The 72,089-nt window shown below is 34.7% G+C and overlaps 2 protein-coding genes across 3 annotated transcripts in view; one reads left to right on the top strand and one right to left on the bottom strand.

Moving 5' to 3' along the window:
* Positions 1–15,094: 15,094 nt before the first annotated feature.
* Positions 15,095–61,090, top strand: LOC131148793 (histidine-containing phosphotransfer protein 1-like). Of its 2 annotated transcripts, none has more exons than XM_058098717.1 (7): positions 15,095–15,207; positions 16,901–17,136; positions 17,533–17,663; positions 17,760–17,828; positions 19,895–19,966; positions 60,018–60,090; positions 60,651–61,090. In XM_058098717.1, exons 2-7 carry the CDS (start codon positions 17,077–17,079, stop codon positions 60,735–60,737), a joined length of 492 nt encoding a protein of 163 aa, XP_057954700.1. In that variant the 5' UTR covers positions 15,095–15,207; positions 16,901–17,076; the 3' UTR covers positions 60,738–61,090. The 2 variants fall into 2 exon arrangements, with proteins under 2 accessions (XP_057954700.1, XP_057954701.1); XM_058098718.1 differs by having other exon boundaries at positions 15,117–15,207; positions 16,999–17,136.
* A 9,707-nt stretch (positions 61,091–70,797) lies between these two features.
* Positions 70,798–72,089, bottom strand: part of LOC131149185 (uncharacterized) — a 1,341-nt gene continuing 49 nt past the window's right edge. The window contains exons 1-2 of the mRNA XM_058099372.1: positions 71,740–72,089; positions 70,798–70,832 (exon numbers count right to left, since the gene is read on the bottom strand). The exon at positions 71,740–72,089 is cut by the window's right edge and continues 49 nt beyond it. Of these exons, the coding sequence (XP_057955355.1) occupies positions 70,811–70,832; positions 71,740–72,053 (336 nt within the window). The 5' untranslated portion in view covers positions 72,054–72,089 and the 3' untranslated portion in view covers positions 70,798–70,810. The remainder of the gene's footprint in view (positions 70,833–71,739) is intronic.

The raw sequence follows: 72,089 nt of genomic DNA, 5'->3' as shown, positions 1-72,089 counted from the left end.
ATCATAATATAATAAACTACCCGAGGAAAATATATTTTTCTGAAACTAAGGGTATAATCATCTCCAGGGTTTACTTTAACTCAAAATATATGTTTTACATGAAAAGGAGATGATTACATTACTCACTTTAGTTTTCCCCAAATAAATATATAATAAACTAAAATCCTCATTTTCATATGCTTGATTCATTCAAAAAATCATACATAGTATTCTTTTATCCATAAATTTCAATTTAATCGGTTCACATTTCAAAAATAACTGACATAATCTAATCCCCTTACATGTTCTTGAAATCTGCCTACAATGTTCGAAGGAAAACCCTAGCTTCTTAACCTAGCTGAGGAGCGAGGACCGACAAGCCAAGAGGAGGGAGAGAGGACCGGAGAGCACGTGCGGAGAAATTCTGGGCTAGAGAGAGAGTGAGAGGCTCGGTTTAGGGAAAGGGTGAGAGAGAGAGAGTGAAAACCATAGGAGAGAGAGAGAGTTAAAATGAAAATTAAATTATAAGATTCTAACTTATAGGCCTTTGGCCTGCAGGAAACCGTGGATGGTTTTCCTGAGATTGTCAAAACCGTCGACGGTTTGGTCTCATACCAAACCATGCCCACCCAAAATCGTCGACGATTTTTTTTCCCAAAGATTCCTCAAACTGTCAACAGTTTGGTCTTTGTACCAAATCGTTTCTTTTTTTTTTCTTTTTCTTGGTTCGGGTTCCTACAAGTATACCTACTACATACACCTTTTTTTTTTTTTTTTTTTTTCTAAAACCCACCATAGATTTTCCCTAGTTATCCTATCATATGCTTTCTCTAGGTTAATAAATATCATATGCAAGTCCCTCTTATTTTTCCTAAACTTTTCCATTAATCTTCTTAAAAGATATATAACTTTTGTTGTAGATCTCCCAGGTATAAAACCAAATTGATTTTATGAGACCTTCGTTTCTAACCTTAATCTTTGTTTAACTACCTTTTCCCATAGTTTCATCGTATGACTCATAAGTTTAATTCCACAATATTTATTACAATATCGAATATCTCCTTTATTTTAGTATATAGGCATTAAAGTGTTTGTCTTACATTCATCTATCATTTTCTTAGTCTTTATAATTGTATTAAATAAATTAGTTAACCATATAATTCCGTTATCACCTAAGCATTTCCAAACTTGAATTGGGATGTTATATGGTCCCATAACTTTCTCATTTTTTTTTCAAATCTTTTTTGGTGCAAACTTAGCTTTATTAACTCTAATTTTATGAATAAATCTTTGTTGGCCTAATTAGGCTTTTCAATCTTGTTTTAATGATAACAAATGAAGGATATTTTAACATGTGTTGTTGAGTGACTTTATTTCAGAATTAAATAAAACTACACTCATGTTTGTCATGCAAGCTGAAAATCAAAGTCAATCAAGTGAAAGCTTCTCAGAGTATTGAAGTAATAAAAGACAAATGAAAAGCTTAAAGGCTAAATGGGACTTGAAGTCAAGCTGAATCTCAAGAGACTTAGTGCTCAATGAGTTCATGTTTAGAAAGACATTTGTAAATACTTCAATTCAATACTATTTAGAAATATGAAGCTCTTTAGGATACAAAGACTTAGAGACCAATTCTTAAAAAAAATATCCTTGAAAATGACTTTGAAAAGTTATAATAGAGTCTTTCAAATAAACAAGAGTTTAAAAATAAAAAATGAAAATATTTTGAAAAAGAATGGATTGGTCAGCCAACTGACTAGAACACACTAAGATTGACCAGCCAACTAACAAATATAAAGACTGAATAAATCTGTCCAGCCGATTGACCATTTTGAACATGGTTGAGTTAGCTGACTGACTATTTATTGAAATAAATTTTTTGACAGACAAAATGATGTTAGCCGCCTGTCCAGTCGACTGACCTGCACAAAAATGACCCAGTTGAGTGAGTCAACCGACTGAGTCCATGAAGATTTTGAAATTCGAACTTAACGAGAAGATTTTCAAAATTAATTCTAGGATTTCAAATCTTTTGCAAAGTTGACCAAACACTCCAAGTCAACTTGGTAAATAAGGAAACTCTTTCACAAAAAAACTCTATAAATACCTTTTTAGACTCATGAATCAAATTGCTCAAGCAAGACAAGCATCCTACATTCATACTCTCCAAAAACCATACTTGCTCATATCCTTGCTGGGAGAACTCTACGAAATTGCTGATTGATCAAAAGCCTTGATTCTGATTTTCAACTAAGTTTTCTCTATCTATATAGAAAGAACCTTTGGTGATATCTAAATCTTGAGTTTCGTATTTTCTATTTAGTATTTGTTTTGAAATATATTAAGTGCTCTAACTTGTACAAATTTTCTCTGTTTTCCTAGTGTTCTTATATGTATATTCTTATTTCCATTTAGTAGTTCTTTGACGATTCAAGATTAATTTGAATCGTTGGACCAAACATGGGTTGTCGCTTGGAGAGGTTTCTCTTCCTAAAAAACAAGTTATTTGTAATGGTCTTGTTCCACCCAGAAAGGAATAGGTATAGTGGAATCCTTAGGTGGTTAGCCTAAGGCAGGGACGTAGGCTGGGGATAAGCCAAACCTCAGAAAAGCACCGGTGTCACTCTCTTTCCCTTATTCTCTTTAAATTCTAGCAAAAATATAAACTGTGTGGATGTTGTAATTCTCTCAATCATAAAAACAACGTGTATTGGAAATTAAATAAACCAAAGTTTAATTTGTTCTTGGGCTTGTGGAAACCGAAAGAAAGTACGTTGGTTAATCAATACTTTGCGAAAACAGTAATGGAGTACGTTGATTGGTTAACAACCCAAAACCTATTAACTAAAGGTTTATTTGAATTCTGATTTTGGAAAGAGTGATTAGATGTTACTTTGATTATCAATTGAAAGGCCAACTACATTCTCTACAGGACTTACAAATTCATATACACGGGGCTGCAAACAATCAAGCTAAATAGTGCCAAAAGAATCGCAAAGCATATATTGATTGGTTACTTATATTATGGTTGATTGGTTTGAGTAGTTGATTGATTTTTTATTTGTGTTGTGGTTGTGGATTGAATAAAATACTTAAGTGCCTTAGGAAAAACATATTCCACCTATGAGATGATTCACAAAATTCTAAGAGCACTTCCACCTATTTGGGAACCGAAAGCCACAGTCATAACAGAAGGTAGAAACCTCAAAACAACCTCATTAGATCAACTCATAGGATCACTTCTAACCTATGAGATGACTATAAAAGAAAGAAATAGTGAAAATAAAAATAAGGAGTCTATAGCTGTAAAAGCCTCGAAAGAACGTTCAAGTGAAGAAGATAATGACTCTAGTGAATTAGACAATGAAGAATTAGCTTTCATAACTAGAATACTTGGAAAATTCTTCAAAAGAAATAAGAAATACACTAGAAAATTCAAAGGGTCAAAAATTGAAAAAGGTGAAAATAGTAAAAAGGAATATAAGAGCAAAAATGAACTTCCCACTTGTTATCACTTTAAAAAGGCCAGACACATCAAGCCAGACTACCCCCAGCTCAAGAAGGAAAAGAAGAAAAAAGAAGCCTGCAATGAAGGCAACATGGGACGACACAAGTTCAAGTGAATCGGAGAGCGAATCCAGCGAACAAGAAGTGGCAAACATGTGCTTCATGGCACACAACGAAGAGGTAAACTCTTATTACTCCTTCTCGGAAGATTCATGTGATGAATCATGTAATGATTCATGTGAAAGTATGCCCTTTTATAAAGAACTTCAAGCTAAATTATTCTATTTTCATAATAAGTTTATCAAGGTCTCAAAAAGGAACATAATCTTGAAACAACAAAATGAATCACTTAGAAATCAGGTTGAATCTTCAAAAATTGTTGAAAAAAAAAAAGACTTAAAAATTGATGAGCTTGAGAAGAAAGTAAATGACATGCTTCAAAAATTAGCAAAGTCTCAAGTGAATGAAGATGATAAGAAAGAACTAGAAATAATTGATCTTAAAAACTCAATTCAAGATAAGGAAAAGATTATTTACAACTTTAGCAAAGGTAAAGAAAACTTTGAAAAAATAGTAGGACAACAAAGGATGGCTAACAATAGAGAAGGAATTGGTTACAATGGAACACCAAACAAAAGAAAGAAAAACTTGATTATGGGATATTTTATAAATCAATCTAAACACTATGCAAGTACTTCATCGAGAAACATTTATGAGCATACTACTAGCTACATGTGTAAAAATAAAGGACATATAATGTTTAATTGTCCACTCAAGAAAAAATACATCAAAGTAAAAAATAAATGGAAGATAAACACTAAAACTAGACAAGACTTAAAGAGAGTTAAGAGAGTTTGGGTTCCAAAAGTAACAATATAAATCCTTTCTTGTAGGTTTGCTTTAGGTCCACTCCATCTAGAGAAAAATGGTACTTGGAAAATGGATGTTCAAGACATATGACGAGAGATAAATCAAAGTTCACTTCTCTCACTCAAAAGGATGGAGGATATATAACCTTTGGTGACAACACAAAAGGCAAAATTATCAGAATTGGTAAAATAGGTAAAGATTCCTCACTCACTATTGATGATGTTTTGCTAGTGGACGGTCTAAAGCATAATCCATTAAGTATTAGTCAATTTAGTGATAAAGGATTTGAAATAATCTTTAAGAAAGAAAAATGTATAATACAAAATCCTAAGGATTATGAAATACTATTCACAGCACATAGAATGAATAATGTGTATTGCATAAACCTTGATAGCCTAATTTCTCAAGACGTAGCTTGCTTGGCTGCCACAAGTGAAAATACTTGGCTTTGGCATAGAAGATTAGGACATGCTAGCATGGACCTTATATCTAAGCTTTCTAAAAAGAATTTAGTAAAGGGCTTGCCTAATACTAAGTTTATCAAAGATAAAATTTGTGATGCTTGTCAACTAGGAAAACAAATCAAGACAAGTTTTAAAAAGAAGAAACATATATCAACTAGTAGACCTCTAGAACTCATACACTTAGACTTATTTAGACCTACTAGAACTTAAAGTTTAGGAGGAAAACAATATGCCTTCGTGATTGTTGATGACTACTCTAAATACACATGGGTACTGTTTTTAGCTAACAAAGATGAAGCTTGTGATTTGCTAATAACTCTATGCAAGAAACTTTAAAATGAGAAAGGCTACAATGTTTCAAACCTAAGAAGTGACCAAGGAAGAGAGTTTAAAAATAAGAACATTGAAAAATTTTGCAATGATCATGGTACAAGTCATAACTTTTCAGCACCTAAAACCCCACAACAAAATGGAGTTGTTGAGAGGAAAAATAGAACCTTTCAAGAAATGGCAAGAACTATGCTAAATGAAAATAACTTACCCAAGTATTTTTGGGCCGAAGCTGTAAATACAGCTTGCTATGTAATTAATAGGATTTCTATTAGAACAAGCCTAAACAAGACACCTTATGAATTATGGAAAGGAAGAAAGCCTAACATAACTTACTTCCATGTTTTTGGGTGTAAGTGTTTTGTTCTCAATAACAAAGATGACTTAGGGAAATTTGATGCTAAATCGGATGAAGTAATTTTCCTAGGATATTCTACAAATAGTAAGGCCTATAGGATCTATAACAAAATAATACTAACCATCATTGAATCAATTCACGTAAACTTCGATGAATCAAACCCTTTTTCAAAAGAAGTCAAAAATGAAGAAAATGATGATATTTTCAAAAAGGAGGATGATCTAGAAATTAAGGAAGAAAAAGAAGAAAATGAAGAAACCTTAAGAGATAAACCTATAGAAAATATTGAATTACCAAGAGAGTGGAAGTATGTAAGAAATCACCCTTAAGATCAAATTATAGGTGAACCATCTAGAGGTGTAACTACTAGATCTTTTTTAAAGAATCTATGTAATCACTATGCATTCCTATTTCAAAATGAACCTAAAAATGTTGAAGAAGCCCTTAAAGATGACTCTTGGATAATTGTTATGTAAGAAGAATTAAATCAATTTGAAAAAAGTAAAGTATGACAATTAGTACCCAAACCTGGAAATCACTCAATCATTGGAACTAAATGGGTATTTAGAAACAAAAAGGATGAAAATGGTATATTCATTAGAAACAAAGCTAGACTTGTAGCTCAAGGGTATAACCAAGAAAAAGGGATAGACTATGATGAAACCTTTGCCCCTGTACCTAAAATGGAAGCTATAAGGATGCTATTAGCTCATGCTTCCTACAAAGAATTTAAGTTATACCAAATAGATGTTAAAAGTGTCTTCTTAAATGGGTATATTAATGAAGAGGTATATGTTGAACAACCCTCCAAATTCAAAGATATAGAAAATCCTGATTATATGTTTAAACTAAGGTTTTGTATGGGTTAAAAAAAGCCCCTAGGGCTTGGTATGAAAGACTTAGTGGATTTCTAATAGAAAAGGGGTTTTCAAGAGGAAAAATTGATAGTACCTTGTTCATTAAAACCAAGAAAGATGACATGTTCATTGAAACCAAGAAAGATGACATACTTTTAATTTAAATCTATGCAGATGATATAATATTTGGTGCTACTAATGAATATCTATGTAAAGGATTTGCAAAATGTATGCAAGAAGAATTTGAAATGAGCATTATGGGAGAATTAAACTATTTTCTTGGACTACAAATTAAATAAGCAAAAAATGAGACTTTTATAAGTCAATCCAAATAAATAAAAGAAATGATCAAAAAATTCGACATGGAAAATAGTAAACCCATAGGAACCCCTATGAGTACCTCCATCAACCTAGATAAGAATAAGAAAGGAAAACCTGTAGATATTTATATAGGCATGATTGGAAGTTTACTATATTTAATAGCCAGTAGACTCGACATAATGTTTAGTGTGTGTATGTGTGCACGTTTTCAATCAACACCTAAGGAATCTTATCAAGTTGTTGTAAAAAAGAATTCTAAGATACTTATTAGGTACAATTGAACTAGGACTATGGTATCCAAAAGACACCGGTTTTGAAATGATTAGCTATTTGGATGCAGATTATGTCGGATGCAAACTTGATAGAAAGATCACCAGTGGCATATGTCACTTTTTAGGAAGATCATTAGTATCTTGGTTTTCAAAGAAACAAAATGTTGTGACCTTGTCAACTGTTGAGGCTGATTATGTAGCAGCCGGGAGTTGTTGTGCACAAACACTATATATGAAATAGCAATTAAGAGATTTTAATTTAAAATACACAATTATACAAATTAAGTGTGACAACACGAGTGCGATAAACATATCTAAAAATCCTATTTCACACTCAAGAACCAAGCACATTGACATAAGACATCATTTTTTTAAGAGATCGTGTTAAAAAAGAAGATATAACTCTTGAATTCATCAATACAAATGATCAATTGGCTGATATCTTTACTAAACCTCTCTCAGAAGACAAATTCATAACAATTAGAAGAGAACTTGGCCTATTACATAATAGAGAAATTGTGTAAAGAATCAAAATTTCAAAAAAGATCAACAGTCAGCCTACTGACCAAAAACCTAGCCGACTGACTAAACAAATGCATGAGAAAAGTATTATAGTCAGCCGCCTGACCCAAGACCTAGCCAACTGATTGAGCTATTTTTATGAAACACAGACCAGTTAGCCAATTGACCCTGAAGTCAGCCGACTGACTAATGGAAAAACCCTAGACTCGTTTATAAAAACCCGCACCATTCGAGTGGTCAGCCAACTAACATAGGGTTTGTTCTCACCTATGCACTCTTTTCCCCCTTTTCCTTAGTTCCTCCTCTTCCAAAAATCACCAAAATCTTATCTTATATTTCCAAAATCTAACACTACCTTAGCAAATCCACCTTCGATTTTCCATAGAAAAGTTCCAAAATGCCAAGAATCAAGTCCGTAGAAAGTAAGAAACCCTCCACCTCATTTCAATCCACTGAAGATTCTTCGATCGAGCAATGGCTCGTAGCCCCACACGCCAAGAGCTTTTATTGAAATCATCTAAGTACGATAGATCTAATCCTAGGTAAAATCCTTGATGCTTCATTTTTCACATCTGATTTCCCACATATAATATCCTTATTTGAGGCCCTATGATAGAAAATTTTCATTCTCTATCAAGCCAAGGGACACTTCCCAAACCTTGTTAAAATTTTCTACGCAAATCTTGTTAAGGAAGAAAATGGACTTTCTACCAAGGTGATGGGAAAATCCATCTCTCTCACTTCCGAATCCCTTGCAAAAATCTTTAAAATCACCAAAGGAGATTTTGAATGTCCTTCTTTTAGTACTCCTTGGATTTTAGAACAGGGCTTCACTCCAGAAGAATTCCTTCCCTTGATATTGGACACCGAGTCCATTTCTTTTGACAATCCTCCGCACTACAAACATTTGAATCTTCAAGCTCAAATTTTACAAAAAATCATCACATATAATATACTTCCTCAAGCTGGATCGCACGCGTATATCTTCTATGCAGACTGCTTTGTCCTCTGGTGCTTGCTTAAGGGCAAGAAACTAGACTTATCGAGTCTTATGCTTCAACGGATGATATCTCGGGTGGAAGCACGACGAGTCACCCTTCCCTATAGAGGAATTTTAAACCAAATTTTTGCAAAACTCCAAGTATCCTCACCTTCTGATTTCTTTGTGAAATGCACCCATTATGACATTTTCGATTCCACAACTCTCAAATTAATGGGTTATGAGAAGTATAAGGATGGATGGATTCTAAAGGGAAGTGGAAGTCAAGTACGCCCCTTGTTACTACTACTCCAGCATGGTTTAATCCGTTCTATCAACAATTCGCCACTTTCAGTCAAACCATGCAAACCGGGCTTCAATCCCTGCAAACCAACTTTTCTTCCCTTCAGGAAAATTACTCCTCACTTGATGAACGTTTGAGCAGAATTGAGAAACATTTAGCCAGTTCCTCTCGTACCACTAATCCTATAAATATCAGTTTAGCTCCTACCAGTGATGATGAGAGTGATGACGAGGACTCCAAAGAAGGAAGTGAGGCTGATGATAAGAGAGGCATGGAAGAAGAGCAGAAGAAGACTCAAATGAAGAAGAAAGAAATGAAAATGAAGAAGAAAGGAATGAAGAAGAAGTAGAAGATCATCCTGCTGCTGAAAAGTGATGTTTTTGTACTTACAACTTGAAATTTTATAACTTTTTGACTGTAATTTGATATTTTGTATGCCAAAATACTTCTTGGTTGCTTTGCTTGTATTGTTTTATATGATCTATTTCTTTTCCCTTGTTTTGAATGATGTCCAAAAGGGGAGAAATTGAGAAAAGCAAAGATGTCATTTTAAGTATGTATTTAGAAAGACGTCATGTCATGGAATAGTATGTTAAGTATGTATTTAGAATATTGAAATGCTATCTTAAATATGTTTGAGCTTATGATGAGTTATGTTGAGTACATTATTTGCATATTGAATATCTTTGACTTTGACTTTGAGCATATTGAACATTTCCACATACTATATGTATTTGATGTCACATGCTTAAAATATTGAAAGAATGCTTATAGTAAGGGGGAGCTTTTTTCAAAGAAACCCTCATTTTCGCTCCTCATTTGTCATCATAAAAAAGGAGGAGATTGTTGGTCTAACTAACGTTTCAATCTTGTTTTGATGATAACAAATGAAGGATATTTTAACATGTGTTGTTGAGTGACTTTATTTCAAGATTAAGTAAAACTACACTCATGTTTGTCATGGAAGCAAGTTGGAAATCAAAGTCAATCAAATGAAAGCTTCTCAGAGTATTGAAGCAATAAAAGACAAATGAAAAGCTTAAAGGTTAAGTGGGACTTGAAGTCAAGTTGAATCTGGAGAGACTTGAAGACTTAGTGCTTAATGAGTTCATGTTTAGAATGACATTTGTAAGTACTTTAATTCAATACTTTTTAGAAATATGAAGCTCTTTAGGATACAAAGACTAAGAGACTAATTCTTAAAAAAAATATCCTTGAAAATGACTTTGAAAAGTTATAATTGAGTCTTTCAAATAAACTAGAGTTTAAAAATCAAAAATGAAAATATTTTGAAAAAGAATGGACTGGTCAACCGACTAACTAGAACACACTAAGATTGGCCAGCCAACTGACAAATATAAAGACCGAATAAATCTGTCCAGCTGACTGACCATTTTGAACATGGTTGAGTCAACCGACTGACTATTTATTGGAATAAATTTTTGGACAGACAGAATGCTATCAGCTGCCTGTCTAACTGACTGACCTGTACAAAAATGACCCAATCGAGTGAGTCAGCCAACTGACTCCACAGAAATTTTGAAATTCGAATTTAACGGGAAGATTTTTAAAATTAATTCTAAGATTTCAAATCTTTTGCAAAGTTGACCCAACACTCCAAGACAACTTGGTAAATAAGGAAACTCTTTCACAAAAAAAACTCTATAAATACTTCTTTAGACTTATGAATCAAATTGCTCAAGCAAGACAAGTGTAACACCCCGACCCCGAGGGGCCTGGGATATTAACTTTTTACTACTAATTTACAGCGGAAGCAAAATACACTCAATTTTTATTAAACCAGAGCGCTAATTATTCATATTACAATCACTTATTTCAAAAGAAGAAAATTATACAAACGTAAATATCTGAAATCATACTAATGTTTCTAATTAATCTTTATTTTTCTAATCCCCACCCGCATGCTTGCTAAGCCTGATTTCCGACATGTCCTTCAGAGTTATCTGAAATAAAATATGATTGGGGTGAGACGACGCTCAGTAAGTAAATAAGATTATTATTAGTGTGTGGCCAAAATGAGTTTTTAAAGAATTTCGTAAAACAATAATGAATACTATAACTTCAAGATTGCTTTTAGAATAAACATAAATTTAACAATTTCTGCATAAAACTTTTGTCATCAATTTCAACAGTAAATTTTTAAATCATATACTATGACTGCTAAATTAAACTTTTAACTTTAAAACTGTAAAAATATTTAATGATAAACATACATATACTTTTCCTTATACGTTTTCCTTAGATCGTCATATAAGCACCAAAATGATCCTTTTCACGTAAACTTACACTTTTCCTTCAAATTATCAGTAACTTTGTACACGTAATTAAATATGTATAAACATATATTGTAAAAACCACCCTTAGGCCTGTTTGCCGTAAGTCATGTTTACCCCCATGACTGGGTTGTGCGGTCCGAAGACTGGACTTAGCTGGCTGGCCGACCAAACTAAATCAACGTACGTAAACTTTAAGTGAGATTTTCCTTATTAAGTCCTGGACTTAAACCAGGTGTGCACTCAGGAGAAATCCACTAACATAAATAACCACTCTGTAAACAGTGTGGGTGCACTCTGATCCGTATAAACTTTAAGCTGCGGTACCGAGCATCTGTAACTTTGAACTTTCGTTGCCATAAGGGGTTTGAAAATCATCTTATTATAATTTATGCAATTTAAAATAATATCGTGAAAATCTCATCTTTACTCATATTTACATAAAAAAAATGTAACGTAGAAATAAACTCATGCCACACAATTTTTGTGTTAAAAATATATATAATTTTATTTTTGAATAGAAAGAAATGCTGAAAATTTACCCGAGGGGATTGGAACATTTCTTAACCCAAAAATAGATGCAAGTATATTAAATGTAGAACTGGTATAATTAAATATGCGTAAAAATAAACTCATGGAAATTTTGTGGAACTAAGTAACATAATTAAAATTTACGTACAAAATAAGCTCGGGTATGAATTTAAAATAAAAAGAAACTAACATAATCAAATTTTACTTACCTTCTTCTTTTACCGTGTGCTACGAACACAATAATTATCTTTAAGAAATGAGATCGGAAAAAGTGGGTGATTGAGAATTTATTCAAAAATTCTCTCTCCACCACAAATTCTTTCACTCACTAATCCTTCTCTTCCTTGGAAAATTGTTGTGAAAAATGAAGGTTGAGAGCTCCCTATTTATAGGAAAATTTTGGGGAAGAAATAGAATTTATAAAAGTGTGGGGAGATGGGTGAAATTATAATTTTAAAAATTAAAGAATGGGCAAAGGATGGGCAAGGTATGGGTTGAGTATGGGATGGGGATGGAGGCCATGTGGGAGTGCTTGCCACCATTCCCATTAAATAAATTCTTAATTAATTACTTACCTAATTAATTAATCAATTAGTTAATTAATTATTTTATTATTTTATTATTTTATTATTTTTCTTAATCATTATTATCATTGTTATTACTTTTAAACTATTTTTAGTATTTATTTATTTTATTATTTATTTTTGAACAAGAATTTAATTTGAATTTTGAAAACTCATGTGGGCCCCATACGGTCTTGTGGGCCCCACACAACTTCGAGACCCGAATGGATCCTACGTAACTCGAATAATTCTTATACGATTTTATGCATCCTAAATAGCTTCGAGACTCGTGTAAACCTCCATACGGCTTCGGGACTCATGTGGGCCCCACACAGTCTTGTGGGCCCCGCATATGATACTTACATTATTATTATTTTATCATATATTTCTACAAATTATGTCAGTCAAAACATTATTTTATGTACGTATTTACGTATATAAACAGTGTCTACCCTGTTTATCCTATGAAATTCCATTTTGACCAGGCCGACCTCCAGGGAGCGACTGAGCCGCAATGGTCTCTGAGCACTCGCTTAGACAAGGTCTTTCTTAGGCATCAAACATGGAATCAAGGATCCTAACAGAGAAACACTTTTTTTTTTTTTTTTTTTATACTAACTATTATTATTATTATTCATTTTTTTTTTCTTGGGTTATTACAACAAGCATCCTACATTCATACTCTCCGAAAATCCATACTTGCTCATATCCTTACTGGGAGAACTCTATGAAATTGTTGATTGATCAAAAGTCTTGGTTCTAATTTGCAACTAAGTTTTCTTTATCTATAAGAAAGAACTTTTGGTGATATTTAAATCTTGAGCTTCGTATTTTCTATTTAGTATTTGTTTTGAAATATATTAAGTGCTCTAATTTGTACAAATTTTCTCTGTTTTCCTAGTGTTCTTGTACGCAGATTCTTATTTCCATTTAATAGTTCTTTGACGATTCAAGATTGATTTGGATCGTTGGACCAAGCGTGAGCTGTCGCTTGGAGAAGTTTCTCTTCCTAAAAAACAGGTTATTTGTAACAGTTTTATTCCACCCCGGAAAGGAACATGTATAGTGGAATCCTTAGGTGGTTAGCCTAAGGCAAGGACGTAGGTTGGGGATAAGACGAACCTCGTAAAAACACCGGTGTCACTCTCTTTCCTTTATTCTCTTTAAATTCCAGCAAAAGTATAAACTGTATGGATGTTGTAATTCTCTCAATCATAAAAACAACGTGTATGAGAAATTAAATAAACCAAAGTTTAATTTGTTCTTGGGCTTGCGGAAATCAAAAGGGAGTACGTTGGTTAATCAATACTTTGCAAAAACCGTAAGAGAGTACGTTAATTAGTTAACAACCCAAAACCTATTAACTAAAGGTTTATTTGAATTTTGATTTTGGAAAGAATGATTGGATGTTATTTTTATTATCAATTGAAAGGCCAATTACATTCTCTACAAAGCTTACAAATTCATATACACAAAGCTGCAAACAATCAAGCTGAATATTGCCAAAAGAATTGCAAAGCATATATTGATTGATTACTTATATTATGGTTGATTGGTTTGAGTAGTTGATTGATTGTTTATTTGTGTTGTGATTATGGATTGAATAAAAGACTTAAGCCTTTGTATGATTACTAAATCAACAAGAAGTCAAGAAATCTTTGAAAGAATTATAAAAGGTTAAGAATTCATAAAGGATTTAAAAGAAATTTTAATAACCCAATTCACCCCCCTCTTGGGGCTACACCTTAGTTTTCAATCTCATATTTTTAGTCTTTTCCTCATTTGAAAATTCTAAACTTAAGCCTTCTATTTGGTTTTCATTAAACAACTTATTAAAGTAATTTCGCCATCTTTTTTTAATGTCTTTGTCCTTAACCAAGACAATATCATCTTCACTTTTTATACATTTTACAGTTTCTAAGTCTTTACTCTTACTTTCTCTAACTTTAGCAAGTTTAAATATGTCTCATTTCCCTTATTTTGTATCTAATCTATCATATAAATTATTAAATGATCTGTATTTAACTTCACTAACAGCCATTTTTTGCATCTTTTCTTATTTCCTTATACTTTTCAAAGTTATCCCCATTTTTACATTTTTGCCATGTTTTATACCATTTCTTTTTTGTCTTTATGACTTTTTGTACATCTATATCCCACCACCAACTTTCTTTGCTATTCGAAAATCTTTCCATTGATTCACTTAAAATCTCTTTTACTATCTTTTTAATAGAACTAATTAATCTACTCCAAAGAGTATTTGTATATATCCCATCCTCTATAGTCTAATCCCTATCTTTGATCATTTTATATTTAAATTTTATTATATTTTCTCCTTTTAGGTTCCATCACCTAGTTCTCTCTTACACCGATTTATTTTATTATTATTTTTTTTATTTTTTAATACATATATCTAACACTAAGACTCTATGTTGTGTGGAACCCTTGCATATTTGAAGCACGAACCCTTGCATATTTGACATCATACCTAGGTGCCGACACAACACGTCGCTTCGGGGCGATAACCTTGCCCACCCTTGCTCACTTTTCGCTACACCTAGGAGGTACAAGTGCAATACGTCGCTCGTAGGAGACGCTCTAAAAAATATTCGGTAAAATGGCAGGCTGTCCGCTACTTAATCCAGTCCTCTTCCTTTACATGGGCTTAACAAAATTATAATTTTAAGAAATTCTTTGGCATTTAGCCAATTAGGAAAGCCTCTTGTCATAATCAATTTTTCCTTTTCATTTTTATACTGTGAAAAAGAGATTTTATATATATATATATATATATATTTTTCGACAAGACAATGATACCAAGTCGGCCCTTAATAATTCATTGCCTCCAAATCCAAGCATTAAATATGATTTTTCTGCTCCGTAAATTTTAAAATTTGGACTTCAGTGGGTTAATACAAACGACACCCGCGCGGTTTGCATCAGATCACCCCTGGCATCCAATATTTTGCCTATCGTTTTGCGTCAGCATTCAGTAATGGCGGTATCTTTCCTCAAAGCTCTATTTCGCCCAATTCTTCTTCTTACCGTATCACCAGGTAATCGCCCCCCCCCCCCCTCTCTCTCTCTCTCTCTCTCTCTCTCTCTCTCTCTCTCTCTCCAGAATCAGGAATTTCATTTGTAAGCAACAGATGAAGCATGTTCAAACATAGATTTCGGAATCAGATCATGCGTAGAATTTGGGATTCGGAGATACTGTCACTTCCATTCGTTTAGTTGTTGAAAATCCAAGGAGAAACAATAACAATATTTTTATTATAAATGTGAATGCTGTAGAAATTCTGATTGGGATGGGAATGGAATTTAAAAGAATTTGAAGTAGAATGCAACCATTAATTGAAGATGAAGAGCCCCACCATAGTGTGAGAAGCATAATAAAACCTTTAAGCTGCCTAGATATGTGGCTTGTATAAGAAAAAGTTCTACTCATTTCTGCCTGTACCTGCATGTTACAATTTGAGCATGGATGAAGAACCCCGCTCCCCCCGTTTTTTTTTAGTAGAAATAATAATAATTATGCAAATAAACTAATAAGCTAACGCAATAATTTTTTTTGAACAAATGCAAACATGGTAAGGTTTTAAATAGATTATAACTTAAAAATGCTTCTAAAAAGGGCACTGCCCTAAATAGATAGTAGGTTAATAAACACAGATATACAATTCCTATAATGCACTACAATTACATATGTGGCTATAATTAGCCACCTCCATTTGAATTGTTGATTTGTTTGGCTGCCAAATTAGTAATATGGGACCCAGGTGACAGGTTGTAGGCTTGTGGTTATTGTAATCGGCCATTCCAGGTTTAAATAAGGGCTATGACGGGGCTGATAATTGCTGTCATGCAGTCAAATAGTGAGTTGGATGGGGCCACAGATATATTATTTTTTTTGAGTCCTATATTTATGTATATTGTTACTTTTTACATCCTGGATATTGAAATAGGGGTAATTATTTGTCTTGCTACTATTATATATTTCATTGATAGTAAATAGTGAATTCCTAGAAGTTATTATTACCTAATTGTTAACTCCCAATATCTCAATTGTAGAACACTGTATTGGATGCAAATAGCCATATTATGTGCTTGACTATTGCTGTCTTGTATTGTTCAGTTTTGGACTAAGACAACACAATTTTTCTTTGTACTAACATGTAATCTGTGAAATTTAGGATAAGGACATACTTAATTTGGGCCTCGACTCCTTTGCTATGCCCCGATGGCATTACTGATTTGCATGTCAAGATTTTGCCATGTGTGATAGGAAAAAATATCTCATTTGGAACAGCCCACATCACATAACCCACATTAATGCTCTGTTATTACTTGGTAAATATTTAAACATTCAAAGCACCGATGGTATGCATCGGTGCAGAGTAGATGAGCTCAGCCCTTCATTTATATTTTATATTTCTGCTTTCTGCTTCTTTTTAACTTTTTTTATTGCATGCACTAATGTGGTATCTGAATCTTTGAGAAAGAAGAGTTTTAATTAGTTTCCAATACTTACTGCTATTTTAGTGGTTTATTATCAATCTGCCCTTTTTGTTGCTCAACATATTTGGAAAAACTCGCTTTAATTTTGTTGGCTGACAGCTTGAGCAATAGCTATAAAATCTTCTGCACTTGATTAAAACAAGGACAAATCTTATCAGGCATTGTTCTATCTTTTCATTAGTACAATGGCATAGATGTAAAATTTCAATTAACCGGAGTTTATTTTAGTAGGCACCATGCCAAACTTGCGGGTTTCTGACACACATTATCCTCAGCTGCTGTGTGTTCTGTCTATAAGCTTCTTGTTGAAGTTTGTTGGTCTCATGCAGAGAAGTCCTCCTCGCCATTAGTTGAAGGTTTCTTTGAGTTTCAGTTGCTTAGGGTTCTGTTACTATTTTATATCAGAAATGGCTTTGTCGATTCTTAAAGGACTGCTCCAAGGATATGTGCAGTCATTGTTCGATGAGGTAACAGATTCCCTCTTTGTTGACAAACATTGTTTGCCAAGAGTGCCCTTTGCTCAGCTTTGTTAGCCATTATGTAGAGTGTTGTGGTTTTTTGTCAAAGTGATTGTATGGGGCTTTCATCATACAGAATTATATTTGATTTTGTTTCAGTATTTAGGATCTGCTAGGAATGTAATTGGCTGTACTTTTTTCTTGCCTTTGTATTATTTTATTTGTTTTCCCATTTATGGAAATGAATGTTATCTTCTACCAATGAAACAAGGCTCCAAATGTGTTCTGTATTTATGTTTTAGTTTGTTGCAACCTTTGATGCTGTGTCAGTGATTTCTTGCTTGAACACTGTTTGGAAAAAATGCTTTGGTGGTTGATGATGTGTCTTCATGTTATTTCTTGCAGGGAATTGTAAACGATCAATTCTCACACATTCAGTCTCTAAAAAGTGCAGAAAAACCTGATAGTGTCGTGCAGTTCATCAGTATGTACTGTGATGATGTGGGGGCCATCATATCTGAATTAAAAAGCTACATGTACCTTGAAATCTAAGTAAATGAAGTTTCCCTTGCAGCAACCAATTTTATGAATACTTTGGGTTGATTCTGATGCACGTCTTTGCATATCCGCAGTGATCTTCCTGATGTTGATTTTTCCAGGTTGGCTGCAGAGGCTCGCAAAGTAGAGGAAAAGAGTTTGCGGTAATGCAGTCCTTTCTTTATTTTGATGCCTACAAGATAATTTAAAATGTATATTTTGATGTCAAAGAAATGAAGAAAATATGTAAGGTATTATTGGAAGACTTTTGCGTGCTAAAACATGCGTAACTGTTAAGACTTGATAGGTATTGTTGGCCCACAACCTAACAGCTTAAGTTTTTAGGTCAAGTGGTTGTTTAACATGCTATCAAAGACTTGGTTACCAGGAGGTCCTGGGTTCTAGTCTTGTTGCCCGTGTTTAATGTTAGTTCAAAAATTATTGTGTTCCCAATATGGGTGTTATTAATTGTTTTTTTTTTGTCTCTCCACATGCAATTGGGCTGCATGTGCAGGGGAGTATTAAGGCTTGAGATATATTGTTGGCCCACAACCAAATGACTTAATATTTTTGTAAAGTTTTTTAACTGTAATAAACAGCATGCATGCAGACCGGTTGCTGGCAATGAGCAGCTGATTTGAGTTTGTCTTATGAAATGACACATCATGGAGAATCTGTTTAAGTACATTGTTTTAATGGAAAATTACTCTCTAAAAAGTGCCTTGCATTGTTTAAGACTGCGTGCCCTTAATTGAAGCAAGGGGCTTGGGGATGTGGTGCGTGCCGAAGGCACTAGGGGACCTTGGCTGCTCAAGTGGGTCTTGAATTCTAGTAAACACTAAAGATAAAAAATATCTGAAAATTTTATTCCTTAAAAAAAAAAAAAAAAGAAATTATCTGTATATATGTTTTTCATTTATTTTATTTTATTTTTGTTCATGAAAGGAAAGTGGTTAAAAAGCATCGGGCCTTAAAAACTTCTTGAGAGAGAAATTCAATGGCCAACTCAGTTTCTGGCTGTTAAAATTTTGCTATCTAAAAGCCTTGCTGTCTAAAAGCAATGTTTTCCCATGGTTGTTGGAAGTTAAAAAAATACTAATTCTCTATTTACACCACTGTCTTTTAATTCAATTTCAGTATCATGTTCATCCTCTAATAGTTGTCACTGATTATTATTATTACTACAAATTTAAAGAATTATAGATATTAATGTTGCGAACTATATCTCCCTTGAACATATGTACACGTGCACATCATATTGAATTAAAAGGCTATCTTTGCAACTTCTTTTTTATTTTTTTTCTCTGTTGTATATATGCATGGTAAATCTGAATATCTTCTGATTATTTCTTATTTTCAGTCATTCATTTCTTTCTCGTTCTCTTCTGGATGGGGAAAAATGTAATTTTTGCATGGTTTGTACTTCATCTATGGCTATGGTACATGAACTAGGATACAAGTGTCAGATGCAGGCATGTCCAAGGTTGTCTCTCCTGTTTTTCAAATTTTTTCCCCTTTTTGTAGTGATCTGGTGAGAGTACTGAGATATTGAAGTGAAATATATGGATATAAATGATTTATGAAATAAATGGTTTGCGTCATACAATTTAGGATGTTTATGAGGTCTCAACAGTGGGAAACATTTACTTCATTGTTACGTCTGCCTGTCATATTGTAGAAAGTTCACACCAGAGGCTGAACTTCCTTATTATTTCTTGGAATCCACAGCCTTGAATGTTTAAAATTTCTGTACTATTGATCTAGTGAACTGCTGAGGACTACATCTTCTCCCAAAATTTTCTTTTTTAGACTTTAAAATCATGGATATATGGTAGTTGCATGAATGCAGTCTATGTCAGTTACGGAGGTTATCAAAGATACTGTGTAGTTTATGAAGGTCGCTGCTTTTATGTCTAGTTCCACGGAGGGAAAAAGGAAATTTCATGGAGGAATTCAATTATTCCTTGCAGTTATTTCCCTTTTTTCTTTCAGTATTATGATTTTTCCATGAGCCACTGATTTAATTGTTTTGTATCTTCAGTCATTCAACAATATAAACCAGAGAAATCGTATATTTTCTTCCATTGACGATTCTGTAGTTTACATCATAGGGTACTGCCAATTTGCCTCAGTGGTTCATTTGCATCATGGTTTAGATGTCATCTCAATCTTTTCAGCCAGTTTTTCTTAATCTCTTATTTTATTTAATTTTATTTATCTGGTGCTATAGCATTGGCGCTGAGCATATGAGACTTGCATGTGCTGACCTCATTCAAGCTTGTGAGGAGAATAATAAGGAAAAGTAAGAGAGGTCTTCTCTATTGTCAGTTTATTTATTAGTATGTAAACTTATTATTTAATAGTTTTCTTTTCTTTTTCTTTTGTTTACATCTGTTTAGCATGTCTACTTTTCAAGAAGTGTCATATCTGTATTGGAATAGCGTTCAATTCGCTGATCACATATGCATTGGAATAGTGTTGGATTTATAGATAATTTTTAGGGACATGCATTTAATGTATGTTGGAGTGTTTCTTAAACAGTTTATATGGCCAAAGTGCATCAAACTCAATTTGGGCATTGATGCTCATCATGCTGATGCAAAAATTCATAAAAGAATAGTTTTTAATAGTGGCTGGTCATGATTTATGGATGTGCTCTCATCACATCTTATCCACAACATTTTTCTAAACGATTTGACATGTGGGCATATTTTTGTTACAGTTGATCTATTTACATGGTATCTGTGTCCGTTATTATACAAATATTATTATTCAAGTGAAATTCTCAGTACCTATTGAGTATCAAAAGATGCTGCTGCATCTTGCCATTTTACTGTATTTCATACATGTAAAGTACAGATTTTTTTTTTTTTCCCTTGAAATTCTTATAAAATGCATTAGAATATCATCAATTACAATCATCAATATCAATCATGTCTAAAGCAAAAATTGGAGCGTCCTAAATCCGGGTAAGCTCCCTTTCTTGCATTCCCAGTGAAAAACAGGCAACCTTTGTGTTGCTTCATTTCTGCTTGAAATAAAACTGAATTGTATGTTACAAAATCTAGTGCTCAGGCACCAAATGCCCTCCACAGTCTGTCCCTCCAAGGGAATAGAAAAGACTCAGATTCTTGAGTTAATTTATTAATAAATAGCGGCCATTTGGTTTTGGCATCAAAACTATTCCCATGGAATGACATTCCCAGGAATCTCAGTCCTAGGAATAGGATGCCTACCTTATGGAAATATTTTTGTTTGGTTCATGTTGTATGATTTTCAAGAATGTACGCAAGATTTCCATAACAATGTTTGGTTCAACATGGGAATCTTGCCAAGCATTTCAAGAAGATGATCAGTATACCATGACATGTGTATAAACCAATGTTTTTAAAGACGAAGGCATAAGGCGAAGCATTTTAACCCTCAAAAGGTGAGGCGTGAGCCTTAAGGCGTTGGGGCGTAAGCTTTTGAGAATTTTTTTTTTAGGATAAAAATTTATTAAATAAATTATATATATTTAAAATAAAATAAAAATTAAGAAAATCACAAATATAATGTAAAAAAGGAAAAACTAGATGTGCTTCGCAAAATACTTGTTGGCCATTCAAAAATTGCTAACTTGAATAGAAGACATAAATCATGACAAGAGATAGCAATACCATTGCAAAATTCAAACAATTTTCATGACGTAAGATACAAGTCCAGTTATTTTGGAAAGGTTGAGGTTCAAGAAATTTAGAAATAAACTCATGACATACATGTAGTTAAAATTTTCTAACCAATTCTAACTTGAGAATTACACACCCAAAATGCGTAAGCCTCAACTAAAAAGGTGCAAAATGTGTAAGCCTCAACATGTAATGCGTTAGCCTTTTGGAATTTGGTATTTTGGATTGAGCCTCAAGGCATTTTAAGCATGCCTTGCCTTGAAGCGAGCCTCGATTGAACCTTTTAAAACACTGGTATAAACAATACATGAAGAATAATTACATTTTCAAGTTTCAACCCAAAAAAACCTACTAAGAATGAATCCATGTCCTACAAATTTCAACAATCATAAATTGAAAAAATTCATCACTTAATAATCCAATTAACCCAAATAATTGAGGGCAATATGATCCCCAAATAATAAATACTAACAATTATATTATCTTATTATAACAATAATAATATTACTTTCATTTTATTAATAATTATTTGTTTAAATATAATACTAGAGTGTAATAGTACTATAATAGGGGCATTGATGTCCAACCGGCTAAAATAATGATGGTAATTTGGTCCCAGAAGTAGGATGTCCGTAGGAATGGGATTTCCAAATCTTACCCATGGGGGAGAATGGGGATGGGATGCCCATGTTTTTTGGGAATCTTTCATTCCCAGGATTGTTAAGATGCTTGTGCCTGAATAGACGTGGAAATAAGATGCCACCGGCATCACATTCATAGAAGTGTTGAAAGATGCTGTGAACCAAACACCCCCTCAAAGTCATTGATGCAGAATAGCAAAGTGGAATTGAGCAAATGATGAATAGTAATAAGAATTATTGTTGAGAGAAATTGGGAGAGAGATATAGGAGAAAAAGGAGGGAAGAAGAAGGAAAAGGAAGATGAAACATGGAAGGAGGAGATAAAATGGGGAGAAATACACATGTTTACTTTTCAATTCAAGTTCACAGAAAGCTAACTCTTACATGACTTTCACACAATCACACCCATTTATAAGAGAGTCTAAATTACAAGATATTACAAATAAACCCCTAAAGCTACATGAAATTACAAATGAACTCCTAAATTGACACAAACGAACCCCTAAACACACATAAACCTACTACATATAAACAAGCATTTGGGACCCAATAATCCCTCGACCCTATTCTTTAAAATTGGCCTCCAAATTGGGTCAAAGTGACCCACCTAATTACCCGCTTCCCATCCTACATAAGTTCCCTCCTTATGTAAAGAACTCAACTCCATGGGTTTGGTGAAAGAACCAAGGCTTACATGACCACGAAAGAATCATTTTGCTTTGTTAGAAACGAATGAGCAGTATACTTCAATTTGTTATTGCAAGAACTCGAGATGCCGGTCCTTGGATCACTGGTAAGGTTGCATCTTTATGACTGGTTGGTCACGGATTCAGGTCCAAGGAAACAGCCTCTCTGCATAAAAGCAAGGGTAAGGCTGCATACACTGTGATGACCCTCTCCCTACCTCTGCAAAACAAAGAGCCTTGTGGCTTGGGGATGACCTTTTCTTAAGAGCTCAAGATGACATCAACTTATACTTCTTGTCAACGGAGAGAGTATTAGGAATTTTCATAGACATCATGCTTAACCCTCCTATCAAAAAACCGTGGATGGCCAAAAGGATATGACCCATCTTGAGAGGAAGGATATGACAATGCACTCTCGACAATTGATGCCAATCTTGAAGGCAAGCTAGCAATGATCATAGACCTTCAAGTTGGTCTTGTTCACCTAAGCAATTTTGTATGGATTAGGATGTAATTACTTCCAAATTGAATTTCTTCAAAACCTACATTTGTCCAGCCATCAAGGTCAACTTTGCCATTGTCATCTAGTCATATGGAACTTCTGTTTCAGCTTCAATTACTTGGATGGCATCATCATCATCATTTTCTTTGTTTTGCAATAACCATGAAATTAGGACATTGTGCAGCGTAATAACCAAAACCCTCACATTTGAAGCACTTTATTGCTGTTGCTGGTTGGTCCTTAGGAGCTGTTCTGGAATGCTTACCCAAGGGATAGTGGTCTGAACTCTTTTACCCAATTATCAGCTGACTTCTCGCGCCGAACTCCACTAACAATCTGCTCAAATTCGAAGAATTGATGTAGCTCTAGGGGGATTATGCTGCATATCCTCGTAGGTTTGAGCAGCACATCTCCAACTGTACGGAGACAACATGCAGCAAGCTTGGTGGCAATAGCTAATTTCAACCCTTCTCTATACGAAGCAATCATCACACTTTCTCTATGTTGGCACGAGTAGCCAAATGACAGAACCTACTAATGTAATTTGCTACTGTCTCATCTTATTTGTTCAAATCAAAGAGTTCAAAAGAATACACTGCTGGTAATTGGAAGGCGCCAATTCCATGGCTCAATTGATCTCATCCTATGTTCTAATCTCACCAAATCTCCTTCTAAATATCCGTTGTTTGGTCCACCAAATTTGAGCAGTTCCCTTCAACTTCTAGCCAAATATAATTTTTGAACCTCATTTATGTCATACTATTGACAGTGGTACTAAAGAATACACCCAATCATCAAATTCATCTGGAGAATCGTCATCTTTTAAATCTTAAACTTCTAATTTAATTCCTTTATTCAATTCATTTTGGCCTTCACGCAACTCCGACATATGAGGAGCAACAGGCAACAGCTATACCAAGTCTACAACTTCAATTGTAAGCCTATTCAAACCATAAGTAATGTTCTCCAAGGCATTCTCCATGTTTGTACCTTAAAGGCATCAACTTCATCTTTGCAGACAACTCAACATTAGTCGCCAAGCTGCTGATTTTTTTTGTTAAATATATAATTATTATATCACCAAGGACCATGGTCTTAAATTTCCAAGAAATTATCGAAAATTCTCATCGAAATTTTGATTTTCATCACCCTTGAAATCGAAAGGCAATTGATTTCCATCTTCCAAAATTTCCGCTGAAATTTCAACAAATCATCAAAAATTTATCGAAATCTTGAAACTTTAGAAAAACTTGTCAAAATGTTAATTATAGAATGAAATTTCCTTGGAATTCAAATGCGATATTTAAATGCAAAATGAAATTTCTCTCCTAATTTATTTTACTTTTTTTAAATAAAAATTATTACAAGAAATTTTGAGATTATTTAAAAAACTAAATTTAACCACTCATGTTTAAATTATCTTTATTTTTATAAACAACAACAACAACAACAAAACCAAGCGCCAGTCCCACTAAGTGGGGTCGGCTATATGAATCCTTTTTCGCCAATTTATGCGATCATGGACCATTTCTTTTGATAGATTCAAGGATATTAAATCCTTACTCACTATCTCCTCCCAAGTTATTTTAGGTCTACCCCTACCCCTTCTACTACCTCCCACAGTAACTAAGTCACTCTTCCTCATAGATGCACTATAAGGCCTACGTTTCAAGTGTCCATACCATCTAAGTTGTCCTTCCCTTATCTTATCTCCTATAGGAGTTACACCTAACTTACCACGAATATGTTTATTCCTTAATTTATTTTTCAATGTTATACCACTCATCCATCTAAGCATTCTCATCTCGGTGACTTTTACTTTTTGGATATTATGTTTCTTCGTCGCCCAGCATTCCGATCCATATAGCATAGCTGGTCTTATAGCTGCCTTATAAAACTTCCCTTTCAATTTTAAGGGTATTCTACGATCACATAGCACACTTGAAGCACTTCTCCATTTTACCCAACTTGCTTTAACTCTATGCATTACATCATCTTCGATTTCTCCTTCAGCTTGCATAATAGATCTAAGGTATCGAAATCTGCAAGTTCTATTTATTTCTTCATCATCAAGTTTAACTGTCTCCAATATTTCTCCTTTCATTACTAAAATTACATTTCATATATTCTGTTTTATTTCTACTTATCCTAAAGCCTCTAGATTCCAAAGATTCTCTCCATAATTCTAACTCAACCTCTACTCCGTCCTTAGTTTCGTCAATTAATACAATATCATCTGCAAACAACATACATTATGGAACCTCCTTTTGAATACTCTTAGTCAATTGGTCCATCACTAAAGCAAAAAGATAAGGACTCAAAGTAGATCCTTGATGTACACCTATGGTAATTGGAAATTCTCTGGTTTCTCCATCTATAGTCCTTACACTAGTCATTACTCCATCGTACATATCCTTAATGACATCGGTATGCTTACAACATACACCCTTTTTTTCTAAAACCCACCATAGAACTTCCCTAGGTATCCTATCATATGCTTCTCAAGGTCAATAAATATCATATGCAAGTCTCTCTTCTTTTCCCTAAACTTTTCCATTAATCTTCTTAAAAGATAAATAGCTTATGTGGTAGATCTCCCAGGCATAAAACCAAATTGATTTTCTGAGATCTTCGTTTCTAACCTTAATCTTTGTTCAACTATCCTTTCCCATAGTTTCATCGTATGACTCATAAGTATTATATGAGTCCCTTTTCTTTTTTTGTTTTTATAATAAAAAAATATTTAATTGATTTTTGAATTTTATTTATATTAATCGAACATGTTTAAATACAAGTATTATATTACGACTAATGCACCTCATACACAAAGTAGATTTATTTAATTTATAATGTCTTAATCCTAAATTTATAGTATTGTCTATTAACCATTTGTAATGTTTTAGAAAAAAATTCCATGCTATACTACTTCATATTGAAATTGAAATAGACATCAAAATTAAAATTTCCGTACTTTCAAAGCTTTGAAATTTTAGTCAAAATTGAATGTAAGACATTGGTGGGATTTAAGGCTTGGTTTTATTGTTGTTGTGGACTTGTAGTAAAGCATCATTGAATTTGCATCTAGTGTTGATAAATATTATCTGTTTAATTTTTAGAGTCACTTTAAATTGATTAATGCAAAAAAATTTCAGTACATGTGATTGATGTAAGTTACAAGTTCACTCAGTTTAGATATCTCTCTCCATTTTTTTTTTTTTTAATGAAAAAAAAGAGTTCTCTTCAAATTAGAGAATATTACACATGGTTTTAAATTGCAGTAGCGGGTAGCGTAATGTAGTGGTAACAGGTATAACAGGAAGCAGGAGTGGCGGATGTTACATAACGGGAAGTGGGTATAACGGCCGTTAATTTTTTTTCAAGAATGTTTTAAGCTTTTAACCCTTCTTAGAAAGAGTTTTAGTGTATTTTGGATCCTTAAGTTCAACTAAGTAAGTTATTTAGTAAGAGTAAGAAGTTTACATTTGTTTTGAACCAACATTGATAAAAAAATATGTGCGTGTGTGCATATTTATACTTCTCATTATTATTATGTGTGATAAATTCTTAAGTGTGCTAAATTAATTAATATATAAAACACATCATATACTCCATTAATCGATTAGACACATAAGACATACGAATAACAAAAATATAAAACAACTAGAAAAGAAAGAATGTTGAAGTTTAAAAAAATAGAACATAAATATCAAATTATTTATATTGTCAAAATAAAAATATTTTCCAAACAAGTTTGTTTTTTCAAATTGTTAATTAATGCTTCTCTCTTGAGTATTTGAAAAAATAGTAAATTTGTTTCATTGTCATCCTAATTATAATCTTTTCCCCCTATCGCCACATAGTATATTGAGAATGATTTATGAAAAAGGGGGAAAAAAGTGAGAAGAAAAAGTAAAAAATAAAATAATTTTTTTGGCGTAACAATCTTGTAGTGGTTACGTAATAGCTGTAGCAGCCTTTATGTAACGGTCGCGGTCCCGTAATGGCCGCTATGGCTGTGATTTTTCTTCCCACTGATTTTGCGGTGTGTAATGGTATCGGCAACCCAAAAAACCGTTACGTAACACCATGCACAAGAATCTATGCAGTCAACTAGACACCGATGTTCCTCCACCCACAAACAAAGAGAAGATACAGAATCCATAGGAATATCCCTCAATTCGAAGACCCTTATGAATCTGTCAGTATTTTGCATGCTTGAGGTAAATGTAAGATTTTTTTTTAATTTTCTTATAATAATATACAATCTGTTATGCAAGTGTCAGACATTGTCACAAACTTAGATTTGCCATGTCCAACATGTGTCTAGAAATAAAAATAAGTCTGACACACTTTGAAAAGTGTCTGGCAGAAGTTGGGGTTGTGTGAGTGCCAGTGTCTGATACTTGTCAGACAAGGATACTTCTCCTTTTTCGAAGTGTCATGCTTTAGAGCCAAGGTCAATTTTGACTTTGATTTAAATTTTGAGGTTACAAAAATATATAGATGTCAATTTCGATTTCACTTTTAAAAAATGATAGAAATTTCTAGTAAAGAATGGACTTTATGAAATTTTAGAAATTGGAAATGAGCAGAACAATGGTAGATTTATAACTAAAATGTTATAAATAAAATACATCAATGACATATCTTCAGTGTATAAGGTGCAATAATTGTAATATAGAAACCATATTAAATATAGTGAATTAAATTACATGAAATTCATGAAGCAGTTAACTATTATTTATTATTCAGATACTGAAAATTCAGATATAAATGACCAAATAAAAATGTTGAAGCTAATATATAACTTTAATTTTCCTTACATATTTACAACATTCATATTCTTCTTGCAGGAGTCTTCAGCTCAATTAAAGAAAATAAGATAAATTAAGAGAGAAATTTTATATTTGAGTTTCATCAAATTTTAATTTCAAGGGAGTTTTATTTTATAGGTAAAATATAGCCAAATTTTGCTGAAGTTTCGTGGAAATTTTGATGGAAATATTGTAAGAAAGAAATTGGCTGCCATTTTGATAATTCAATTCAAGGGTGGGAGGAAGTGGAAATTTTGAAGAAATTTTTTTGCCATTTTGTGGAAATTTAAAACCATGCCAAGGACCCTTTGCGCGATATGCCCACAATCCTCAATCTATTCATGTAAGACCACAAAATAGACTCAAAGTTTTGCCTTTGTTGTAGACTATCACTTGATAATTAAACAAACTCTTACATACAGCTTACAAAATTGCAGCAATATGCTCTGATTCTGAATCTCTGATGCTAGCAGTACTGATGGATCACTCAGAGTGTGTTGCTAAACTCAGACAAACAATCAACCTTATATCAAACAAATTCACAAATTTGCAGGTTTTTCATTTTTTTGCAGGAAATTCAAAATATTGTGCCTGGAAACAAATTCTTACAGTTCTGGAAGTTGCAGAATAGGGGAACATTTTTCCATGCACATCACCGGCAAATGAGTTTCTGGCGGCAACTTTCCAGCAATGAAAGTGGCAGTGAAGGCAGATCAAAAGGTGGTGATTTCAGTGGTGGTGGTGGTTTGATTAGAGAAGTACATAAATGGGAGATTTAAGAGGGGAGACGAGTCTGGTGATTATTTTTCCAGAGCATGGGGCCACATAGGTGGTGATGAAATTTTGGGATATGATGATCAGCATTTTCTGTCTCTGATGGTACTGTTGGTGTTGCGAAATGATACTCAGAAAGTGGTCTAAGAAAATGAAGGGCAGCAGCTGTTAACAGTTGCTGGCGGTTTTTTTTTTAAGTTCTGCCTGTAATAAAAAAATTATGAATGGAGTGGGAAGAGATTGGAGCTGGGCAAGTGAAAGGGAGAGGGCTTGCAATGAGGAGCTGAGGATTGAAGAGTATGGTGTGTTTGAGACCCAGCAGAGGAATAAAATATGGGTAGAAAAAAGAAAGACTGAAAGAAAAGCAAAATGGGTAGGTTGGAAATGGAAGAGAGAGATCAAATTTTGGTTCTGATACCAAATGATGCAGAGCATCAAAAAGGAATTGAGCAAATGGTGTGGAACAACAATGAGAATTACTGCCAAGATAGAAACTGGAAGAGAAATGCAGTTTGAGGAGAAGGGAGGAGAAGAAGAAGGAAGAAAGAAAAAGAGAGGGGGAAGAAGGACAAATAATGGGGGGACAATACACATGTTCATGGCTTTCATGCCCTATTTATAAGAAAGCCTAAATTGCTGGAAATTACACGCAAACCCCTACAGATGCATGAAATTACAAATGAGGCCTAAAAAGACATCCATTTCCCTGGACACACATAGGCCTACTATAGATGAACTAAACATGTTCAGGTTTTTAGGACCCAAGAATCCCTTGGCCCTCTTCTTTGAAATTGATCTCCAAATTGGTTCAAAGTGTTCTATCCAATTATCCGCTTCCCATCCTACATCAGTCACCTTTGTAGATCACATCAAAGAAACGCAATTCCTTTGCATACTCAACTGTGTATTTAGCTGCTATGGCTTCTGCCATTTTTGGTGCAGACACTTGATCCCCTTAGCGATGCCAGATGCTAAACAGAGTGTACTTGTATCTCTCATTACCACACTACGTGACAGTACCCTGACATAGTAACAAAAGCCCTATCAAAGTTTTACCTTGTAAAGCCCCCGTCCAAGTTTATTTCTAAAGCCTGTGTGCTGGTCGTGATCAAGACCAACAGCTGACCTTCCTCACCCCGAGAATGGATGTTAAAAAATTTTGTTTATAATACTCCAGAAAATCACAAACCCATTTAAAATCGGCATCACCTTCCCAGTACACAAAATTCCATTGGTACCATACCCCAGAATAGTACCACCACAATTCTATTAATCCCACATCCAGTTTGTTAGAAACAGCTACACATTTAGTTTGATGATGAAAAGTGATGGGCCCTGACCCTTAACATTCCTTCAGAGCATGCATTGCTGTTTCTTCATTGTTTCTACACATTGCATGTGTAGGAACCCCTAGGCATATGGTAGAACTTGAACCTTGGTGCCTGCTCCTCTGCAGCCCCTATTTTACCACCAGTATAATGTCCATTGCTTACTAGTGGGTGAAAAATGCAGATATCATATGATCATACTAATTAGGTACTAATTTTACAGTGTTTCATACATATACAGTATAGTTCTATTGCTTAGTACCAACAATGCAATGTATAGAATATATATTTTTACATTTTTCAATTAATTGATGCAGAGATGGAGATAAATCATGGACATTTTCTCCATCTTGTTATTTTCTCCTTTTTCCATTATTTTTCTTTTCTTTCATTTTATATCGAGTTGTATAATCACAAGCCAACCTAGTATCAGAGTAATAGAATCTAAAATTCAATGTTTAATTACAGAGAAGTGCCAGGTGGATGGTGATGTCAGCATTGTATAGAGGCTTATGTCAACATCCACCATCAGTAATGGCAAAACTATGTGCCTCTTTTGGTAGCTTGATGTATAATCTAGTGAAGTTTCATGGATGCTCACATTTGCAAGGCTTTTAATCATAGTTTTTTCAGAAACTTTAACCAGCCTTCATTTTCTGATACACCTTTTAGCCATTTATGATCCTATTACTTTTTACTTGACTTTTTCATTGGGGGAAAAAAGGGAGTCTTTGGCTTCCTGTTTGCAAGGAAAAAAAAAAAAAATGGGCTTTCAAATCTTCGAATGTGATTTTTCAGAGTTTGGTTCATTGTCCATATCTGTATCTCAGTATATTAGTAATTTTTTTATTGTTCATTGCTTAATAGTTGTCTAATTAATGGTTTCTTGGAACTCTTGTTCAACTGGGCATATGTTGCTTTAAGGGAAATGTGAATCTTCAATTTAGAGTGGGTTATCTATAACCATACCAAAGGTGAGTCAATTTTATTGTATTGGGTGTAGTTGGCCAATAGGCTTTGTTGGACAGAAGGAACTTTTTTTTTTTAATAGAAAAATAAAAAATAGATTTCATTGATGAATAAAGAAACTACAAAAAATGAGGAGAAGAAATACTGCTTGGACAAGATGAAAACAAAGAAGGAAAGAGTAAAAAAGTAAAATCAAACTGACATTGCCAGCCAATTGTGTTGCAAATCTGGAAAACATTCCCTTTTAAACAACCAGCTTCAAAAGCCCACAATGAAGTCATATATTGAATCCTATCCCATGGCATAGACCATGACCACCTCTTCCTTGTAAATATAAGAGCACTTATTTCCAACCAAATGCCCCACAAAACAGTGAAAAAGCCACTCCTCCACAAAACCAAACAATCTATACTCCTACCAAATTTTGTAAAAGAAATAGCCAACTCCTCCACCAATTCCGAACGAATCCCTCTCTCTCCGGAAAACCCAAACAACTTATTCCGAACCTTCCAAGAAAAGAAACAGTGCAGGAAAAGATATTCTGAATTGCTAAAGCAAAGAGCACACACATTTGGAGATAAGGCCATTAAAAGCCTCTAACTCTACAATGGATTGTTAGTGTTTGTTGGAAAGTTTCAAAATATATCCAGTCAACTCTCCTTGATTATTGGAGAAATTTCCGTAATTATGTAAATAATATTAGGATATATTCTAGGATATATTCTTAGGAGATATTCTAGGAGATTTGTTAGCAATTGTCATTCCTTCCTTTTTTGTCTTTCCTTTATTATTCTTTCCTTTTAGATTATCCTTGTAGTCTATAATACATTCAGATTGTACCTAATTTTATAAAAATAAGAAATACTATTTCAATTTTTCTCCACTTTAGATGGTATCGGAGCTTGGTTTTCTTTTCCTTTCGACAGTCATAGCCTCTAAAAACCTAGGCCTCACTGCCTTAACTCTGTTCGGTCTCCATTATGTCCGAAATTTCCAAAACTTCCATCATAGCCAGACTTGAACCTGTAGTCAACACCAAAATTAAAACCAAGGTAGTCCATACCGAACCCCATTCAGTCCAAATCACAAATTTCCGTCTCAATGAAGCCAACTTCTTGAGATGGTCTCGGTCAGTTTGAATGTATATCCACAGGAGAGGTAAGATTCGGTACCTTACTGGTGAAACCAAGGCCCTTGACAGAGCAGACCCATCATATGCTATATGGGATGCTGAAAATTCCATGATTATGGCTTGACTTGTGAACGCAATGGATGAAGATATTAGTGCTAATTACATGTGCTGTCCTACTACAAAAGAACTCTGGGGTAATGTTAGTCAGATGTATTCTGACCTTGAAAATTATTCCCAGATTTATGAATTGCAGCAAAAAATTGGCAAGACCGAACAAGGGGAAGATTGTGTGACTAAGTATTTCAATGTCCTTAAGGGACTGTGGCAGGACTTGGATCTATTCAATGATTATGAATGGAAAAGCCCTCATGATTGCAACTACAACAAGAAGATGGTGGAAAATGCAAGAATTTTTAAATTCTTGGCTGGATTCAATGATGAGTTTGATGAGGTCAGGGGGAGGATTCTTGGTAGACAGCCTCTGCCTCCAATCAGAGAGGTATTTTTTGAAGTGAGACGTGAAGATTGTCGCCGGAATGTTATGCTAAAGAAAAATGGGCTGATGGAACAGTTGAGACCTCGACTTTGGTTGCTGCTAATCCTACTATTTTGGCTGCTGCTAATGCCTCTGTATAGCGGTCATATCCCAATCAAAAATCTCGAGTATGGTGTGACTATTGTAATAAGCCATGCCATACCCAAGAAACCTGCTGGAAACTACATGGAAAACCAACAAATTGGAAGAGCAGCAAACCTGTACCTGGAAACAATGGATTAGCTTCTTCAACTGCTGAAATCCAATCTGATATCCGGTACTTCTATTGGTTCCTTGGTCCGAACGGGTAATATGTCGAGTGCCTATTCCAGCTTTTGAGCCTTTGCACCACGGATTATTGATTTAGGTGCATCCGACCATATGACTAGTATATCTCAATTGTTTCAATATTATTATCCTTGTCCGGGTAATAAAAAGGTTAGGATTGCAGATTGGAGTCTTTCATCCATTGCAGGAGCAGGTTCAATTAGAATTTCCAGGAAAATAGAATTAAAATCTGCCCTTCATGTTCCTAAACTTACTTGCAATCTTCTGTTTGTTAGTATATTATCCCGTGATTCTAACTGTCGTATCATATTCTTTGATACTCACTGTGAATTTCAAGACCAGAACTTGGGGGTGATGATTGACAGTGCTAGGATGATCGATGGCTTTTATTATTTTTATGATATCCTATTCAACAATAAACAAGCTCAGGGCTTGAGTGGTAGTACTAGTTCAATCCTTGTACGTGATCAAATAATGCTTTGACATCTTAGATTAGGGCATCCTAGTTTTTCTTATTTAAAATATTTGTTGCCTAATCTGTTAAACAATTTGAATTGTACTTCTCTTCATTGTGACATGTGTCATTTATCAAAAAATCATCAAGTTCCTTGTATTTCAAAAGGCTACCGTGCATCAAAACCTTTTTATTTGATTCATAGTGATGCTTGAGGTCCCTCTAAGGTTACTACCTTATCCGGAAAAAAGTGGTTTGTGACTTTTATAGATGATCATACTTGGATATGTTGGGTATATTTGATGAATGGAAAATCTGAAGTTGAAATATTATTCAAGAATTTTTATAGTATGATTGAGAACCAATTTCACACAAAAGTGAGCATACTTTGTATGGATAATGGTACAGAATATTTCAACCAAGTTTTGGGAAATTTTTTGAAAGAAAGAGGGATTCAACATTGATCCACTTGTTGTGACACCCCACAACAAAATGGCATCGCTGAAAGAAAAAATCGTCATTTACTTGAGGTTGCACGGGCTATAATGTTTTCAATGCATATTCCAAAATATTAGTGGGGGGATGCTATCCTAACTGCTTGTTACCTTATTAATAGAATGGCCTACCCGTGTGCTGCAGTATATCACTCCTTTGGCATGCCTAAAAAAAATCCTTTCCTGATAATAGGATAATTTCTGATCTGCCTCTAAAAGTATTTGGATGCACTGTTTTTGTTCATATTCCAGCTCACCTTAGATCTAAACTTGATCCTAGGGTTGAAAAATGTGTGTTTCTTGGATATGCTCCCAATAAGAGAGCGTATGAATGTTTGAATCCAAAAACAAAAAAATTTCACATCAGTATGGATGTCGTTTTTGTTGAAAATCAGTCTTACCTTAACCAAGCTTATCTTTAGGGGGAGAAAAAGAGTAGTGAAGATCAGTTTTGGCAAACTTCTATACCAATGCCTAATGTTTTCCTTGACATTGACATCCCTATACAAAACATTCAAGGAATTGAAATTTTAAATACTGAAAAAAATGGAAATCCCAATCTGTGTGTACAAAGCATAAGGGAATCACAAACAGGGGGAGAATTTCTACAAAATAATCCCTCTTCTGAGCTTCGTGTTTATACTAGAGGCAGGTATCGTTCTAATACTAAGGATCATCCCACAATTTCAGAGCAAAATCAATCATTACCTCCAAAAACTGGTCATTTAGAAATCCCAGGTAATCCTTCTACTACACTTCTTGTTGATCAATCTACTGACCTTGATGTACCTATAGCCATTAGGAAAGGAGTTAGAACCTGTACCACACACCCCATTGCCAAATATTTATCATATCATAGACTCTCTCATAATCATAAGGCCTTTACATCCAATATTTCCCTATTTGTTCCAAGGAGCATTCAGGAAGCTATGGATCATTGGGATTGGAAGTTAGCAGTTCTTGAAGAGATGAATGCACTACGGAACAACAGTATTTGGGAAATTGTTGATTTGCCATAGGAAAAGGAAATTGTAGGTTGCAAGTGGGTGTTTACAGTTAAATGCAAGGTTGACGACAATATAGAGAGATATAAGGCAAGACTCATTGCAAAAGGGTTTACAAAAACATACAGAATTGACTATCAAGAAACTTTTGCTCCAGTGGCCAAGATAAACTCAATCCGAGTGTTACTCTCCTTAGCTGTACATTTTAACTGGCCCTTACACCAGTTGGATGTAAAGAATGCCTTTTTAAATGGAGATCTAGAGGATGAAGTGTTTATGGAATTACCACCAGGTTTTGAAGGTAATCTTGGCAGAGATAAGGTGTGTAAATTGAAAAAATCATTGTATGGGCTTAAGCAATCTCCGAGAGCTTGGTTTGAATGCTTTGGGAAGGCTGTAAAGGGTCATGGTTATAGCCAAGGTCAAGCTAATCACACCATGTTCTATAAGCACTCAAGTGAAGGGAAGGTTGCTATTCTAATTGTCTATGTTGACGATATTATTTTGACAGGTAATGACCAAAAGGAACTTGAGAAATTAAAACAGATGCTTGCTAATGAATTTGAGATTAAAGACTTGGGTGACTTGAAGTATTTTCTCGGTATGCAATTTGCAAGGTCAAGAAAAGGTATTTTTGTTTCACAAAAACAATATGTGCTTGACTTGCTTGGAGAAACAGGTTTACTAGGGTGTAAAGCAGTTGAGACACCTATAGAGCCTAATCCTAAACTACAACCTGCCAAGCCTGAGGAAGTAACCAATAGAGACCGGTACCAAAGATTGGTTGGAAGGCTACTTTATGTATCACATATACATCTTGACATAGCCTTTGCTGTCGGTATGGTAAGCCAATTCATGCACTCACCAGGGATCACTTTGATGCAGTTTATAGAATCTTGAGATATTTAAAGGAAAAGGTCTATTGTTTTAAGACCATAGACATCTACAAGTTGAGGTATACACTGATGCAGATTGGGCTGGGAGTATAACCAATCAAAGATCAACTTCTGGTTATTGTGCCTTTGTTGGTGGAAATTTGGTCACATGGCGAAGCAAAAAACAAAATATGGTAGCTAGGAGTAGTGCAGATGCAAAATTTAGAGCAGTTGCTCATGGGGTTTGTGAAGTGTTGTGGATTAAAAAATTATTGTAAGAATTGAAAGTCACTAATCTGCTACCTATGAGACTGTATTGCGATAACAAATCTATCATAGCCATTGCTCACAATCTAATGCTTCATGATAGAACAAAACATGTTGAGGTTGACAAGCATTTTATAAAGGAGAAGCTGGATAGTGGACTGATTTGTTTACCCTATATTTCTATACTGAACAAGTAGCAGATATACTTACAAAAGGACTACCAAAGAAGCAATTTGAAAATTTGATCGGCAAGCTGGCTAAGGAAGACATCGTCAAATCAGCTTGAGGGGGAGTGTTATAAAGTTACAAAATATATCCAGACAACTCTTCTTGATTATAGGAGAAATTTCTGTAATTATGTAAATAATCTTAGGAGATATTCTAGGATATATTCTAGGAGATTTGTTAGCAATTGTCATTCTTTCCTTTTTTCTATTCTTTCCTTTTAGATTATCCTTGTAGTCTATGAGACATTCGGATTGTACCTAATTTTACAGTAATAAGAAATACTATTTCAATTCTTCTCCACTTTTAGAGTGTTCACTACTTAACTATCTGTTAGAAACAATTAAACAAAGCCTTAATCTTAGACCGGACTTTAGTCTTCCAAACGCTAAAATGAAGCAGATAACTCATTTTATCATAGGTCAAATGGTCAAATAAAGATTCATAAGAATACTCTCCGAAGAATCAAGGATCCATGACCAAAAGCCCCTTTTAATACAAGAACAACAACCCTCCAATGAGCACAACAAAGAAGAAAGCTCCATTAGTTCCCTGTTATTATAAGCCCTAGGAAATGGAAATCCCAAGAGAATTCATCCTCCCTACAACAACACAAAACCACATAGCAATAACAACAATCCTTAAATCCCACTAGGTGGGGTCATTTACATGAATCCTTTTCCATCAATTTACCCGAGCGAGAGCATTTTCCTCAACTAAATTAATTCCAAGTTATTTTAAGCCTATCCCTATCCTTTTTCATGTCAAAAATAATAACTAACTCACTCCTCATAGATGTACTAACAGGCTTGCGTTTCAAATGTCCAAACCATCTAAGTCGCCCCTCCTTTATCTTGTCTTCAACCAGTGCTATGCCTAGATTATTGCGCATGTACTCATTCTTTAATTTATCTCTTTTATGTTATCCCACTCATCCACCTTACCATTCACATTTCGACAACTTTTACTTTTTGTACATGTTTTTTACTTGTCCAACATTTTGAATCATAGGGCATAGCTGGCCTTATAGCCGTCTTATAGAACTTTCTTTTTTAATATTAAAGGTGTTCTACAATCACACAACACGCTTGACGCATTCCTCCAGTTTACCCATCCTCCTTTATTTTTATGTATTACATTCTCTTCAAGTTCCCCTTCCGCTTGTATATTAGATCCAAGATATCGAAATCCGTAAGTGTTATTAATTTCTTGATTATCAAGTTTAATCTTCTCTCCACTACTCCTTACATTACTAAAATTACATTTCATATTTTATGTCTTATCCCTACTTATCCTAAAACCTTTAGACTTTAAAATGGTTCTTCAAAGTTCAAACTTGGATTCCACTCCACTTCTACTTTCAGCAGTCAAGCCATATCATCTACAAACAACATACCCCACGGGATCTCTTTTTGGATATTCTTAGTGAGTTTGTCAATCACTAAAGTAAAAAGGTTAGGACTCAAAGTAGAACCTTGATGTATACCAATTGTGATTGGAAATTCTTTAGATTCCCCTCCTAGATTCCTAATGCTAGTTATTACTCTATCATACATCCTTAATGATTTCATTATATCTACTGCATACTCCTTTCTTTTCTAAGATCCACCAAAGACTTTCCTAAGTACTCTATCATATGCTTTCTTAAGGTCAATAAAAATCATATGCAAGTCCCTCTTCTTTTCTCTAAATTTTTACATTAATCTTCTTAAAAAATAAATAGCTTCTATTGTCAATCTCCCAAGCATAAAACCAAACTAATTCTTTGAAACCCTTGTTTCTGGTCTTATTTTTTGTTCAATTACCCTTTCTCAAAGTTTCATTGACTCATAATATTAATTACGTAATAGTTACAATTTTGAATATTGCCTTTGCTTTTGTATAAAGGTACTAACATGCTTTTCCTCCATTCCTTTGGCATTTTCTTGGTTCTTAGAATAATGTTAAATTGATTAGTTAACCATATACTTCCTTTATCCCCCTAAATATTTCCAAACGTCAATTGGTATGTTATCTTGTCCTATTGATTTCCCACTTTTCATCTTTTTTAAAGCCATCTTAACTTCAATGACTCTAATTTTGCAGATAAATCTCCTATTTCTAGAATTTTCCTCTTTTTTCTAGAGTTCAATCTTTCATTATGGTTTTCATTAAACAACTTATCTAAATATCTCCACCAACTCTCTTTTATGTTTTCTTCTCTAGTTAAGACATTATCATTTTTATCCTTTTTACATTTTACATTACCTAAATCTTTGCAATTTTTTTCCTAGCTCTAGCAAGCCTATAATTTCTCGTTCTCCTTTTGTATCTAGTCTATTATATAAAATATCATAAGCTCTATTTTATCTTCACTAATGGTCTTTTTTGCATTTTTTATTGTCTCTTTATAATTTTCAAAGTTTTCTATATTTCTACGACTTGCCATATTTTATACCAGTTTCTTTTTTTCTCAACAGCTTTTTGGACTTCTTGATCCTATCACCAACTTTCTTTACTATCGGAGTATCTTCCTTTGAATTCACCTAAAATCTCTTTTGCTACCTTTATGATAGAGTTAGTCATCTTATTCCAAATAGCATTCACATCTACCTTACCTCTTATTATCCAATCACACTCTTTGATCAATTTATCTTTAATTTTACTATATTTTCTCCTTTCAAGCTCCACCACTTAGTCCTCTTGTGTTGATTTACTTTACTTTTTCTTTTCTATTTTTTAGTATGTATATCTAATATTAGGACTCTATGTTGTAGCCAAACTTTCACTTGGAATAACTTTACAATGTTTACAAGATGGACGATTCCCCCTTCCTAGTTAAGAAGAAATCTATTTGGTTTTTATTTTGCCCACTCTTGAAAGTTATTAAGATTTCTTCTCCTTTTATAAAGCAAGTATTCAATATAACTAAGTCATAATACATGGCAATATCTAAAATATTATCACTAGCCTTATTTTTATCTCCATCCATATCTTCCATGTATCATCTTATAATATATATTATCCTTTTTAATGTGTCCATTCAAATCAACTTCTATGAATGTCTTTTTATATTTTGGTAACCCTTGCAAAATACTATCCATATCTCCCCAAAATTGTCTTTTAAGATTTTCTACGAAGCTTATTTGGGGAGCATTTGAAAGTAATGGTGCAATCCCAAGAGGGGTGTGAATTGGGTATTTTAAAATTTTTGTGCAAAAGCTTAATTAATTTTAAAACTTATTTAACATGTGCTAAGATATTTTAATTACCACGGAAATATATTCAGCAAACAACTATACCAATAACAACAACCCTAAATATGAAACCAAATCACAAGATTTACAATATTTTTAGCAGATAAATATTAATAACAATATGTTCAACTGCACAAATATTTATGCTAGTATTTGAATAATTAATTGTAGAAATCCCGAGTATCTTGGAGTGATTTAGGGGTATTTATGTAGATGATTGTATATTATTGAGAGAGATTATTTTAGGAGATTGTTTCCATATTTAGAATACCCAATTGTATTATAAATATTGTGTATTGGCTTGTACAAAATGATTCAAGAAATACAAAAATTATTTATTCTAATTTCATGGTATCAGAGCTAGGAGATTAAATCTAGCTATCAATGGCGGAAATCACCAGCCAAAGTAGAGGTTCTATGACCTCTGAATCTCACGAGGTCCTCCAACAGAGTTCCACGAGGTTCGAGAACTCCTCCAACACTCTACATAGCATTTCGCATAGTCAGTTGCTCAAACCAACTGCACCGGTCGCCATGGATTCCTCTTCGTCACCGGCATCGTTGCTGCATCTCGCCATCTCTGCCTTGATCGGTGACACCGCCAGAGCATCGCCAAGGCTCTCGTCGCCTTCTACCAGAAGTACGTCGACGAGCAATCCAAGAAGGAGATCAAGGACATCTTGGTCCACTACGATCGGACCCTCCTCGTCGCCAATCCCCAGCAGTGCGAGCCCAAGAAGTTCGTTGTCGTAGTGCTCATGCTAGGTTCCAGAAGTCCTACTGCTACAAGGCGTTGGAACCCATCCTCCTGCTCGGCCGCCACCGCTTCAACGGCGTCGACATGCGCATCCGCTTCAAGGGCGAAGGCCACACCTCCCAGATCTACGCCATCCTCCTTCTACATTCACAAGCATTGCGTTGACCAGGTCCTCCACTGCCTTATTAACATCTGATGCAAGATTCCCCCCAATAACGCTGACCATTGCTTCGCGTTGCGTGGTCGAGAGGAGGAAGAAGAAGAAGAAATGTTTTTGGTTCCGACAGAGAGATTGGGATTGATGAGAAAATGTTGAGGCAGTTGGCGGACCAGACCTCGTTTAGTTATTACAGAGCTTCGTCTTCCACAAATATTTCTTCGGATTCTTTAGCCCAAAGAGGTAATTTTTTGCAAGCCTTGAATATAACCTCTAGATCCAAAACTCCTTGGATTATTGATTCTGGTGCTTCTGACCACATGATTGATGCCTATCATCTTTTCTCATCATATTCACCTTGTGCTGGAAATTTGAAAGTTAAAATTGCAGATGGATCACTTTCGTCTATCGCAGGAAAAGTGAATATCCGACTCTCTGACTCCATCACACTAGAGTCCGTTCTTCATGTTCCTAATTTATCCTGCAACTTACTATCCATTAGCCAGTTAACTAAGAATTCCAATTGTTCTGCTAAATTTCTTCCCTTTTATTGTATTTTTCAGGACCTATCATTGGGGAAGACGACTGGCAGTGCTAAGGAGTGTGAGGGGCTCTACTACTTTGAGGAGGCTAATGTGAGTGAACAATGTCAAACTGTTATTTGTGATTCTGGATCTGTTTCTAAGAATAGTGAGATTTTGTTATGGCATTCTAGGATGGGCCATCCAAATTTTCAATACTTAAGACGTTTATTTCCTTCCATTTGTTCAAATAAGACGTCTTCTAATTTTCAGTGTGAGATTTGTGAACTTGCAAAAAACCATCGTAATTCCTTTCCAAAATCCACATACAAACCATTCAAACCTTTTATTATGATTCATAGTGATTTATGGGGGCCCTCACGCTCTCTTACTCGCACTCACACAAAATGGCTTGTTACTTTTATTGATGATCACCCTCGTATTTGTTGGGTTTAACTGTTGAAAGATAAAACTAAAGTCTGTTATATTTGTATCAATTTCCACTCCATGATTTAAACACAATTCCAAAATCAAATTCAAATCTTGCGTACTGATAATGGTACAGAATATTTCAATACTATCTTGGGAAATTATTTTCAAGAAAATGAAATTATCCATCAAAGTTCTTGTGTGGATACCCCTCAATAAAATGGGGTTGCCAAACGAAAAAATAGGCATATTTTTTAAGTAGCTCAAGCATTGATGTTCACTACAAATATGAAAAATATTTTTGGGGCGATGTCATTTTAACAGTTACATATCTCATTAATAGAATGCCTAGTCGGGTTCTTTTTTTTGCCACTCCTTTCCAAAAATTTCCAAGAGTGTTTTCCCAACACTTGACTCAACTTCAATCTCTCCCTAAAAATTTTTGGGTGTTCTACATTTGTACATGTTCATGCTCACAATAGGGATAAATTGGAACCTCGTGCCATTAAGTGCGTTTTTATTGGGTACTCTCCTGCTAAGAAAGGCTACAAATGTTATGATTTTGTCACAAAAAAATTGTTTGTTATCCTTGATGTCACGTTCTTTGAAACCACTCCTTATTTCCCAAAGTCCTCTCTTCAGGGGGAGAATTGGAGTGAAGATCAGTTCTTTGATTTCTCTGTTGATGAATCTATGCCATATATCTCTATTGATGAATCGGTGTCATATACTGAGTCTGCCAATGTATCATTTCTTGACTTGTCATGTACGAAAGACCACTTAAACTCTGGGGGAGATGCAGAAAAACAAAATGAGGAAATACTTGTTTACTCAAGAAAGCCAAAAACAAAGAACAGGGAGAATCTCATACCTGAGGCACGAAGAGAGTTGGAACCGTTGATAGCTCCGAGCAACCATGAGTTCACGCCCAATCCCGATCAGATAATAGATGGCCACAAGCTTCCTTCTCATAAGTCTGCACCTAATGACATCAATTTACCCATTGCAGTCAGAAAACAAACTAAGTCATGTACTCTATATCCTTGGTCAAAATACATGTCTTATAAAACTCTGTCTACAGGGTGTCATGCTTTTACTTCTAACCTTGACAGGATAAAAATTCCAAAGAATATCCAGGGAGCCTTGGAGGTTCCTGAATGGAGAGAAGCTGTCATGGAGCAAAAATGGGCCCTAGAAAAGAATGGAATTTGGGACGTTATGAATTTGCCGAGAGGGAAGAAGCCAATAGGCTGCAAATGGGTCTTCACAATGAAATATAGAGTTGATGGGACAATTGAACGGTATAAAGCTTGACTTGTTGCAAAAGGGTTTACATAGACCTATGGCATTGACTACACAAAGACGTTTGCACCAGTGGCAAAATTGAATACAGTTCGAGTCCTTCTGACCTTGGCAGCCAACTTGGATCGGCCACTACTGCAACTCGACATTAAGAATGCATTTCTAAATGGCGAGTTAGAAGAAGAAGTCTACATGATGATATGACCAGGTTTCAGTAAGAAAGGTGAATAAAACAGAGTATGTAAACTCAAGAAGTCCCTGTATGGACTCAAGCAATCTCCTAAAGCATGGTTCGACAGATTAGCAAAGGTGATAAAGAACCAAAGATATTGACAAGGACAATTAGACCACACTATGTTTTTCCAACAGTCTGAAAGTGGTAAGAAAACAATTCTGATTGTGTATGTTGATGATATAATACTAACTGGAGATGATGCAGTGAAAATGGAAAGATTGAAGAAAGTCCTAACTGCTGAGTTTGAAGTTAAAGAACTGGGACAAATGCGGTACTTCTTGGGAATGGAAGTTGCTAGATCAAAAAAGGGTATCAGCGTCTCTCAAAGAAAGTATATCCTTGATCTCCTAACCGAAACTGGCATGCTTGGACGCAAACCTAGTGAAACCCCCATTGAAGTAGTAAAGAGAGTTGAAGATTGCGGAATATCGGTTGAAAAGGAGAGGTATCAGAGATTGGTTGGTAAACTAATCTATCTATCACAGACCATACCCGACATTGCATTTGCAGTAAGTGTGGTAAGCCAACACATGCATTCTCCTGAAAAAGACTCACCTAGATGTTGTGTACAAGATCCTCAGGTATCTCAAGGGCTCTCTGAACAAAGGACTCTTCTTCAAGAAGTGTGAAAGCAAGGAAGTAGAAGTTTTCACAGATGCAGATTGAGCAGGATCAGCTGAAGATAGAAGGTCTACCACCAGATATTGCACCTTTGTATGGGGAAATTTGGTGACTTAGAGGAGTAAACAACAGAATGTAGTGGCTCGAAGTAGTGCTGAAGTTGAATTTAGGGCAGTTGCGCAAGGGATATGTGAAGGACTGTGGTTACGGAAACTCTTGGAAGAATTACAGATTCCGGTGAAATTCCCTATCAAACTCTATTGTGACAACAAAACAGCCATCAGTATCTCTCTCAATCTAGTTCAACATGACAATACTAAGCATGTAAAAGTGGACCAACACTTTATGAAAGAGAAGGTTGAATAAGGAACCATTTGTATGACTTATGTACCTACCAAGGAACAAAAAGCAGACATCTTTACTAAAGGGTTAGCCCAACAAAGTTTTGATGATTTCGTCTGCGAGTTGGACATGATCAATATCTATGATCCAACTTGAGGGGGAGTGTAGAAATCTCGAGTATCTTGGAGTGATTTAGGGGTATTTATGTAGAGGATTGTATATTGTTGAGAGAGATTATTTTAGGAGATTGTTTCCATATTTAGAATACCCGATTGTGTATTGGCTTGTACAAAATGATTCAATAAATATAGAAATTATTTATTCTGAATTCATTAATTAACTAATACCAAGCAATCCCAGCGGATTAAATCAAGTTTGAATTTGTAGCTACAACAGAGTTTGATCACAATAGGTATTTAAATCATTCACGGCATCCACAAATCAAATTAAATCATTCACTGCAGATAAATTTCAATATATATGTGTGAGAAAGTAAAAACATAAAGGAAAGAATGACACCAAGATTTTTTATAAGGTTCAACAACATGCCTATGTCCTTACCTCAAGCAAACCGCTATGAGGATTTTACTAAACCCTCCTTTCAGTAGGTGGAGCACCTCTCTCCGTTCAATAGGTGGAGCACGTCTCTCCTTTCAGTAGGTGGAGCACCTCTAAAGCAAGAACAACCCTCTTGCTTGGCAACGATTCACACCCGAATCGTCAATTTACAAATAAATTAGTAGCAGATTTTGTGCAAGAAGAAAATTCTCTCAAAGAGCAAATTTGTACACGCAATAATCACTATGATACTCTCAAAAATAAATTTTCTATGAAGCTCAAGAGATTGGTTAGGTTTTCTGGATTTGAAAACTTGAAACTTGAAGTATAAAACTAGGAAATCAATTCATAAAAGTGGAATGGCGCACAACAGATTTTCAAGAATGAAGTCAATGTATTTCTTTTCTATTGGGTTGCCCTAACACAATCAAGGGGAGCTTTATATAGCTAGGTTTGAAATCTTACCGTTTGCTTGAGTTTTGGTAACAATATATTTCAAAAACGAAAAGAAATCGCACTGTTTGCAAAATATAACGCACGTTTTGGTCGACTAAATTGGGAGTTCAGTCCCCCGAACCAATTAAAATCATGAATTTCGAAATAGGCAGTAACCTTTCGGTCGACTGAACTTTAGGTTCGGGCGACCGATTGAACTTTAGGAACCAACACTATTTGGGCTTTAACAATGGCAGTAGCCATTCAGTTAACTGAACCATCAGGTCGGTCACCCGAACTCACTGATGCTAGACCAGGTTGTTCAGATTCCTACATTCAGTTGACTGAGCATGAGCCTCGGTCGCTCGAACACCTTGAAATTCAGTGTTCTATTTATTTTTTATTCCAGAACTCATTTGTATCCTTTTGAAAAGATATTTGGACTTTGTAAAGATATTTTCCAAGTTATAAAATAGGTCTCTAAGTCCAATAATAAATCCTAAGAGCTTCATATATAAACATAAGTTTGAGAAGTACTTACATAAGACTTAATGTTACAATAAACATAGAATTACTAAGTCTTCTTGTATTTAAGCTTAATCATCATCCAAGCTCTTCAATATCAATAGTCATTCTTCATTTTGCTTGTGTCTTCATGGCTTTAAATTTAAATATGGTCCATTGTCCTTGTAAGATATAATAATTGTAAATACACTTGAAAGCTCAATTAGATTCCTTAGTTTATCATTATCAAAACGAGATTAAGCCTTGTTAGGCCATCAATCTCCCCCTTTTAGATGATGACAAATAAGGAGCAAAATGAGGTAGCCTTGATAAGGCTCCCTCTCACAATAAGCATAAAACATAGAAAAATAATCAATGTAGACATATTCGTTCAAGCTCAATTGTGATTGAATTATCTCTTTTAAAAAATTCTCCCTTTTTGTTTTACTTAGAACTCAAAAAGTATTCTCCCCCTTTGAAAAATACAAATACAAGTATTCTTCCCTTTTGAGAACATAAGTTTGAGAATACAAGTACAAGAATATTATTCATTTTACACAAGAATATTAAATAATTTTGCTTATTCTCCCCTTTTTGACATCAGCAAAAAAAATTGCAAAATAGATTAAGCAGTATGACACAACAGGCAAAGGAAAAGTAAATGCAAACATCTGTTTTTCAACAACCAGCATGCAATTCACAACAATAGGACCATCAGTTGAAGGTCACAATCAACATTCAGCAGTTCAACATGCGTACTCAGTTGTCATATCCAAGATATAATTCATAAATGGTGCTCATAGAACATATATATATATATTAACATCATTAACCATGTTGTTTTCAACGGATTCAGAATACAAAACAAATAAACATCAAAAAGCTGTTTTTCAAATGAAGATACAAAACAATAAAAATAAGTACAATCTAAAGACAAACAAAGACAAAATGTTTCAAATCTCTTGAATAATAAGTCTCAGCTAGTCCTCATTAGCATCATCTCCACTAGATGAGCTTTCGTCCTCCTCGTCATCGTCCTCGTCCTCGTCACTCAAACTCGCTTCCATGGGAGCTTTCCCTTTTGCTGAGGAAGCACTGCCCATGTTGCTTTCAATTCGGGCGAGCCGCTGATTGAAGGAGTTGAAGTTGGATTGGATTGTATGTTGAAGTGCATTGTATTTAGATTCCATATCTCCACGAATAGCACTAAATTGTGAATCTATATCCTGGCAATAATGCAAAAACTATGCAGGAGGATCAGGGGCAGCACCAGCAGGAGCAGGTGGCTCCTCACGGTGTTGATCATTCCTACGAGCACGATCTCAAAGCATACGTTCACATTACCGTGCTGAGGTTGATGGTTCTTAAGGATTCAACCATGTGCTCGATTCATTTCATAACCCATGAGTTTCACGGTGGTTGATGAAAATTAATCGGAGGCTTTTCGTTTGACAAAAAGAGTTGATGAACAAGTTAGACCAAGATACTCAAAAATGAGATTAAGAGCCCCTCCATAAGGGAGAATGACTCGTCTAGTTTCTTTCTTGGTAATCATCCATTTGAGTATAAGAGTTGGAAGATCAAGACACTTGCCGGTATATATGCACCACATAACAAAACAATCTAAATAGGAAATATGGTCTTGTGAGCCACTCCTAGGTAGAATTTTATATGTAATGAGCAAGTGAATGATCTTAGCCTCAAGAGTTAACTGCCTATACAAAGCAGGATGACCAAAGTAGATTGGTGGTTTGGATAAAATGAGAGGCAAAAATGCTTGGGGGGTAAATCCTTGCCCCATTATCCAAGATTGTCCAAAGTTAGGACATTCAAAATCCCCATACTGAATTCAAAATTTTTCAACTATGGTTTGTGGGGTGAATGGAAAACACTTGTTCATAATTCGGGTTGTGTACATTACGCCTTCCTTTCCTAGATTTGCATAAAATAGGCGAACCAAATTTGGATAAACCCCTTTGGGTTGGTAAGCTATGAATCTATCCCAACCCTAATGCAGCAAACATATAGAGAATATTGGGAAAGTTTTCTTGCATAAAGGGTATGTCTAAAATCTTACCAAAAATAGGTTCTATGGAATGAAAATGTTCATTGTAGATTTTCTTCTCCCCCGGAATTAAGAGCCAGTGATGAATATGCTCGGTATCGTCTTGTCCTGAAGAAGGATTTTTTGTGAGCAACATTCTTCAACCCTAGCATGATTTTGAAGCTTAAGTGCAGAGAAGATTGAGAAATCTTAGGTTAAGAAGCATGATCGGAGCTTAGATCTAAGGTTTTGGAGCAAAAACGAAGTGTAGAAGGTTTGAAGAGGGTAAGACGCAGGTTCGGGTGAGAGAAAAGTGGGGTTCGGGTAGCTGAAGTGCTTAAAATTTAGGGTTTTTCGCAACTTTCAGATTTTATGTTTGCGCGGTTCGGTCGCCTGAACTGCAAGGTCAGTCGCCCGAACATCTTGGATATTAAAAACTCCTAACACATTGAGCGTTCGGTTGACTAGATAGGGAATTCAGTCGCCCAAAGTCTTCGGCTGACTCTATATTGACCTTTATGTCACCTGAACCAGAGGATACCCTTAGCGATCAGTTTAACGAGGGTTCAGTTGACTAACCTACACCTTTCGGTTTCCCAAAGTCCTGAAATTTTTAAATAACTTAGAATTTCACCCGGAACACTCAAGTTAATAAACAACTTCTCCTCAAACTACTTCCCTAGCATGTAATAAGCCTAATTCACGTTTGATTAATATGAAACGGTCTTCTTGAAAGGGTTTTGTGAATATGTCGGCCCATTGTTCATCCATGCTCACAAATTCAAGACTAATGTCCTCCTTTTGCACATGATCTCGTAAAAAGTGATGTCTTATATTGATGTGCTTTGTTCTTGAGTGAGATATTGAATTTTTAGATATGTTAATGACACTAGTATTATCATATTTTATAGGCACAGACTCATAATCCAAATTATAGTCTTTAAGTTGTTGCTTCATATATAATACTTGAGCACAACAACTGCCTGTGACAACATATTCAGCCTTGGTGGTAGATAAAGCTACAGAGTCTCGTTTCTTGGAAAACCAAGATACCAGAGAATGTCCTAAGAAGTGACATGTACCACCTGTACTCTTGCGGTCAATTTTGCTCCCGACATAATCCGCATCGAAGTAGCTAATCATTTCAAAGGATGTCTTTAGGATACTATAAACCTAAGTCTATAGTACCAATCAAATACTGTATAATCCTTTTGATAGCTATTTGATGTGACTCCTTAGGTGAGACTTGAAATCTAGCACACATACAAACGCTGAACATTATGTCGGGTCCACTGGCAATTAAGTAAAGCAGACTTCCAATCATACCTCGGTAGTACTTGACATGTACCGGTTTCCCTTGCTCATCCTTATCAAGATTAATAGAGGTGCTCATTGGAGTTCCCAATGCCTTGCCACCTTCTATATCAAATTTCTTAAGTAGGTCTTTTATGTACTTAGATTGGTTTATGAAGGTATCATTTTTAGCTTGCTTGATTTGAAGTCCTATAAAATATGCGAGTTCACCAATCATGCTCATCTTAAATTCATCTTGCATGCATGTAGCAAACTCTTTGCATAGATTCTCATTGTAGCACCAAATATGGTATCATCAACATAAATTTGAATGATAAGCATATCATTGGCCTTAGTTTTGATAAATTGAGTACTATCCATCTTTCCTCTCAAGAAACCATTTGTCTAACAGAAAGCTGCTCAATCTTTCATACTAAGCTCTAGGAGCTTGTTTTAACCCATATAAGGCTTTTGTCAATCTAAACACATTGTTCGAAAAATGGAAATCTTCAAAACCTGGGGGTTGTGCTATATAGTTCTTCATTTATGAAACCATTTGGGAATGCACTCTTTACATCCATTTGATAGATGTTAAAGTTTTTATGGGATGCATAGGCAAGTAACATACGAATGGCTTCCATTCTAGCTACTGGCGCATAGTTTTCCTCAAAATCAATTCCTTCCTCTTGGTTGTAACCTTGTGCTACTAGCCTAGCCTTGTTACGAACAACAATGCCGTTTTCATCCTTTTTATTCCTATAAACCCATTTAGTGTCTATTATTGAATGATCATCGAGCCTAGGAACTATCTTCCAAACTTTATTCCTTTCAAACTGATTTAGCTCCTCTTGCATAACTAATACCCATGAATCATCAATAATTGCATCATTTATGTTCTTAGGTTCCTCTTGTGATAGGTAACACACAATGATCACATATGTTCTTAAGTGAAGATCTAGTGGACACCCCTGTCATGGTTCACCAATGATTTGGCCTTAGGGTGGTTCTTCACGAATTTCCATTCTTTTGACAATTCAACTTGTTGAGAGTCATCATCAGATGGTTCTTTAATTTCAATGCTCTCTTCTTTGCTATCATGAATTACTAAGTCTTCTAAACTCTTTCTTATATCTAGATTATCATTATTGATGGTTTAAGAAGAGAATGGGTTGGTTTCATCAAATACAATATGAATGGATTCTACAATAGACAACTTTCTTTTGTTGTAAACTCTAAATGCTTTACTATTCAGAGCATATCCTAGAAAAATTCCTTCATTGGATTTTGCATCAAATTTTCCTAGGTCCTTTTTATCATTTAAAAAAAAACATTTACAACCAAAGTCATGGAAGTATGAAATGTTTGGTTTCTTTCCTTTCCAAAGCTCATAAGGGGTTTTATTCAACTTAGCCCTAGTGGAGACTCTGTTCATAACATAACAAGCGGTATTTACCACTTCAGCCCAAAAATATTTGGGTAGGTTATGCTCATTTAGCATAGTCCTAGCCATTTCTTGTAGGGATTTATTCTTTCTCTTAACAACTCCATTTTGTTGAGGTGTTCGTGGTTCTAAAAAGTTGTGTGAAATTCCATTTTCATCACAAAAGTTTTCAACATGTTTAATTTTGAACTCTCCACCTCTATCGCTTCTTATGAGTAAAATGCCATACCCATTTTCATTTTGGAGTTTCTTACACAAGTTGGTAAGAAAATTACACACTTCGTCTTTGGAGGCTAAGAATAATACCCAGGTGAACTTGGAGTAGTCATCTACTATGACAAATGCATATTGCTTTCCTCCTAGACTTTGTGTTTTAGTAGGGCTAAATAGATTTAAATGAATTAACTCTAATGGCCTTCCAGTGGATATTAATTGCTTCTTTTTGAAGCTTGTCTTGGTTTGCTTCCCGAGTTGGCAAGCATCACGATCTTTGTCTTTTGTGAATTTTGTGTTGGGTAAGCCCTTAACTAAGTTCTTCCTAGCCAAATTAGATATAAGAGGTCCATGCTAGCATGTCCTAATCTCCTATGTCATAACCAGCTAAATTCATTCAAGACCGTAAAACATTTTACATCTTGAGATACTAAGTTTTCAAAGTTTATGCAATACACGTTGTCACACCAATTTGCAATGAAGAGTATTTCGTGTTTTTCTGCATTTTCAACTATGCACTTATCCTTTCTAAAGGTTATGTCAAATCCTTTATCACTAAGTTAACTAATGCTAAGCAGTTTATGTCTTAAACCTTCAACTAATAACACATTTTTCAATTATTAAAGAAGGTTCCTTACCGACTTTGCCGAAATCAATAATTTAACCTTTGGCACTGTCTCCAAAAGTGACGTATCCACCTTGCTTTAGTGTTAGTGATATGAATTTGGACTTATCTCCCGTCATATGCCTTGAGCATCCACTGTTCAAGTATCACTTGTCTTTCGAAGGGGTGGACCTAAAACATACCTACAAAAGAATTCAAGTAATTACTTTAGGTACCCAAACCTTCTTTGGTCCTTTTTGGTTAGTTTTAGAAGTTTCTGTGACTTTCCACACCTTTTTAGTTTTAACATGCTTTCTTTTAAATGGGCAATCTAATTTTATGACTCTTCTTCTTACATAAGAAACATGTAGTGTGTGTGTAAGCATTGTTTGAGGAAGTACTCGTATAGTTTTTAGATTCTCTTACAAAATAGCCCATGTAGAGATTCTTTTTCCTCCTATTTTCTATTCCATTAAATCCAATGTCTTCTTTGTCTAAAGGCATCTTTTGAGACTCAACTAGTTTGTCAAAATTATCTTTTCCTCTTGTGAAGTTGTAGATTATTTTAGATTGATCTTCTACCTTTCTTTCTAGATTAGTGATCGTCAAATCTTTCTCATTTTCACAAGTGGCTTGTGATTTCAAGTCCTCTAGTTCTTTTGAAAGTTTTTCAGTCTTTTTCTTAAGTGCAGCAATGTGCAAGTCTTTTTCCTTTTCAACAGTGAGATTTGACTCTAATTTGTTCATTAACGTTTCATTCTCACTTTTTAGTGTGGCGTTTCTTATGGAAACCCTCACAAAGCTTTTATGCAATTTAAATAACTCTATTTCAGTGTATGATGGCATGCTATCACAAGATTCATTGCAGGATTCATCACTAGAGTCAATGAACGAGTTAGAATAAGAGTTTAACTCATCATTCAACGCCATAAGGCAGAAGTTTGCCACCTCCTGATTGCTCGAGTCACTTTCCAAGTTGCTTGAGCTGGAGTCATCCCAAGTTGTGGCCTTCATGGCCTTCTTTTTCTTCTTCTTAGACTCATTTTTAAGTTGTGGAAAATCAGGTTTAATGTGACCTACCTTTTTGTAGTTATAGCATGTTGGAGGTTCTGCTTTTGTTTCTTTCCTGCTTGTTTCTCCTTTGTCCATTTTAGATCCTCGAAATTTCCTAGTAAATTTATTCTTTTTGAAGAATCTTCCTAGTCGTTTGGTGATTAAAGCTAGGTCTTCATCCATCTCTTCATCTTCATCATCATTCAAGCTTTCTTTGGAAGCTTTAAGTGCGATGGATTTCTTAGCTTTGCTAGCTTTAGTTGTTTTTTCATTAATGGCCATCTCATACGTGAGAAGTGACCCAATGAGCTTGTCTAAGGTTATGGCTTTTAGGTTTCTACCTTCAGTTATGACTGTGGCCATGGGTTTCCAAACAGATGGAAGTCCTCTAAGGATTTTCCTAATCATTTCATATGTAGGGTAGTTCTTCCCAAGTGCGTTTAGGGAATTTATGATATGGGTGAACCTAGTGTACATACTAGATATGGATTCTTCTGGGTTCATCCTGAAAGTTTTATACTCACTAGTGAGCATGTCTATTGTGCTATCCCTAACGTCTACGGTTCCCTCATAGGTTATTTCTAGCTTCTCCCAGATTTCCTTGGCACTCTTGTAGGCCATTATCCTATTAAACTCATTTTCGTCTAACGCACAATACAGGACATTCATTGCACTAGAGTTGATTTGCAATAGTTTCATGTTTGCGCCATTCATCTCACTTTCATTTTAAGAATTTCGTAATTTCCTTGGACTACCACTCTCCAAACCCTCCAGTCCATGGTTTGTAAATGTTTCCAGAAGGTGTAATTTACACCATAAAATATTGGGGGCCTAGTAAAGGATTGTCCTTCACCAAATGAGGACACACCTAGGTTTTCCGTCTAGATCTTTGTGCAACTAGTTATTAAGATTTTTTACAACCTATGCTCTGATACCAATTGAAAGTAATGGTGCAATCCCAAGAGGGGGGTGAATTGGGTATTTTAAAATTTTTGTGCGGAAGCTTAATTAATTTTAAAACTTATTTAACACATGCTCTAGATATTTTAATCACCACGGAAATATGTTCAGCAAACAACTATACCAATAACAACAACCCTAAATTTGAAACCAAATCACAAGATTTACAATATTTTCAGCAGATTAATATTAATAACAATATGTTCAACCACACAAATATTTATGCTAGTATTTGAATAATTAATCAACCAATACCAAGCAATCCCAGCAGATTAAATCAAGTTGGAATTTGTAGCTACAGCAGAGTTTGATCACAATAGGTATTTAAATCATTCACGGCATCCACAAATCAAATTAAATCATTCACAGCAGATAAATTTCAATATATATGTGCGAGAAAGTAAAAAGATAGAGGAAAGAATGACACTGGGATTTTTTACAAGGTTCGACAACGTGCCTACGTCCTTACCTTAACCAAACTGCTATGAGGATTTTACTAAACCCTCCTTTCAGTAGGTAGAGCACCTCTCTCCGTTTAATAGGTGGAACACTTCTCAAGCAAGAACAACCCTCTTGCTTGGAAACGATTCACACCCGAATCGTCAGTTTACAAATAAATCAGCAGCAGATTTTGTACAAGAAGAAAACTCTCTCAAAGAGCAGATTTGTACACGCAATAATCACTATGATACTCTCAAAAATAAATTTTCTGCAAAGCTCAAGAGATTGGTTTGGTTTTCTGGATTTCAAAACTTGAAACTTGAATTATAAAACCATAAAATCAATTCAGAAAAGGGGAACGGCGCATAGCAGATTTTCAAGAATGAAATCAATGTATTTATTTGCTATTGGTTTGCTCTAACACGATTAGGGGTAGCTTTATATAGCTAGGTTTGAAATCTTACCGTTTGCCCAAGTTTTGGTAACAATATATTTCAAAAACAGAAAGAAATCACGTTGTTCGCAAAATATATCGCACGTTTCAGTCGACAAAACTGGGAGTTCGGTCGCCCGAACCAATTAAAATCATGAATTTCGAATTAAGTAGTACCCTTTCGGTCGACTGAACTTTAGGTTCGGTCACGTGAACCAACACTGTTTGGGCTTTAACAATGGCAGTAGCCATTTGGTCGATTGAACCATCAGGTCGGTCGCCCAAAGTCACTGATGCTAGACCAGGTTGTTCAAATTCCTGCATTCGATTGACTGAGCATGAGCCTCGGTCGCCCGAACATCCTGAAATTCAGTGTTCTATATATTTTTGATTCCAAAACTCATTTGTATCCTTTTGAAAAGATATTTGGACTTTGTAAAGATATTTTCCAAGTTATAAAACAGGTCTCCAAGTCCAATAATAAATCCTAAGAGCTTCATAAACAAACATAACTTTGAGATGTACTTACATGAGACGTAATGTTACAATAAACATAGAATTACTATCTAAGTCTTCATGTCTTTAAGCTTGATCATCATCCAAGCTCTTCTTCAGTATCAATAGCCATTCTTCATTTTGCTTGTGTTCTTCATGGCTTTAAATTTAAATATGGTCCATTGTGCTTGTAAGATATAATACCTGTAAATACACTTGAAAGCACAATTAGATTCCTTAGTTTGTCATTATCAAAACGAGATTAAGTCTTGTTAGGCCAACAACATTTGCACTAATGACATTTACTATCTCCAAGCCTAAAGCTATCTTAATTTTAATGATCCTATCCCCTATTCCTTTAACATCTATTACATTATCTTTTAGGTCTTTGTCTTCAATAATTCCGACCCCATTTTTCTATTTGTCTCTTCCTGTTTACTAAAGTAAATCTTGATTTTAATTTCTCTAGCTTTCTCTTCTACCCATTTCATCTCTTGAAGGCAAATTAAGGTAATTTTTTTTTTTCTAAACACTGTTTCCATATTTCCATGCTTGCCCATAAGTGTACCTATATTTCAAGTTGCTAATCTAATCTTTATTTTTTGGGCTAACTTCTTAGCCTTTTCCCTTATATAATGACCTCGTCTATTCCCTTGACTTGGCTGGATTCGGCAAGGATTCATGATATATAGATCTAACAATTTTTATGTTGGTTGTCAGCTACCTAACACAACCCTGCTCCTTTATCTGGGCTTGGGACTGACTATGCGTACGAAGATAATTTGTGTCAGACAAAGGAAGTGCAAGTTTGAGATTTTGTTTTTTTTTTTTTTTAAGTGCAAACTTATTTCACATATACAATGCGTGAGCAATCTGAACATAAAGAAAATTAATCTACACTAAAATAGTACTTTTGAATTTTTTTTTTTGAATCAATATTTGCAAAAGGAAAACACAAAAATGCATATGTTAGGCCTACAAATCGAAAACATGATGTCTAAATGCATATGTTAAGTCTCCAAAAACGAAAGCACAAAATCCACTCTATAACCAACGATTGAGGAGAGAGAAAAAATATCAAGAGAGGAGAAGATCTCACCTTTGACTAAAACTGGCAAGGTTGAATTCCAGGAAAAAGTTTGGTGCTCCAATAAAAAAGAGCAATGACAATTGACTGAAAATATGCAGTAAGTACCCTTTGACGGCGGAAATTTAATGCCAATAACAAAACCAATCGAAGAATATGAAGAGCAACGAGGGAGAATACTTCAAACCAAAGCCAAGATTGGTGATAAAGTTTGAGTAATCAACAATGTCGAGGTAACTTCTCACACGACCCACACCATCTCACATCAACAATGATCTTGCAAAATTTCTTTTGGATTCAGTGCAAAGAATTTTCAGATTGTTTCCAACACAGCTAAACCCAAAAAAAAAAAATCCCTTATCAATTCATGGTCTTGGAATGATAGTAAGGATTTATTAGTCCTGAATTTGTAAAAGGACATTGTCCATGCTTGCATAAATTAGTGCAAAAAATTTATGTGGCCAACCCCACCAAGTGGGACTTGAGGCTTGGTTTGTTGTTGTTGTTGTTGTATCACTTTGTGGCTCTTGAATTGAATCATTCCCTAAATTCTCAGCAACCACTCCACCTCAAATCCAGCCTTCTACATTGTCAAATCTAATCCCTCGTAGGAACTTGACCACGCTGATCGACACTGATTCGAGGTCTTTGAAACACAAGACCAGGTTCTTGATGACGGTCTTGAACCGAGATGACTATGATTTTTGTCCTTGAAACTCATGACAAAGCTCTGCATTGGGCAAGGTCGGTGGGTGAAGATTTCAGAATTTGTCCTCACTAGAGATCAAAAAATGATGAGATAACTCCTATGCAATGAGGAAATCCGAAATAAACTAGGGAAAGAAAAGCAAAGAACGGAATCCTCTACCCAACTATCTTACCAAAAACGAATGTGAACACCATTACCGACAATGAATTTGGTGTGAGGAATAAAGAGAATAAACCTGTGTAATAGACCTCCAAGGACTCTCTAAGGAACATGTCAAGCTCTGCTGGAAGGAGTTATCTTTTCTGTTCATAGTTTGCTTGTTTGTCAATCAAAATTAGGGAGATGATGGACTATTTGAAGCAAGAAAGTTGAAGTCAACAGCACATGCAATTTCTGGAAATGTTTCCTGTTTTCTAGGTAAGAAGTCAGGCACCCTCAGTTTCAGAAAATGTTATATGTTCTTTATCTCAATTTTCTGTCTTCATTGTCTGCAGAAAATAGTACTTTCTAGCGACTGAACAGCCTATATGAATCCATTCTGCCATTCTGCTCGATTTAGTGCAATGTCCTCAGAAAGTTAGAATGCTGTCAGATTCTTCCTTCCAACCTTGGTCCTGGACTCCAGGTTATGTTAGGTTTAGCCTTCCACCTTCTACAACCTCTAACGTCTATTAAATTAGTCTTTCTCTAGAATCTTATTCGGTCTACATTGCAAGTCCTCGGATCATCATAGCATCCTTCTCTTATCCCCGACAAGTGGTATGCCTAGCTTACTACTGATGTGTTTATTCTTTAGATTACCTACGAGTTATGCTACGCATTCACCTTAACATTCTCATTTCTGCTATGCTTATTCTGGATATGTTGCGTCGTAGTTGCCCAACATTTTGATCCATATACCATAGTTCGTTTTATAGGCATCCTATAAAATTTTCTGGGAGGGTTTGATAAACATTGTTGGTCCATCACTTAAAAGATTAAGCTTTTAAGTGAAGTGGGGAAAGTGCAGACTGCCCACTTGTACAGGGCACCCTAGCTAAAATTTAGTAAGGGTCCATGCCATGGGTATCTAACAAAGTTTTATCCTCACTTTACTCTCCAACATAACTCTACCCAGCCCTCCTCTATTCAGGCTTAGGACATGCGGCATGTTGTCAGGATTGTAACGCTAAGGACACTCTACCCAGCCCTCCTCTATTCAGGCTTAGGACATGCGGCATGTTGTCAGGATTGTAACGCTAAGGACACTTTCGCAGATCTTGTGTCTAAAATTTTGGTGGAAGCAAAATTTTAGACTTGTTATGTTTGGTTCTCACAAATTCTTTAAATCCATTAGGTTGTGGCCCAAGAGTGCATATCAAACCTTAAGGTGGCATAAAAATATTCCCATGGAATGACATTCCAGTACTTGGGAATGGGATGTCTATCCAATGGAATATTTTTGTTTGGTTTGCGTTGTAAGATTCCAAAGAGATGACCCTTTACACCCCTGACCTAATAATATGTGACGAATGATAATATTTTCAGCACAAAAAAATAATATGTACCTAATTAAATCTGTGTCCTAAAAACATTAACCATCATAATTTCAAAAATTTAACACGTAAGAATCCAATTAACTGAAATAAATTGGGTGCAGTATGGGTCTCAAAATTTTATCTATTATATTAGATTATTATAACATAATAACATTAATTTTTTTATTGATTTTTTTATTATTATTATAATACAACAACAACAACAAAACCAAGCCTTAGTCCCACTAAGTGGGGTCGGCTATATGAATCCTTTTCCGCCAATTTATGCGATCATGGACCATTTCTTTTGATAGATTCAAGGATATTAAATCCTTACTCACTATCTCCTCCCAAGTTATTTTAGGTCTACCCCTACCCCTTCTACTGCCCCCCACAGTAACTAAGTCACTCTTCCTCACAGGTGCACTATAAGGCCTACGTTGCAAGTGTCCATACCATCTGAGTCGCCCCTCTTTTATCTTATCTTTTATAGGAGCTACACCTAACTTACCATGAATATGTTCATTCCTTAATTTATCTTTCAATGTTATACCACTCATCCATCTAAGCATCCTCATCTCAACAACTTTTACTTTTTGGATATTATGTTTCTTCGTCGCCCAACATTCCGATTCATATAGCATAGCTGGTCTTATAGCTGTCCTATAAAACTTCCCTTTCAATTTTAAGGGTGTTCTATGATCACATAGCACACTTGAAGTACTTCTCCATTTTACCCAACCTGCTTTAACCCTATGCATTACGTCATCTTCAATTTCTCCTTCAGCTTGCATAATAGATCTAAGGTATCGAAATCTATAAGTGCTATTTATTTCTTCATCATCAAGTTTAACTTTGTCTCCAATATTCCTCCTATCATTACTAAAATTATATTTCATATATTCTGTTTTATTTCTAAAGCCTCTAGATTCCAAAGTTTCTCTCCATAATTTTAACTCAGCCTCTACTCCATCCCTAGTTTCGTCAATTAATACAATATCATCTGCAAACAACATACACCATGGAACCTCCTTTTGAATACTCTTAGTCAATTGGTCCATCACTAAAACAAAAAATAAGGACTCAAAGCAGATCTTGATGTACGCCTATGGTAATTGGAAATTCTCTAGTTTCTCCATCTATAGTCCTTACATTATTATTATAATGTGTTATTTAAATATAATAGCTTGATAATGCTATGTTTTGGGGGCACTAATGTCCTCCCCACCAAAATAATGAGAGAAAATTAAAAAGGGCAGCCTGGTGCACAAAGCTTCCGTGTATGCGGGGTCCAGGAAAGGGGTGGACCACAATGGGTCTATAGTACGCAGTCTTATCTTGCATTTTTGCAAGAGGCTGTTTCCACGCCTCCATTCCATGGTAATGGGATTCCATGAAACTTACTATGGTGGAGGATGGGAATGAGATTCCCATATTTTTATATAACTGTTCATTCTTTAGGAATGTAAGATTACCATTATGTCGGATTCCAATTCCAAAGTAGACATGGGAATTGGTGTCATGGACATCATATTCCCAGGAATGTTGAAAGATGGCGCAAACTAAACGCCCCCTAATAGACAAGATGTTCTTTACTTCTTAACTTGATGCTGAGGTCTGATTATTTTGTTTTAATAATGATGGAGAGCTCATATAAATCAGGCATATATTTGTATCTTAATGAAAAAGGCATTATCCATCATGTCTAGACATACTGCTGCAACATGGTGCTGCAAAGAACGTCACCTTCTGTTTGATGTTATTTGTTTGGTTGTTCAGCTTTTGTATGAATCTTTCCAAGATTTTATTAGGGTATCTAGCTCCAACAGTTGCATACCTTATCAACAGAATGCTGCGTTCATAGTTTTCTTTATGCTGCATTATGCAATTGATTTCAATGTTCTCTTTGAGATTATCTGTTTCTTCACCTTTGTTCTCCATATCTCCAAAGTTTTTGAACTTATACATGTTTTGTTCATGTTTGTGGAGAGTCCAAAAGTAAACTTTTTTGAGTCTTGAAACGTCTTCATGACATCTGCTACTTAAGAGGATACATGTATTACCATCCTCCAACTCAGCAGACTTCTGTCAGCATGGATGTGACCTTGTGTATTCCTCAAGCATTTTTCTGTCTTTCTTCTTGCCTTTTTCCTTTGAGTTGTCTGTAGCCAGTTCCTTAATGATATAAATGTGTAATTCATTTTTATTAAGTTCTGCACATTTGTTTGTCCTGTTCATTATTTTTTTTCTTGCTATTGGATTATCAAAAATACTTAATACTCTTATTTGTTGAAAATATTGTCGCTGCAGTTTCTCTCGGGCCTTAAAATGGATGAAGAATGAATTTGTTCGGACGCGGAGCAAGTTGGAATCCTTTGCTCAGGTATTGATCAATGACAAATTTTGATGCGACTGTTTCCAAGCTCTAGTTCTAAAGAAGAGAACATCTCTTTGTTTCACCCTCTTGCTTTTTAAGACCTCCCTCTTCCAAAATAAAGCACCAGGGAACACCCCTACCTGGCCAAGAAAATAGTGGGAGATATGTTTCCTTTTACAATTGAAAAAAAAAAAAATTTGTCGGATTATTGCATATTATTCCTTTTTATGGATATTTAATGGTACTCAATTTACATTACACCGAGTAATTGTGTGAAGCTCTGTGTTTTACCCATCATGGCCTTTTTGAGAACCAGATTTGGATTAACTGCATTCAATGTTAACCTTAGTTTGTCAACCACCAATATTTTTTGTTGTCATAATGTAGTACGCTTTCAGAAATTGCAAAGGCTCATTGTTTCTAATATTTCTAAACAACTTTTCAGCCTCATAATATTCAAATTGAATCCTATTATAATCTTTATTTTCCATCTTTAAAGAAATTTTCTTGCATTACCCTCTTTTTGTTCCGTGCTTGCAAAATCATATTCCATCTTTGTCATGCAGATGGAGCGTAGGATTATCAGACTCGAGAGTAGACCACCACATGATAAGTGTGTGTGTTCTTCCAAATCGTCCTCCAGTTGTGGGTGAGCAATTTCACAAAGGCCTGGTGTTTTACATGTAAAGTCATGCACACTCGATAATCAAACTGTATTTAGCTTCTGTAAGGTGCCAGCTTTACTCTACTGCATTTTTGTATAAAAAAGCTTGGCTGTAGCTGTAAGCCTGTAATCAATCCTTTTTCTATTGCCTTCTACTTGGTGTTTCTACTCATCCCATGCTCGGCACAGAGAAAAGCTGGTTCTTATTTTTTGAAAGATAAAACTGGCAATATTCTCATGCAATGTACAAATCAAATTCTCACTAGGGAACTACAGTTCATGTACATTGCAGATACTAATTAAGGGCTGCCGCAATTGCATATTTGATTTTATTTGTGGAGTACTTTTCTTAGTTACATTCGTTAAAATCTTTGGTGATAGATTTCACTATTTCAGGCCATTTAGGACATTTGTTCATGTCCTTATCCAAGCCATGCATCAAGCTTTCTAGGGGCATAGGAACTCTGCGTGGTTGCTGATCTCTGAACATTGCATAAGATTAATTAGCTAGTCAATCGATGACCATGGTTGCAATTTCAAATCTACCTTCCCTGATTTCCCTTTTCGGGATAATTGGGTCTTCTTTTTTCTTTTCTTTTTTGCAGAATGAAATAAATCTCTAAACCAATGCATATGATTGCTTAATATACAAGGAGCATTTGATTATATCAAGTTAGGAAACTTATTTGATTTGCTAAGTGGGAGATTTAGAGGTCTTTTTTTTTTTATTCCTTCTGAAAAATGGAAATGGTAAAAAAGAAAAAAAAAAAAAATCCTCAACATCTCAGTTGTACTTAATTTTATTAAACGCATGCTAATTAACTATTACTCCATTTGAAGTTTCTATTTGTTGTTTTTTTTTAAATGGTAAGAGTAATTAGCACCAACAATTTTGTTTACACTTAATTTTATTAAACATCTGCTGAATAACTATTACCCCATTTGAAGTTTCTATTTCTTGTGGTTGTTTTTTTTTTTTTTTTAAATGTAAGAGTAATTAGCACCAACAATTTTGTTTAGTGCTTGTGGGGCTACTTTGAAACTAGTTGTGAGAGGGGATTGATGAGATGAGAAGTTATAAGTATTTTTAAAATTTTAAAACTTAAATTATTTTACAAAATTATTTATAAAATTATTTCTACACTGATGGATTGTAAATCTTTTAATTGAACTTGTAAGATAGAACATTTTAAGAAGAATAAAGAAAAAAATATGCAGATTGAAAATTGTTCCCTGTTCTCTTAGATTTTATTTAGATCAAGGATTATGTTTTAAGGAAAGAAAAAAGAAAAAAAGAAGGTAATTTCTCTTCCAACTTGAATTTTCTCTCTACAATTACTATTAAAAACAAAAAATTGTTTAAGTATAATCAAAAATTAAAAAAACAAAATGTTATTATTGTACAAAACTAAAATTTTGCTCATTTATTTATTCTTTTTTTATTTTCTTTCTCACTTTCATAACTAAGCATGAAAAAGAATTGGTTTATTTATTTATTTTTTCCATATTTTTGAAATTTCAAAAAGACCTTAATTAATATTATAAATAATTTTTATTTTTCTTCTTTTGCTTTTATTTTATTTATATATACTCATTTATTTGCTTTGCTTTTTTTTTTTTTTTTTTTTCAAGCTTAGGTGAACAACTTAAGCCTGCATTTGGAACGTCCTAAAAAATAAGTGCCTTTCAGAAAAATACTAAATACTTGTATCAATAAATAGTGTTTGATTTACACTTAAATAAGCACTATTTCTTTATATTAATTTTGTTTTTAAGATTTATTTTTTTTTAAAAAGTACGTATCTAAAAAAATACTTATAATAAGTAAAAGTGATTCTTTTAAATAAGTACTTTTTGCATATAAAAAAAAAATGTCTACAAGTGGTTTCAAATGATCCTCTAAGCTGGAAAGCAAATGGTTCTAGACTTGCAGAGAAACACCTTGCAAAAGAGGTAGCAAACCTAATGCTGTTGAAAGTTAACCCGAAGTGGATACCTCAAAAACCCACATTTATGTGTGGATCAAGAATTTTTATATAGGGAGAGGTAAGGAAAGGAAAATAGAAAGAGTTTTTTTTTAATATATTCTCTTGATATCATAACTAAAATTAAAAATGTGTTCTAATATAATTAAATATTTCAAAAAGTAAATGGAAATGATGGGTAAAATTAAAATTTGTTAATTAATTTGATTTTTTTTTGTTTTTTGTTTTTTGTTTTCACTTTTCTTGATAACTTAAATGAAAAAGTATGTTCTTTTTCTAATTTTTCTTTTCTTTTCATGATATTTTCTCAATTCCAAACTGGGCCTTGGGGCATGTTTAATAGTGGAAAATGGTTTTTATGTTTTTTAAAAATTTAAATAATCATATTACAAAATGTGTGCTATTGACCTATCGTAGTCTGCCTCTTCCTTGGACACCACATGCAGGAGCTTTGTGCACCGGGCTACCCTTATATATATATATTATAAAATGTCATTTTGTTTTCAATTTATAGGAAGTCTAGAAAATAAAAAGAAATTCTTTTTACTTTTTATATAGATTTAAAAAAAGAAAAAGAAAACAACATAGTTAATTTTGTTATTATATGAAGAAAAAAAAACGAGTGGAAAACTATCATGCCTGAACTTGTTTAATTTAATAAATAAATCCACACGAGCCATTTTCAAGTTGAACATTGAGTAGCTTATGAGGGGTTCAACTTGTTTGCAGTCCTAGTAATGATGCATCTAGTATCATTATGTCTTACTTTAAGAACTTGAAACTCCTAAAGCAAGCTAATTCAACACTTTTGGTTTTCATCCCCAAAAGCTAGAGCCTTTGTAAACTAGGTGATTCTGACCAATATCCTACCACAGCTTAATCTATAAGTGCATTAGAAAAACTAATAAGTGCATTACAATGATCCTAATGCCAAGACTTAAGCAACTCCTCCATCACTTTGTTAGCCATAACCACGCAACCTTTATCAAAGGCAAAAACACCTAAGACAACATTCATATAAGGAAGAACTCTACCAATGCCCTTCAAAATTAGGTCATTAGCATTCATATAAGTACTCACTAGGCTCTTCCAACATGTTACTACTCATGGCAGTAAGAGTAGAGAGTTAAGGATTACTAACCTCTCATAAGCAGATGACCTACTCATTTTTTGCTCATATAGACCTCCAATCAAAATCAAGTACCAAATATACTCCTAACTTTTCTACATCCTTTCAGGTTAAAGATCAAACCCAGCCAAATCAAAGTTGTTTTGCTTAGGACTCATAGAAAATGTTCTCAGGCAGATTCAACAAATGCTTAATTCCTCAATTGGGAATATCCTTATCAATACTTAGGTGATGGGGATCAACATGTCTTACCCCGTTTATTTGCAAATATGGTGACACGCGGACGACCTCTAGATGTCCACTATTGTTCTTAACCATTTTGTAGGTACACGTGGGATTTTTGGAAGACTTTTGGTGGAAGACTTGGATATTTTGGATTTGTATTTGCTTGGATATTTTATTTGTATTTGCTTGGATATTATATTTCAAGATTATTAGGTGCTTGAAGACCCAAATGAAGTTTTGAAGCAAGTTTAAGCTTAAGACCCACGTGGGCCCCATGAGACTTATGGGCCGAACACGAATCTAGCCCCCTCCTTTGGCATATGTTTCATATTTAAGTTGTAATAAGTCTAAGTCAATTAGCTGGCATGTGCGTTTAGTAAGTTGTTAGTGTATTAAATGTGTCTAGTAAGTTGGTGTATTTATTACCTTTGTCTCACATGCTTGTGTGGAGAGTGCAAGATTGTTATTGCCTTGTCTCCCCATGCTAAGTATTTATATTTAACATTGTAAGAACTCTAATAGAGCTGATATTGAATTGAAAAAAAATTTCTTTGCTAAAGCTTGAAAGCTTTGTCCAATATTAGATTGTGTAGTGTGAGGCTACGTCGTTCTCTCCGGAGATCAAGTGGTGAGAGACCACTATTCTATCCAACGACTCCATCTCCACCTCCCCTCTCTAACCCACACGGCCTCCTCCCCAACACATCCACACGGCCACCACAAAATACACACCCATGGCCACCTCCCCTCTACTCCATTGTTGTGTTCGTCTCGGTGTTTCAAAACTTGTACGAAGGACTCATGGTGTGCTCTATCATGTGTTGAACAACATCAAACCATCCATCGATCTCTTGGTAAATTCAATAATTTTTTAAAACCCTAGCTTAATCTTATGTAAGCCTTTGCTTAAAAATTTGAACTCCATGTTTGAATAGGACATTTGACCACTCGATTTCAATATTGATGCTTGCTAGCTAAAATCAATTGTATGAATGTTAGCTTGGTAGCTTAGAACTTGAAATCTTGATTTTGAAAGTAACATCCTCTGCATAAAACTAGATTTCTTGATCAGTACACACTTGGGACTTATTTCTTAACAACATTATGCACCGTTTCAAAAATCAAACAACATGTGAACTATAGCATGATTTATGATGTTTATATTGGTTAATTAAATTCTTAATCCATGGTGTTTTGAGTGTATGTGCTTGTATGAGGGTTGACCTGTAGGCTTAAGTCAATAAATCTCATCCTACATTATCTTGGTATCAGAGCCTAGATCGAATTAGACCAACCCTCTAAGTTTCATTTTCACTAGCAGCTCGCAAGATTTCAGTTCTGTTTGAAACCGTCTATGGTTTCAGACATAATCGTCGACTATTTGGCCTTGTACAACTTGTGCAGATTTTGAGTCTTGGCTATTTGGAACCTAGTTTGGTTAGGCTTAGGGGAAAACCTCCAAGTTGGAGAATTGTGTTTGATGGCAACCCAAACTGGGAATTGTTATTATGTTCGTAGAATTGATATGGACTGGGACATAATCTTACATGACTTCCAAGAACAAGTCCATATCTTGACCCAAGACTTGACCAATGCCTTTGTAAGAATTGTGTTGACTTTTTGAGTCCGATCCCTAGTTTTGATTATAATAAACTGCATATTACTAATGTGTGTCTAGTACTTGAATAGGTCATTAATTCAGTACACACACATGAGAAAGGATTGTTGAAAGCCTGAAAGATTTAAAGATCGTACTCTTGGCATATTCCATGGAGAATCCGAAGAGTAGAAGAAAGAAGAAGAAGATTCTTAATGTAAATGCATTTATGTTTTAAATTTGGTCTATAATAATCTATATTGGTCTATAATAATCTATATTGGTCTATAATAATCTCTGCATGTTATGCATGTAAGTAATTGTAAACTTAGCAAGATCGTAGTTTGACCATAGGGGGCCAAAGGACCTTAGGGCACCCTTCGGTCGACCGATACCAAATTTTTAGGACTATCTCAAAACGACCTTAGAAAAGACTTTCGGTCCCTATACATATACACAACACAGTCGGATCAAATTGACGGATTGAATATAATAGGAATAAAATGAGAGAGGTCGGACGACCGAACCCCAAGTGTTTAAATCACCTTGAGCGCCCGAATAGTTGGGATGTCAATGGCTTGACCAGGCTTTGGTCGACCAAACCTAAAATGAGCCTATCTTCCCCGGGTGATTGAACCTTTAGAAAGTGACTTTTCACCAACTCGGGCTGCCGAACTTTTCCGTTCAAAACAAGCCTAACTGATCGTACTTTCGGGCTCCCAAACCGCGCACCAAAACTTTATGACTTTTGTTCAGCTAACCGAGTTTAAACTTGGGCACCTGAGCCATTTAAAAAGCCTTTTGGGGCTGAGTCTATTTGAGAGACCGAACTAAAGTTCAGCCACCGGAATCCTCTCAGGTTACTTAATTATTTACCAAGGTTAAAAGGGTTAAACTGGGTTAAAAATTCTAATGTATTTTAAAACTTTCCTAATAATACCCTACATGTCCTAAATGGTCATAATTAGGCCTTGGTCTATATATATGAGCTCATTTGTGAGGATTAGTAAAAAAATTAGCAAAAATCATTAGCAAAAATCCTCTCTATTTTTGAAATCCTATTTTGCCCAAATACTCTCATTTCTTCATTCCCTTGATACATTTTAGTATTGTGAGAGCATATTGATTGTGCTAGTGCTTGTTAAATATTACTAATACTCCCATTACCTTGATTGTTTATTGATATTGATTTTGGGGAGTTTAGTTAAGTTTATCCCACAGATTTGGACATTATAAATCTTGTGTTGAGATAAACTAATAAGCTTAAGGATCTTTACATTGTCATTGCAAGATTCCTATAACTTGATTTTGTTGTGCAAAATATTTTTCTACAAGCTACAATATTTTCAAACTACTTTTGTGCTCATTTCATTGAAGGAAATTTTTGAGATAGTTTGATTATTTGATTAGCATCTTTGAAACCCTGATTTGTTATTGAGATTTTATATAACTTGTTTTAAAGGTATAACTTGTTTAGAACACTCTTGAACATTATAGTGATCACATCTTGTTAAGTATTGTTTGCACAAATATTCACATTACTGAGCTTACATTTCCTATATAGTTTATGTACATGTGATTGATTACATTTGGTACAAATTTGCTTTACTGAGAAGTATAATCATTGTACTGGTTATATTGTGAAAAATATTGTTGCATTCTAGGCGTAGCCTAAGAGGGCGATAATCCAGTCAGTAAGGATTGTTAGGGCCTTCTCCGCTTTGCAAGGAGAATTTGTAAAGGTTAAGGTCAGCCCTGTACTAATTGACCTGGTTGTTTAGGAGCCGCTTCATCCGCTAAGTGAGTTTATAGTGGTAATCCTTGTACTGGTGAGCCAAGGCGGGGACGTAGGGGTATTGGCCGATCGATCTTTGATAATATATCGTGTGTGTACTTTATATTTCCACAGTTTATTTTCCGCACTTTCATTTTCAGCACATGTATGTATTCTGTTTAATTCATTATATGTTGTACATGTGTTAATTGGGTTTATGATTAAATAGAAAGACCCTAGGTTTATGTAATACTGCTACTGGTTAAAATGAACCTAGGAGAGAAATTTTTTAAAACACTCAATTTGCCCCTCCTCTTGTGAATACACCAAGGCTAACAAATTGAAAGGCTGGAAGCTAGTTTAGCTTCAAACCCACTTTTAGAAAATCTAGGACAGCCCCTTGAAGTTGATAATGAGATTGCTTCCCAACACTCTAAGGAACAAAACCACCCTCTAAGAGAGAGGACACCACCTCAAGAACGACCTCCCGTTCATCCCCCATAAAGACCAAATGCTCTGTTGCGACGTCCCGAGCGCGAGGGTGCTGTGGGGTGGCGAATGAAAAATGGTTTAATTATTTTTAGGAAAAATATGGTGTGTGATGGAGTCGCCACTAACCTTTTAGTGTGGTTAGAATACTAAATTACTACCCAATTAAGGGTAGAATCGGTCTGTGTTACCAAAATCAGGATCGGGAGTTTGATTACAAGACGGGAAGATATGAGCCCCTCCCCCCAAATGCGCCCGTTCTTACGAACAGTACCGAATCAATAAAAAAATATCCCACCTATTAAATTTAATAAATCTTTAAAATTACTCCCTTTTGGGTACTTGTGAAATACACATGCAAAAAAATTAATCGCACAAAAATATATATAATATATATATTCCCTCATAACTGAGGTACGAGGAGCTTGAAAAGCTCATACCCTTTTGTTACAATCATAGGGATGAAAATTAAGAAAGTATTTAATAAACATAATAAAATAATAATTAAGTTAATACAAATATGTAATACTAAAAATAACACAACATATGATATAAACCAAAATCATAATAATGATAATAATAAGGATAAATATTAATACCCTAATAAATAATGTTATACACACTAAAATACTAAAAAAATATTAACAATAATAAAATATATGATTCTATATATACTGAAAAATACTAAAATAAATAATACAATATTAACATACTAAACATACGTAATAGTAAACATTTAAAAATAAATAATATTAGATATATTAGTCTGCTAAAAATAATTACTACGAAATATATTAAGATACTATGTTAGCTTTACTGTGATCCCAAGAGGGGGGGTGAATTGGTATTTTTAAAATTTATTTCCTAGGTGTTCCTCCTAACAACAGTATGTTCACAACCCTATGGTCAATCTAGTGCAAATAATGTAAATATACTAGAAATTGAATAAAGCTGTTTAAACAATCACACAAGCACCAGAAAGCAGTAAAGAGAGGATGACACGCAGATATGTTATCGAGGTTCGGCCAACTGCCTACGTCCCCGCCTTGGCTAACCAGCACAAGGATTATCAAGATAACTTGCTCACTTAAACTGGTGGAGTGGCACCTATACAAACCAGGTCAAATTTTCACAGGGCTGACCTCAACCTTTACACCAATCCTTACCGGGCTAGATTACCTCCCCCTCAGGCCACGCCTGGAATCTCTCAGATATACAATCAAAGGTACAATACAAGAGTACTTTCAAGTAAAACAGATTTGTACCACAAATGCGCACAAACACAAAGCACCACAGATGATTTAATAATGTAAGCTCTGTGTGGTCTAAATATGTCAACACTCAACAATGTTTTCTATCAGTGTAGCAAGTACGTGAGAGTGTCAATAATAATCTGTGTACTTCAAAATATTCAATCAAGTGTGTTCACACAGAGTATTAAACAAGCTTCAACATTATCAATCAATAGAATGTGTCAATCATACGAATGTGTATATGCTTGGATTGCAAAATAGATAATCTTTGTTTTCGGCAAATAATATATATACTTGTATAAATAATACCACAAAGATTAGTGTAATAAGCACAAATATCTTTTCACAAATGGTTCAATAAATTTCACAAGATATTTGAGTAAGCTTGAAATATGTTTTTGCAAATCAAAACAAATACAAACTTCCAAAGATATTGTAATGATAATGCAACACTCAGAAGTTTACCACAAGTCTTCTTAGAGTAGGCTTATTAGCAAAGCCTCCTAAGAAAACTTAGGTTATGCTCTCGAGAGAAAAATCGATTCAAACACTCTAAACAATGAGAGCAAAACCTATTTGAATATATATACTCAAAGCACTTACAAATGATTTTGAACTTGAAGAAGTGAGCTAGAGTGCTTTTAGGAAAGATATGAGCAAAGAGGAATCAAAAGAAGGTATTTTTGCTTGAGAGAGATTTTCCTAATCCTTTTTGCTAATCCGTGCTTAATCTACCAAATGAAAGAGTATATATAGACATTCTGATAATTTTGACCGTTGGGGACCTATTAGGGATTATTGGAAAAGTTTAATGACATTTAAATTAATTTAACCCTGCTTAAAGCATTTAACCACGGTAAAAAAATAGGAGCAACTCGAGAGGTCCGGTCGACCAGAAATGGTTCGGTCGACCAGGACTTAAATGGCTCGGTCGACTAGGGGCATTTTGAACTGAGTGGTTGGTCGACCGAGGTAAGGCGATTTTGCAAATTCCCGCGGTTCGGTCGACCGGGCCCTTTTTGAACTCTATGGTTCTGTCGACCAGACCGTTGGAAATTTTCCCGAGACCCTTCGGTCGACCAGGTTGTTGGAGTACAAAGTTGGTCGGTCGACCGAGAGGTCAAAATGTTGACTCTTTGGTGGTTCGATCGACCGGGGTCAAATGAACTATAAGGTCTCGGTCAACCGGGCCTTGGTCAAACTGTTGACCCAGGGCTGGTTCGGTCGACCAGGGCCTTTTGAACTACAGGTTTCGGTCGACCGAAAGTGCACCAAGTGTGCATTTCGGTCCTGTATTGAATCAAACAAGTCCTAATCAAGTGCCTAACAAATGTATGTGAATATGTGTGTGTCCTAAGGTCACTTGGGGTCCAATTTGGAAACACCGAAAAAGTCTGATGTCGGTCGACCGAAGGTGCATCCTAAGGTCTTTCTACGGTCATTTCTCATTCATGGTTCGGTTTGAGCTTTCAAAATAAATCATGCATGTGATGTGTGTGAGCTTATTACAAATCAAATGCCCTAATTACTATTACAGACCAATTTCACTTAGAGATATTACAATTTGGAATATGAAATTGTCTTCAAGCTTTTTGATCTGTTACGTGCCATTAATGATCTGCTAATATGGACCTGCACATGAACTAGATATTTATTAAATGTAAGAGTATTTGTCATTATCAAAACCAGGGTGTGACCTAGAAGGTCAACATACTAAATATATTAATATACTAAAAATAGTTAATACTAAATATATTAAGATACTAGAACTAAATAATGCTAGATATATTACTATACTAAGAATGTTTAATACTAAATATATTAATATACTAAAAATAGTTAATACTAAATATATTAAGATACTATAAATAAGTAACACTAGATATATTAATATACTAAGAATAATTAATACTAAATATATTAAGATACTATGAATAAGTAACACTAGATATATTAATATACTAAGAATAATTCATACTAAATATATTAAGATACTAAATATATTAATATACTAAAAATAGTTAATATCAAATATGCAAAAAATAATTAATACTAAATATGTGACTAAAATACTAATATGTAATATACATATAACTAAAAATATTAATTTACTAAATATATAATATCAATAACACACTAAGTTATTAAAAATATGTAATACAATATTACCAAGATAATAAATATACAATATTATTAAAATGTTAATACCAAAATACTAATATAATAAATATAAAATATCAATAAAAATTCTACAACCATAATATTACTCATTTAACATATATACAATAAAACAAAAACAACAAAATTCAAACTTTAAATATTGAAACGAGCCCCAACAAAAAATCCTATAAAAATAAGAACAACCCAGTTAATATTTATAGTAATAATAAAATTAAAAAAAAAAAAACCAAAACAAAGGGTAATAAAAAAAATAAAAAAACATCTTCACGGTGAAATAAAATAAAATAAAAGTAAATAAATAAAACAAAACAAACACAAGCACGTGCATGTGTGTGCATGGCCGAAGTGAGAACCTCACCAGATGAACGTGGCCGTGGGGGAATCAGGTGGCCGGAGCTGGGCCGTTGCCTGAGTTGATGACTGGAGTGGAGAGGCCCGCTGGCGCTGATTCAGTCTGGTCTGGCTGGGTGTTGCTGCGAGTGCCCGAGAGGCTGTCTGAAGGAGTGGTTCTCGGCTGATCTTTTGTGGCCGGAGACAATGGGAATGACCGGAGTTGAGGGAGGCTGCTGCTGTGTAGGGATATGGAGAAGGGGAGCGATGACCGTGCGTGTGGTCTCTGTTGGTCGCTGGTGTGCGTGGGTTCTGTGGTGGAGCAGCTGGTTGAGAGGCCATAGATGGATGGAGGAAGATGAGATGGAGAGGGGGAGT

Source organism: Malania oleifera, chromosome 2 (genome assembly GCF_029873635.1).
Source record: "Malania oleifera isolate guangnan ecotype guangnan chromosome 2, ASM2987363v1, whole genome shotgun sequence".
Classification (NCBI taxonomy): domain Eukaryota; kingdom Viridiplantae; phylum Streptophyta; class Magnoliopsida; order Santalales; family Ximeniaceae; genus Malania; species Malania oleifera.
The sequence above is the reverse complement of the archived record's forward strand: the minus strand, read 5'-3'. Positions and strand labels throughout refer to the sequence as shown.

Bases quoted from the DNA above. Each gene is read 5' to 3' on its own strand.
- LOC131148793 (XM_058098717.1), top strand. From the start codon at position 17,077: ATGGCTTTGTCGATTCTTAAAGGACTGCTCCAAGGATATGTGCAGTCA. The intron at 17,137-17,532 runs GTAACAGATTCC...TATTTCTTGCAG, and splicing joins TGCAGTCATTGTTCGATGAG to GGAATTGTAAACGATCAATT. The intron at 19,967-60,017 runs GTAAGAGAGGTC...TTGTCGCTGCAG, and splicing joins GAGGAGAATAATAAGGAAAA to TTTCTCTCGGGCCTTAAAAT.